Genomic DNA, 53,228 nt, shown 5'->3' with positions numbered 1-53,228 from the left:
ACCCCAGGGAAAGCTGTTGGAACCCACTGGCCTGGAAAGAAGGCCAGCAGATATAACTACCCCCCCCACCCGCCCCATGGCTACCTATGGAAGACAGAATCTCAGTCAAAAGTTAGCTGTCTTTCCTCTGAAGAACTATACCCTGCACTTCTTTCTGCTGCCCCAGCACCTGCACCATAGCTCCTTCCCCCTGTCCCAGCACCTGAACCCAGTGTTCCTTCCCTCTGTCCTCAGTACCTGCACTCTCCCAGTCCAGGCTGCACGGAGCTGCATGGTACACTGGGGGTTTAGCCCCAAACTCAGGGTGCCTTAGTAATGAAAAGCATCTCAAGACAAACAAGACTGACTGGCATTCCATCATGCTGCTACAGGGTCTTGAACAACCACAAGCACCCACAACTCAGGTCTGTCAGGCTGCCCAGGAGGCTCTGGCACAGGAGCAGATTTACAGGGCCCACAGCTCCTTCCCTGCTGTTTGCAGAGAGTGGGACAGTCTTCTGGGCTCAGCCTGCCCTCAAAAGATGTCAGGGCCTCCAGGGAAGGAGGCTTCTTGGCAGTACCAAAGACATGCCCATCTGCTGGTCAGCAGAGCCAGGGCACTGGCTGTCCCAGGCCAAGCCACCAGCAACACCCCTGGAGGAAGCCACAGTAGGGACAGCGTGGCCTGGACAGTGGAAGGAGCTGCCACACTGCAGGTTCTAGCCTGCCTCAGCTCAGCACGAGCCCCCTAGGCTCCATGTCTCAGGTCAGCACAAACCCTACTTCCAGCTATGGGATCTGAGGGTCTCTCTGTAGCTGTTTGGCCCAATGGGCAGCCTGGCTTCAGGGTCACAACTGACCAATGTCGACACTTGCAATGGCCCCACGGCCCCTTTCTCCCATTCTCTCAACATTCCTAGGTCAGACAATCAGGAGAGAACACTTACGATGCTTCCTGGGGTGATGCCATGCTGTTGCAGCTGGAGAAGGTGACAAGAAATCATACAAAAATAAACTTGCCATTTCTACCTCATTCAGCCACTTGGAAGCCAGGGACCAGGGAAGTCACTGCCATGGCATCCTTCTATTGAAGTGCCGGCTTCAGGAAGGAGGGATGAGTCTTTTATGTTCCTCTGTGGGCCGCATGGTTTCATGTCTTGGAGGGGGCCAAGCGATCCCCTTGGAAGTCACAAACTCCACAAACCACTTGCTCAGCGCCAGAGGCCAGGGAAGGACTCAACCGAATCATATCCATGGAGGTGCACCCATCCGAAGGGCAACAGTAGGAAAGGTCCTCCAGGAGAGGTACATGCTGAGACCAGAGGTGTGGTGACCCTCAGAAAGCCTGACCCCTGCTGGAGCTGCACTGATGCCAGACCCCAGCACTCCAGGCAAGGTAGGTGCCCATCTCTGTGGCAGGTGTGGACCCAGGTTTCAAGATGGGTGTCTCTGGGGAGAACTCCTCCCTGAACGCAGGGATCCCCAGGCTCAGCTCACCCCATGGAGAGTCCTCGAATGACCCATGAGGTTGGTTAGGGCTTGGTGTGCAGCATGGCAGGTTCTCAGCAGCCCTCCAGGGCACAGCAATTTCCTCTCTTTGACTCTCTTCTGGAAACAAAGCTAATGTTCTATGTCCCATGGTCAGAGGATAGAATCGGAAACTCTTACTCGCTGGTGATTCAATATGGAATCCATACAGAAATGTTCTTGGGGTGCTGATTCACCAAAGTTTGCAGGAGATCCAACACGTTGGATTTTGCAACACAGAAACCAAACGGTGCAGCCCCTGGCCCTGGGCCCACCCACTCAGAGGCCACAGCCTTCCTGATGGGTTGTGGTCTCTGGCTTTCCACCAGGACCCTGTGGGACAGTCATCCTCTTGGGCAGTCACGGGAAGGAATCAGGGCCTTGGGAGGCTGGCCGCCAGGCAGAGAGCAATCCCCAACTGGAACACAAAGCCTGCCCTCCTCCTGCAAGTCCTCCTCTGCTCCACAAGCCTTCCAGGATGCCTCCCTCCCAGGACAGGCCAATACCAAGCTTGGCACCTGCGGAGCTCACCAGCCCATGACTTGAGACAGCTACAACCCCAGGGCTCCCATCTGGCTCCTCGATCTGACTCACCTTTGAGCTCTATGCACGTGGACCCCTGCCTCCCTGCTGGGGGTAACAGGCACTCACATTTAATCCACAGATGGGCTTCATGGGCCCTCCCATCCCCAGCACTGCTCGGCCCCTGGGGACTCAGCCATCAAACCAAAGCCATTCGCTGAGCACAATGCCCCAGAAGGATGGAGGGGCTACAAGGGTGGCTCCAGATCCTTCACCCAGCAGCCTCCCTGACCACTGAACACCATGGCAGAGGCCACGTGGAGGTGGGGGGGGTGTCCATGCACTTCCAGTGTGAAAGTGTCCCAGGGACAGCACAAGCATTGGCCCTGGGGTAGGAACATGTAGGTTATTCCAAGAACTGCACAGCATCCAGCAGTGTGGCTAGGACCCAGGACCAAGGTGGGACCAGAGATGTTCTGGGAGGGGGGGCCCAGGCTGTGAGTACCCTGAAGGTATTACGCCATGGGCATTTTCTCAGGAAAGTGAGAGCCACAAGAGACTCTCAGCTGGGGAGCAGAGGGCATGTCGGAGCTAATTGCTGCCAGGTGGGTAACAAGAGGGCCAGCATGGGGGCCAAAGGCTGTATGCAGTGCCAGCTCAGTGACCCAACCACCCAGTCCACATGGGTGCTGGGGTCTCTGCTCCAACTGCCCTTAAGCCTCAGCTGATCCCTGAAGCTCTACTTCGGACACAGACCCCGCTGCCCACCACTCCTCACGTTCACCATCATCCTCCCCATGGGCCGGCAGTGAAGCCCACTGATGCAGTGGCTGAAAGCAAGTGAAGTGACACAGATCTCTCTCCAGTGCTCCTTGTAACAGATGAGAACTGGAGGGACAGACTCCTTGGGCTGCACAGACCTGGGCTCAGCAAACACAGGCCACCTGGAGGGGAGAGCAGGCAGCAGCAGCAGCTAACATTTAGATGCTGTCCACACCCAAGAACTGTCCACACGCAAGAACTGTCGACATGCAGTGCTGTCCACACCCGGCACTGTCCTAGTACTTGGCCCTGTCCGTACCTGTGCTGTCCATACCCGATGATGTCCACACACCACACAGTCCTGAAAACCCAGCACTGTGCTGAGCACCCAGCACTGTCCACACCGTGCACTGTCCAGAGCACCCAATGTTGTCCACACCCCACACTGTACTGAGCACCCAGCACTGTTCACACCCCGTGCTGTCCTGAGCACCCAATGCTGTTCACACAGCACACTCTCCTGAGCACTCAGCACTGTTCTAGCACTTGGCCCTGTCCACACCTGGTGCTGTCCACAACTGGCACTGTCCTGGGCAGGCCCACCACATGCATGGCCTCACCTAAGCCCACCCAAGCTGTGGCCGACAAAGCACAGTCACAGTGCTGAGCTCAGGGTCTCGCCCTGAGGCCTGGCGGCCCTCCACAATCTGATGAGAAGCTACGCAAGGGAAGATCCCAGTGAGTATCCTGAGGCTGGGCTGAGCCCAGAGGGGACGGCGGCCCCAGGAGGACCCACTCAGCTTCGCAGACCCGGCCATGCAGGGTGCTCTGCCACACCCCACCTCCCCACCCCTTGGGCCCCTTCCCTCCTCAACACCCCCCCCCAGAAGATCTTCCTTTCTCCCAAACTGGTCCTCCCAGCCTCATCTTCCTGAGGCTGAGCTGGCCATCCAGCACGGAGCCCTGTAGGGGAAACCTCCCTCCACGCCAGCCTGTGAGTGCTGCCTCATTCCCCACCACAGGGTGGCTGTGGGTGCTCTCAGGGGCCAGGGCTGATGGGCCTGCTCCCCTCCCCATCAGCAACCCCTGGCCCCTGCCCAGGGCCGGGTCATCCTAGGCTTCCATCTGACCACATGGTCTCAACTAGGCCTTGGTGTACTGTCTGGACGGCTGCAGAAGCCCCCTGAACCCCCAAGTGCTGGGCTTCCCAGGGACATGCAGTTGGCAGGGGCCTGGCGAGTTCACAGGCCAGGGAGCCGAGTGTGGGCGCTGGGCAGGTACTCACGAGGAAGCAAGACTTGCCCAGTCACTTAAGGTGAGATGACCAGGACTTGGGGCCAGAGCACAGCTTTGGTGCAACCTCCTGGCAAAGTAGGGGCCAACAGCATGCAGGGCCTGGCCTTGGGGGGCTCAGGTGAGGGATAGAACCCTCATGTAAGGGTCCCCACCCCTGCTGCCTCTGAAGGGTCAACTTCATTCTGGGAACAGGCCAGGACTCTGACCCCTTTCATATTTATGACATCCTTTACATACAAGACAAATGCATTTCAATTTCCTCTCTCAATTAATGACCTATTCTTTGAATCAGACTCAGCTAAAAAACATTGCTCCACCACATTAGTCTTATAAAAATTCAATTTCCCTCCTCTGACAGCCAGAGGCCAGGGGACTGGGGCGGGTAAGCTGACCACCAGGGCCAGTGCGGCCCAGCCCTCTCAGACGCCCTGGAGTGCAGGATCTACTTCACCACGTCCAGCACGAGGGAGACAGCGACAGGATGGCAGGAGAGGGCTGCGTGGCAGAGCAGGGAGCCAGTGGGCTGGCCTGGTGCCATCACCCCAGCAGGGAACAGGCAGAGGGATGGACTCTTGGATGAGCTCCAGATGAAGAGGTGGAACACTGCTGGACACTGCTGTGTCCATGCACTCCAACCCCAGTGCACCCGCCACACCCTGCCGGGGGCCAGGGCACTGTGGGTGTGCCTGAGCACTGGGAGCATTGAGGCTAGATGAGGCGAAGAGGCCAAGTGAGGCTGGGACTGGGGGCCAGGAAGGAGGACAGCTCCTTGCTATCACTGGGACAGATGTCCCAATTTAACAACACTAGAAACCCTGGCCCACTCCCCGCTGCCCCTGCACCCAAGGTGGCACCTCTGTCCCTGTGCTCCCTCCAATGGCACACTTTTCCCCACACCGGCCTAGGCACTTGCACCCATCACTGCATCCAGCCCCAGGTGGGGCCATGCTCCTGCCAGTGTTAAGCACTCTGCTGGGCTCGAGGACGAGCCGATGACACAGACAAGGCCTCATGGGGAACACAGATCTCACATGGGTGCTGCACACACTGTGAGGGTGGGGAGGCAGGGAGGAGAGGTGAGGAAACGGTTTACTGTAAGGGAAGCTGGGGCTTCCCTACAGGTGGGGTGTTGAGACGATCATGCTCCCACCCAGCAAACAGCTTCCAAAATCCTGCTTGAGTGGTTCCTGCTCAGAAGTGCCTCCACCTATTCTGACAGAGGGTCTTGCCTGTCTGTAGATGGCCTCCACCAGACTCTATCCATTGCAAGTGGCCATACACAGCCTTGCAGAAGGTGCCACACTCCTCTGAAGTCCCAGAGCCACCGGCATGCAGCACTCTATCCCTCTGGGCTTTCTACCTTCCACCCCACATGGTAGGCTCTGCCCTACACAGCAGGCTTCACCCCATATAACAGACTCCACCCACACAGCAAGTTCCACCCCATATGACAGACTCCACCCACAAAGTAGACTCCACCCCATATGACAGGCTCCTTCTACACAGCAGGCTTCACCCCATATGACAGACTCCACCCACACAGCAGGCTCCACCACATATGACAGGCTCCTTCTACGCAGCAGGCTCCACCCACTGCAGGCTCACTCCACCATTTAAGGGCTGCAGAGATACAGCTGGGTCTTCACCTAAAGTGCCATCACATTCTGCGAGGGACAGAGACCTTTCAGACCAAAGCGATGGACTTCACCAGGGAAAGCACACACTTTCAGCCACCCATGGCCTCACCCTGGGGTCCCAGGCCAACAAGGGCTTACTGTGAACTGCTCCTGGAACTCATAATCTCATGCAGATTGATGCAAGCTGTGCTGAACTCCGTCATCATGCCACTGGACAGGAACTCTCTGGAATAGAAAAGGTGACTCTTTAATGCAAACCCACCCAGGCACCTCACAGTTCTCTGGGCACAAGGGTGCTGGCTCCAACACTTTCACACCCTGACAACCATGAGGCAGAGGAAGGGAAAAGTGAAGGATGCTGACAGCTGGGACAGGAGCCAGCAAGCCTGTGTATGTTTGGGTGCTGGGCGCTGAGCCCCCCAGTCACCCCACAGGCCCCCAGATGGAGGACCCTGGCAGGGGTGCATCTGTGGCATTCCCTCGGGCACCGGGCACAGGGACTCCGGTCACCTCACAACCCCGAGATGGGGGACCCTGCCAGGGGTGCAGCCTTGGTACCTCCTCACAGTGCACATTGGGCTCCATGTGGACACCCGAGCTCTAGCAGCAGTAGTCACACTCACACTTTCACACTCATAGTCCTGGGGCCATGAGGGAGGGCAGTGAACAAGGTCTTCTTGCTTCCGTGGTTTCTGCTGAGAAATCTATGTATAGTCTTATTGGGCTTCCCTTGTATGTGATGGATTGCTTTTCTCTTGCTACTTTCAAGATTCTCTCTTTCTCTTTGACCTCTAACATTCTGAATAGTAAGTGTCTTGGAGTACATCTATTTGCATCTATTCTCTTTTGGGTATGCTGCACTTCTTGGATGTATAATTTTAAGTCTTTCATAAGAGTTGGGAAATTTTTAGTGATAATTTCTTCCATTAGTTTTTCTCCTCCTTTTCCCTTCTCCTCTCCTTCTGGGACACCCAAAACATGTATATTTGTGTGCTTCATATTGTCGTTCAATTTCTGATTCTCTGGGAATTAAATTATCCTTTTTCCCCATATTTTCTTGTTCTTGTTGGATTTCAGAGGATCTGTCCTCCAGTTTAGTGATCCTATGTTCTGCTTCTCGAAATCTACCATTGTAGGTTTCCACTGTCTTTTTTTTATTTCTTCTGCTGTGCGTTTCATTCCCATAAGTTCTGCGATGTTTTTTCAGACATTTGATTTCTTCTTTTTGTTTATTCCTTGACACAAGTCAGTGTGGCTATGGTAGGGGACGTGAAAGAATCACTGGTGCCCTAGAGTTACATCCTACTGCACTACCAGGCTGGGTTTATTCTGCTGGCTCCTGCTTCAGTATGAATCTCTAGCAAGCGAGTCCTCTGATCCCTCTCTTGAACAGACCTTTTAAGAGGAAGAGCCAGGTATTAGTAGCATACTCAGCCAGAATACTTATATCTGGTTAATACCTGGGCTGCTCACCACTTTCAGTGGGACACCTACAGGGGCTGGCAAACTACAGTTGGTGGGCCACACCTGCCCATCACCTGTTTCTATGAATGATGTTTTACTGGACAAGCTCACTCATTTACATAATGTCCATGGTTCATGGCTACTTTTGCATTACAACAAAAGAGATGATTAGTTGTGAAAGAGACCCTATGGCCTGAAAAGCCAAAATTTTTTTTCACCATCTGGACCATTAGAGAAAAGTTTGCTGATCTCTGTACTAGGAAGTTCCAGAGAACAAAGACACTGGAAAATTCTGCTGTAAAACTCAGGTGATTTCTCAGAAAGCACTGAAACACTCAACGTAGAAAAAGGTATTTTAAAATAGTGCACCCATTTTTCAGTGAGAAAGAATTTCACATCATCTGGCTCTTACCCTTCATCTCCCGAGGCAAGTTCCTTCTGTCCAAGTGTACTGGGCCCACCTGTCCGTTACTCATTGACAGGGGCCCTCTTCTCCTCACCTTCCTCCTTAGGAATGACTGAGCTGTGCCCCCAGGTTTTGCTGCTTTCACCTGGTGTCACTGTAAATTACAATGGATGGGTGGGATCTGGAAAAAGACACACAGAGCCCTTCCCAGATTAACCTTCACTCTGCCAGATCAACGCCCACATTTGGAGCCTCAGGGAAAAAAGTTAGATTTCATAAAAAAAACCTCTGTACCCAAGTAGAGCCTTCCAGGAAAATAATGAAGGTCTCGGCCACCAATCATTTACCTTTCTCAAAGTGCATAGAAAAATTTCCTAAATTCCCCTAAGTCCAATGCAAAGCTGAAGCTCAGACCAACCAGACATCAGAGTTCCAAACAGATCTGACTTAAGCAACTTACTCTGTTGGGTGGGATGGGGAGACAAGGGTGGGTGATGAGAAGAGAGGTGGGAGAGAAGAAGAGAAGGGGTTAAGGAAGATGAAAAATGCAAAACAAGAAAGGTCTGGAAACAAAGAAAATGAGGAGCTCAAGCTTAAGGAGAAGAAAGTCAAGAGTAGGAGGTGATAGGAAAAGAACAGGCCTAGAGGAATATAAAACATAAGAGAAAAGGAGCATTCTTCTGACATGGATACCTTAGAGCAACAGTCAAACCCTCGGGACCAGGCTTCTATCTAAACTGTGTGAAGGGAGCCAGTTACCATCAAATAGGAAGTTGAGGGGACTGAGGCAAAATGTAGAGCATATGAAAGCGCCCATCTGTTAGAGCAAACTGTGGACACATGTAAAAGACCCAGTGATTTGATCTTTCAATAAAAGTCATAAATCCTGTTTTTTAGTTTCAGTTTTTTTTTTTTGCATGGGAAGGCATCAGGAACTGAACCCAGGTCTCTAGCATGGCAGGCAAGAACTCTACTTGTTGAGCCATCGTGGCCTGTCCCTTTTTTTTTAATTTAATTTTTTTCCCTTTGTTTTGGTGAAATCTCTCTATCTATAAATTAGGAAAATTATTTCTTTAATTTATTTTATTTATTTTTTCACACTGCAATAAAAGTAAAATTGGTCCAGATCCAGCTGACTATAAAAAGTATTTAGCAAGTTTCTTCAGGACTCAGACTTTGCAAAAGCCCTTCCCTGGGAAGGACGGACAAAAGACAAACAATGGTGCCCCAAATATGGCAGAGGACATGCCTGGGCCCCAGGCCAGGGTACCAACCTGTATCAACACAAGACACTAAATTGCAAATCACTTTGTAAATCAGTTGAGCTACCACTGATACCTCCAAAACCCTTTGCTGATATTTGACTAAGAATAAAAGGTAGTTCTGGGACAAGACGGCGGCTTAAAAACGTACACGTTTTAGTTTGTCCTCCAGAACAACTACTAAATAACCAGAAACAGTACAGAACAGCTCCCGGAGCCATGATAGTGAGTGGACACACAGCATACCCCAGTCTGGACCAGCTGGACTGGCTACGAGCACCCCCCAGAACCGTAAGTTCCCAAAGCTGCGGTAGCCAGCGCCCCTCTCCCACAGGCTTCTTCCCAGAGGGGAAAGGAAAGGACTTTACCAGCAGAAGGGGCTGGGCACAATCAAACACCAATTGTGGAACTAATTAACAAATTCTGACTACTAAAAATAGGCCCCCAGCTTAGGTGAACCTGATCAAAGTGGAGGTTGCTCATTTCTGCCCCAGTGCCAAGGGGGCAGGACTGACAGAAAAAGGGGAAAAAAAAAAGAAGGAAACAGAGGTTTCTGTGGCTGTGTACCTACAAAGGCTTGACTGCCTCTGGATATAGTGGCAGGACTTTTCAGGCTGCAACTGCCCCAGGCATAGGCAGAAGTGAGCTCTTTTGGGGGCTTGTCTGGAGCTTGTGCCTTCCCCAGGGAAGGGGTGAAGCCAAACTCAGGTGGAATCCTTCCATCAAGGAATTCAGACACTAGGGCTTGGTAATTTGAAGCCATTAAAACCAGCCTACAACCTCTCCTCTGTCTCCACCACGCCCCCAGCAGGGAGGGTCTGCCAAAGTTAAAGGTACCGCATCACCTTATGCTGATGGGGCCTGCAGGCAGACAAGTGCCACATACGGGGCAGGATAAGAAAAACGGAGTCCAGAGACTTCACAGGGAAGTCTTTCAACCTGCTGGGTCTCACCCTCAGGGAAAACTGATGCAGGTGACTCTCCCCTCCTGATAGGAGGCCAGTTTGGTCTGGGAAAATCTGGTTGGGGTATATAATATCTAAGTAGATCCTCCTAAGCGTGGGCGGGCAGGGAAGGCACCACACAAGCAGGGCAAGAAACAAGAACTGAAAAATTCTCCTCTGTTAAACAAAACTTAAGCTAAAGATCCAGATAAAGCTGAACGGAATGTCAAAGAACAGATAGACAAAAAATTCATCTAGCAAGAAAACCCTACATAAAAGAAGGGAAAACAATCTCCAGAATAAACTAATTAAGGTTATTAAATGCCTAGATGCCAGCAAAAAATAACAAATCACACTAGGAAAATTGAAGATATGGCCCTGTCAGAGAAACAAACCAACAATTCAAATGACATACAGGAGCTGAAACAATTAATTCAGAATGTACGAACAGACATGGAAAACCTCATCAAAACTAAATCAATGAATTGAGGGAGGATATAAAGAAGGCAAGGAAAGAACAAAATGAAAAACTGAAAGTCTGAAAAAACAAATCACAGAACTTATGGGAATGAAAGACACAGTAGAAGAGATGAAAAAAACAATGGAAACCTACAATGGTAGATTTTGAGAGACAGAACATAGGATTTTTGAACTGGAGGATGGAACATCTGAAATCCGACAAGATACAGAAACTGTAGGGAGAAAAATGGAAAAATATGAGCAGGGACTCAGGAAATTGAAAGACAATATGAAGCACACAAATATACGTGTTGTGGGTGTCCCAGAAGGAGAAGAGAAGGGAAAAGGAGGAGAAAAACTAATGGAGGAAGTTATCACTGAAAATTTCCCAACTCTTATGAAAGACTTAAAATTGCAGATCCAAGAACTGCAGCGTACCCCAAAGAGAACAGATCCAAATAGACATACTCCAAGACATTTAATAATCAGAATGTCAGAGGTCAAAGAGAAAGAGAGGATCTTGAAAGCAGCAAGAGAAAAGCAATCCATCACATACAAGGGAAGCCCAATAAGACTATATGCAGATCTCTCAGCAGAAACCATGGAGGCAAGAAGACAGTGGGATAATATATTTAAATTATTAAAAGAGAAAAACTGCCAATCAAGAATTCTATATCCAGCAAAATTGTCCTTCAAAAATGAGGGAGAAATTAAAACATTTTCAGACAAAAAATCACTGAGAGAATTTGTGACCAAGAGACCAGCTCTGCAAGAAATACTAAAGGGAACACTAGAGACAGATACAAAGACAGAAGTGAGAGGTGTGGAGAAGAGTGTAGAAAGGAAGACTATGATTAAAGGTAAAAAGAAGGAAAATTAGATATGACATATAAAACCCAGAAGGCAAAATAGTAGAAGAAAGTACTACCCATGCAGTAATAACACTAAATGTTAATGGATTAAACTCTCCAATCAAAGGCATAGTCTGGCAGAATAGATTAAAAAACAGGACCCATCTATATGCTGTCTCTACTCTAAGGACACGAGGCCAAGGACACAAATGGACATTTACACACCAATGTTTATAGCAGCATTATTAACAATTACCAAGAGATGGAAACAGCCAAAATTTCCATCAACAGACAGTTGGCTAAACAAACTGTGACATTTACATAAGATGGAATATTATGCAGCTGTAAGACAGAATAAAGTTATGAAGTATGTAACAACATGAATGGACCTTAAGGACAATATGCTGAGTGTGATTAGCCAGAAACAAAAGGACAAATACTGTATGGTCTCACTGATATGAACTGACATTACTGAATAAACTTGGAATATTTCCTTCATAACAGAGACCATCAGAAGACATAAATAGGGTGAGATATTGGGTAATTGGAGCTGAAGGGATACAGATTGTGCAACAGGACTGAATATAAAAACTCAGAAATGGACAGCACAATACTACCTAACTGTAATGTAATTATGTTAAAACACTGAGTGAAGCTGCATGTGAGAATGATAGAGGGAGGAGGGCTGGGGACATAAATGAAATCAGAAAGAAAGATAGATGGTAAAGATCGAGATGGTATAATCTAGGAATGCCTAGAGTGTATAATAATAGTGAAATGTACAATGTTCAAATTTTAAAAATGTTTTTGCATGAGGAAGAACAAAGGAATGTCATTATTGCAGGGTGCTGAAAATAGATGATAATTAATACTTTAAAATGTCACCTTATGTGTGAGACTAAAGCAAAAAATGTTTGTTACAAAATTTATACTCTGACTACAGCATTTCCTAATATAACTCATGTAGATAGTTTGACTGAATGTCATAAGTACTTGGAATCTCAGGTAGGACATGAGACTTTGTTGGTTTGTCCAGAGTGATGCCACGATGAATCCCAGAGTGATTTGATCTGTGACTGGAAAAGTATTTGCAAGCTCCCTTCGGGGAATGGTGAGAGTGGGGAGAAATTCAACTTCCCCAAGTTGAATTCTTGATATTCTCACAAGCAGTGTGGACAACCAAAGCTATAGGCTGAGCCCCCAGTCTTGGGGTTTCTTCACATGAAACTTAACCCCACAAAGGATAGGTCAAGTCTACTTAAACTTTAGGCCTAAGAGTGACCCCCAAGAGAGCCTCTTTTGTTGCTCAGATGTGGCCTCTCTCCCCATCCAACATGATGAGCAGTCTCACCACCCTCCCCTTCTCTGCATGGGACATGACTCCCAGGGGTGTGGACCTTCCTGGCAACGTGGGACAGAGATCCTGGAATGAGCTGAGACTCAGCATCAAGGGACTGAGAAAAACCCTAGAATGAGCTGAGAATTAACATCAAGGGATTGAGAGAACCTTCTCGACCAAAGGGGGAAGAGTGAAATGAGACTAAGTGTCAATGGCTAAGAGATTCCAAACAGAGTTGAGAGGTTATCCTGGAGGTTATTCTTTTGTATTAAGTAGATATCACCTTGTTGTTCAAGATGAAGTGGAGAAGCTGGAAGGAACTGCCTGAAAATGCAGAGCTGTGTTCCAGTAGCCATGTTTCTTGATGACTGAACAATGATATAGCTTTCACAATGAGACTGTGTGAATGTGAAAACCTTGTGTCTGATGCTCCTTTTAGCTACTATAGCAACAGAAGTGTAGAACATATGGAATAAAAATAAATAATAGGGGGAACAAATGTTAAAATAAATTTAGTTTGAAATGCTAGTGGTAAATGAAAGCGAGGGGTAAGGGGTATGGTATGTATAATCTTTTTTTCTCTGTATCGTTTTATTTCTTTTTCTGTTGTCTTTTTATTTCTTTTCCTAAATCGATCAAATGTTCTAAGAAATGATGAATATGCAACTATGTGATGATATTAAGAATTACTGATTGTATATGTAGAATGGAATGTTATCTTAATGTTTTTTGTTAATTTTTTTAATTAATAAAAAAAGTTAAAAAAACAAAAAAGAATAAAAGGTAGAGGAGACCATAGTAAAGTTAATGGAGAGAGACAAAGGGAAAGGCTACGGGTATGCATATGTATGTACATGTACATACGTGCCGTCGAGGACAGGTGGCAGAGTTATGGATGGAGCAAGCCTGGACCTGTTGGTGACTGGACAGAGCAGACATCTGGTGTGTTCTGACCCCAACTAATTTAGCAAATTGTCTGACACTGGATAGCACGAAGGTGAGGAATGATGGTGGGGTTTGCAGGAGGACTGGAGTGGCTGCTGATCAGACTTTTCCTTTTGTTCATGGATGGAGATGCCTGCACCGTAAACTTCTGCTGGAAATCTGCTTGAGGAAACACAGAGAGAGCATGTGCATTTGAATTTTCCCATAATGAAATTCAATTAAGAAAACTGACAGGCCTGAAAAGCTCATTGTTCACCTGGAAAATGTTCTCTTTCAGAATCCTCTCTTTTTCCCAAAGGGACATGGAAGGCGGAGATACGGAAAGGAGGAAAATTCATTTTCTGAGTGACCTTTCATTAGACAGTCTTCAGAAAGCTGTCTATATAATACACACTTACAGGTAATATATGATTATATATCTAGAATAGCTTTTTAGACAATGAGACCTTGTAGATTATTTTAGGAAATTTAACTTAAAATTCTCTATTTCATATGATCTATTAGTACTTGCCCCCTTTTCTCAGGGAACAAAGGAGGGGGACTGATGCTTTTTACTAAGGGGGGAGGGGGAAGAGGTGGGTATTAAGAACTAGTCTTTGGTGAGAAAACCTAAGGAAATGAGGGAGGTGGTCCAAACTCTAATATCATCCAAAGGCAGTTATGGTACAGCAGAAAGAATGTAGAACTTAAGGACAGTAAACCAGAGTTTGCATTTAGCTCTGAATTTCTGAGTTTCACTTTCCTCATCTGTCAAAGAGGAATAACAACAGCTGTTGTCTGCACCTGGGTCTCTCCACTAAGTTGTATTCCCAGCACCTGGCAATATGCTCAACACATGTTAGATGCTCAAGAGGTGCTCAAAGACTCAAGGTTTTGCGAAAAGAAATAGATACGCAACAAGGAGATCAGTAAACACATCCCATGAATGCATTCACTGAATTTCAGTGAATTAATTCCCTTGTCTATACTTAAGCTACCATTGAAAGCCAACCACTGCTATTCCTATCATGCTATTTTCCTTAGTTCCTTATACTTCTAATAAGCTTGCTTCCTTGGGCCTTATGTATCAGAACACAAGTGAACATTTTTATCTATACAAACATACACTTGAACACTCACCTTCTTCAATGGGTGCATTATACACCACAAAGATTCTAATTCATAGCTTCATATTTCTTTGCATTTTTCCAAGTCTGTACAAGTCAAAAATGTATATTTTTTTAGCCAATGTGTTTCTAAAGCTTATGTGTAAATCAAAGTCCTGTGAGTTAAACATAAACTCAAGTGCATTCAGAGAACCAGTCATTTAAATAAACCTTGACATGAGCTATTCTGCAAAGGCAAGATTTCTCCTGTCTCACACATATACACCTTGAAATCTACAAACTGCTCTCCCACCCCACCCCAATCACATGCTTCCTTCTCCAAGTCTGTCTAAAAGGAAAGGTGCCTATGTGAGCAGCCATGCTTCTAGCAGCCTGGACCACACTCACCTATCAGTTTACTCTATGTGTTCAGTCACAGTCACTAATGCCCCTAAAGTGGGTGAGACTTTCAGCAGGCCAGCGTCTTTCTACTGAACAGAATGGCTGATTTCAATAAAGGTCCATTTTGAAACCCTAGTTCTTGTGTTTCCAAAAGCTCAGTCCCCACTATTGGGACAGAGTAGGTAGGGATCCTTGCCCATACCAAGCCCTTGCCCCACCCCACAACCAGGCTCTCTGTTCTCAACTTCCAGCAGGCTCCTGGCCACTGACCAGAGGGAAGGCTGATGCGGTTGCCATCCTTAATCTTCAGCCAGCTCTTCTTCCTGAACTTGCCCACGTGTTTTTTCAGTTGGGGCTTCTCCTGGCACAGCTGGTGGAGGATGATGTTAAGCTCCCACCCCAGGATGTCGATCTCCTGCTCAGCCAGCTCCTGCTCCCTGCGCCACAGCAGCTCTTCCAGGTTTTTCTGCTGGAGCGCAGCCCACATCAGCTCCTCCTCCCAGGTGCAGAGCTCCTGCAGGACAGGTGGGAACCATGAGAGAGAATCGGGACACTGAGTGCACAGCACTCAGGGGGTAAGGCCAGAGAGCCCCAGAGGGCAAGTGCTCATGGCAACCTGAGGGACTGGCCAGGCCCTGCAGAACTTGTACTAGGTGCCCCATGCTCCAAGTCTCCAATGGGGAGAGGAGGCTGGTAGTTAACTGATCAATGAGCCCCTAACCACCATGGAAGGTGGGGAAAGTAAGGCATAACATAGGCATACTGAGGATGCAGCCAGAGTAGCTAAAGCCACAGGCCAACCCCTAGAGGGGAAGCTGAGATCTCCCAGCTACCCCTTGAGCCTTGTTTAAAATTGCCTGTGGCTGAAAACTATAGTCCTGTATTTGAACAACACAGTCTTATTTCTATTTAACTTTTTTTCATTTTATATAGGATTAAAAAAAGACAAACAGAACCAAATTAATGTGATTTAACTTAAAATATGGCCACTGCAAATGAATCACCCTCCAGGCATCACCTAACATTCAAATAAAAACAAATATATTTTCAGGATGGCTGTTCAAGAAGTATGTCAGGCATGCCATCTAAATCTTAGTTTATTTGGTGAATAAGTCCACTGAGGCACGTGGTTTTAACTCTCATCTGGTCCAAAAGGATAATAATTTGATCTGGAAAGATCAGGAGAGCACAGCAAGAAGAGAGAACATTCCCTGAAGTCTTTGCCAAAAGAAGCTCACCTGCTGTTCTGCCACATACCCCTGAAATGAACTTTCAATGAACATGTTAAGATGTCATCCCAGACCATGCTGTGCCTCTGCAGCAACTCAAGACAGCCAGACAGAGAATCTTAAAAAATGCAGACTGAGAACTCTCTTTTACTTCTCAGAAGGAGAGCAGGAGACAGAAAGCTGGATGAGTAGAAGTGGGGCAAAAATCCCATTTTGATTCCCATATCCTGAGCCAAGAATGCTCCTTTCCATTTTGCTCTGAGAATGGGGGTGGAAGCATACAGGTGGGCAGAACCTCTTTCCAGTTTCTCCTTTATCCTTCTGCATGAATTTATAAATGAACACAGCACTGGTTCTCAGGAAGAGGGTGGGGGGTATGGAATCAGGAAACAGGAAAGAGAACAAAGGATGTGCATAAAAGTTTAAAACCTAGAATATAAACTATTATCACTAGTTCACCTTTGTGGAACTGAAATGAGGTGGCAGTTGGAGGCTAAGGCTTAAGAGGACTTAATGTCATTAACCAGAGACCCACACCAAAAAAGCAGGACATTTCTTTCAATAAAGGAGCCACAACAACACTTTGACGGCTGAAACTTGAATTTTCCCCAGTGAAATGCTCCACTACGAGAAGTCATTCTGGACTAAAATAAAGTATAGCAAAAAAGAAACTCGGAAGTAAATAAAAAATATATATATGAGTGAGTGTGTATATGTGTGTGTGTGTGTGAGAGAGAGAGAGAGAACAGGTATGGGGAAAGCTGAGCAGGCAGGCAGAGGACAGAAAAAGAAAAAACAGAGTCAATATATGAATAAAACACTTTTATGAACTTTTCATCCAACTTGCCCCCCATCCCCAAGAGAAAGTCAAAACAGCCATGAAAGTGATAGATAGGAGATACATAGGAAGACAATTAGCACCTTGGAAAGTGTTACAGGGTAGAAGCATCATGGGATTGACAAACCCTTCCTGACCAAAAGGGAAATGAGACAAAATGAAGTTTCAGTGGCTGAGAGACTTCAAACAGTAGAGAGGTCATCCTGGAGATTATTCTTATGCATTACGTAGATATCCCTTTTTAGTTTATGGTGTATTGGAGTGGCTGGAGGGAAGTCCCTGAAACCACTGAGCTATGTTCCAGAAGCATTGATTCTTGAAGATGACTATATAACTAAACACCTTTTACAATATGACTGTTTGACTATGAAAACCTTGTGTCTCATTGCTCCTTTTATCCAGGATATGGACAGATGAGTGAAAAAATAAGGTTAAAATAAATAAATAATGGGGGGTGGGGGGAATAAAAGGTAAAAAATTGGGTAGATTGACCTACTTGTGGTCAATGAGAGGGAAGTATAAGGGGTATGGAATGTATGCGTTTTTTCTTTTTTCTTTTTCTTTCTTTTTCTGGAGGGATGCAAATGTTCTAGAAATGATTATGGTGATCACCAACGTGATGATAATGTGAGTCATTGATGGTACACTATGTATGGACTGCATGTGTCTGAAGATGCCTCAATTAAAAAAAAAGATAATACAGAAAATGTAAAGCCAAAATAAAAAAAGTTACAGGGTGGGTATCAATAGTTGTTGAATAATTGCTGAGTCAATGAATGAATGAACTAGAAATAGGAAGAAGAGATAGAAGATAATTTTCTAAAAGCAAACCATTATGTAAATAGATTCATCATAATTTCCACCAAGAGGGCAGTGTGACAGACACTGTGGGCCTCCACGGACAGAAGGTGGGAAGACCTGGGCAAACCCCAACCCCAAGCCCAGACGTCCAGGTGGCCGGGCCCTGGGAGCACAGACACTGCCCAGTACTCACTTAGGCTATCACAGAAAACTCTATGGCAGAAGGAAGGCTACAATTACACAGAACTACCTCACAGGCTGGCTTTGATTAGCAACCAGATTTATGGGAAAGGAAACTCTATTCTTTTTAAGTTTATTGAGAATTTAAAACATATACAATTGACATAAGATGGTTCAAAATGCTACATTAAATATTGCACTTTAATACCTACATTGCTAATTTATGAACAAACACTTGGTAACATGTAATAATCAACATAAAATCTGATCAAGTGTGTTGAAAATAATTCAAAACCATCAAAGAATACTTTTAGTCAGGATTATCAGAAAAATCTGGTAAACTATTTAGAACAAGCCAAATATATTAAAAAAAACTTTCAAGTGTATTTAACTTTACTGATATTTTAGGGTACTTTTTGGTTCTTTAAAATTTTAAATGATTCTACTTTTTTCACAATGTATGAATAAGCCATTTGGTATATGAGAAACACAACCTTTGTAAGCAATCTCAGGTTTGGTAAGTACAGTACTAGAAGAGTTTACATACTTAAGGATACCAAGATTCATTCTTTTATATCATAAATATAAATTTTAGAAGAAATTCTACCTTTCTCTCATCCATTGGACTGTCACTTATATGGACCACAGGTCCTGGGTGAGATTTAGATAACCTAAAGGGAAAAAAGTTAGTTAGACTTTTTTCCTCAAAAATTTCAAATACAACTAAATGAGAATAAATACATGGGAAATAAAGAGGTCTGTATAAAGGATACAGACATTTCAGTAAGTAATACCTTGACATGGATCAGAGCAGGAAGAGGAAAAAAAATGGAAATAACTTGCATGTTGATACAAGCCAGCAAAATTTGCAAATAAAGACCTCCTGTGTAAGAAAGACTCTTGGATTCAGTCAAAGCATTCCATACCCCAGAAACTGGTATCCAGAAGAGTTCTCCATGCTGAGGTTTCTACACGACTGTCAGTGTTGGCCTCATGCCACCTGTTCTAGTTTGCTAGCTGCAAGAATGCAACACAACATAAATGGATTGGCTTTTAACAAAAGGGGATTTATTTTGTTAGTTCTTCAGATGAAAGGCAGCTAACTTTCCACTGAGGTTCTTTCTTACGTGGGAAGGCACACAGAATGGTCTCTGTTGGCCTTCTCTCTAGGCCTCTGAGTTCCAACAACTTTCCCCAGGGTGATTTCTTTCTGATTCTCCAAAGGCCTAGGCTGAGCTGTGAGTGCTGAGATGAGGTATGCCGAGCTGCTTTGGCTGTGCTACATTGTGCTCTCTCATTTAAGCAGCAACCAATCAAGTCAAATATCATTCATTGCAGCAGGCATGCCTACTAGCCAACTGCAGATGTAAGCAGCAACAGATGAGATTCACATACTATTGGCTCATGTCCACAGCAACAAAACTAGGTGCCTTTCACCTGGCCAAGTTGACAACTGAATCTAACTACCACATGTCCACCCCTCATCAACTTGGCAATGACAAGCATCACCTTAAACAGGTGCAAAAAATTCTCTTCTGGCTGCAGAACTGTGAATCCCAAAACAAGTTATCTGATGCCAATATGCAAAGGAGGACAGTCACAGGATCAGAGAAACTGGAAGGAAAACTTGCACGGCAAACACCACTGGGTTTCAAAGTCTGAAAGTCATTTATCCTTCAGCTTTAGAAACTGGCAATCCCACCCTTTCTGAGGGCCTATGCAGTGGCCCGCCTCTTTCCAAATCAACCTCAGGGAACATCGAGGAGACCACCTTTTTCTTGGCTCCACTCTCCCCAGGCATCAGGGCCACCCTGGGCTCTCTGCCATTTCTGGGGCACATGCTGGACCCCACCATGTGGTGGTAGCCAAGCTCTACCCAGTCCCCCAATGAGCATGTTCTACCTTCTCCAAGGCCTGAGGCTGCACGACTCTTCCACTGCAACAAGGTGGGAGACTCATCCTCACCCTTTAGGGTAAACTCACCCTCTCCATGTATATGGGTGGGTCCACTCTCCAGGCTGAGGTTTCTTGGCTTCAGGCCCGAGCTTCCATGGTTCTTACTCTGCAAACTCCAATCTCTCCCTTTTGTGTCCACCTTTGTCCAGATTGGCAGTGGTTCCATTTACACCAACAGTCTCTTCAAGCACTCCAGGAAGTCTCCTTCATTCTCTTCACAGTTTCTCCAGAATCTTCCCCTTAGCCATCCAAAACACCATTCCAACATACCTGGTATTTGCAAATTGCAGCAGCACTCCACTCTCAGATACCAAAATTTGTTCTAGTTTGCTAGCTGCCAGAATGCAATATACCAGAAACAGAATGGCTTTCAAAAGGGGGATTTTAATGAGTTGCCAGTTTACAGTTCTAAGGCCGAGAAAATGCCCCAATTAAAACAAGTCTATAGAAATGTCCAATCTAAGGCATCCATCCAGGGAAAGCTATCTTGTTTCAAGAAGGCCGATGAAGTTCAGGGCTTCTCTCTCAAGTGAGAAGGCACATGGCGAACACAGTCAGGGCTTCTTTCTCGGCTGAAAGGTCACATGGCGGACACGGCGTAATCTGCTAACTTTCTCTCCTGGATTCCAGTTTCACAAAGCTCACAGGGAGGCGTTTTCCTTCTTCATCTCCAAAGGTCTCTGGCTGGTGGTCTCTCTGCTTCATGGTGCTGTAGTATTCTCTGTTCTCTCTGAATCAAATGGGTGGAGACATGTCATCACCTAATCCAGCTTAACAACCACTCTTGACTAAATCACATCATCCAGGGAGATGATCTGATTACAGTTTCAAACATGCAGTATTGAATACAGATTGTTCTACCTTTATGAAATGGGATGTTGGTTAAAATATGGATTTTTTAGGGGGCATACTTTCTTTCAAACCAGCACACTGCCCGAGCCCCCAGTGGGGCAGGTGAAAGGCAGTGACACCTCTCCCCCTGGCAGAGGGAGGCAGCCCTGTGTAGAGAACAAGGAGCCTAGGTGAGGAGGCCAGCACCTGTGTGACCAGGGCAGCCAGCTCGGGGTGGTATAGGCTCCACCACCCCTGTGCGGCACCAACAGCTGCGGGAGTCAGTCAATGCTGTTCTCGGGTCAGAGACACAAGGATGTTGTGAGTGCAACCTATAAGCTATCTGTTCACCAAAAAAAGAGAAAAGGATGGAACAAAAAGCAGCACTGAAAAAGCACCCTGCCAAGGTAGAATCCTTAGAGTCCCATGGTTTTTGTTGTTAAAATTAGTTAAAACAATCACCGCACACCTAAACTAAGAAAAACCAGCCTTTGGTTAACATGGCAGTCTGTGGACCTTCACCAGAAATTAGGTCACAGGCATCAATTCGTAGGTTTAAAATAAGTGGGATTGAGGCAATATTTTCAAACACCCATTACTGGGTCATGACTAGCATCAGAAGAGAAGGAGAAAGATGAGGCTTTTCAACCAGCAAGAGTAAGGACTGCTCTACACAGCATGTTCTGGTTCATGCCCACGTGAAAACACACACTGTGGTGTGCACGGGGTTCCTTCAGGAGTATGCACAAAGCACTCAAATCTGCAAACTGCCAACTGGGTGTGCACAGGGGAGTAGGAGCCTGAGGAGCCCCAGGCACTCTTGGGCAGGTGGGGGACTCACAGCTCGATGGCTTTGTTCCACATGATGATGTGGCTGGACAGCGAGAAGGCCTCCATGTTCACAATGGGGATGCTGCCTCGTCTGGTGCCCACATACAGCCACTTAATCTGGAAGGGCAGATGGTAAAAGGTCACCCTGCCAGAGGAAAAACCCAAAAGGCAATGAGAGAAAAGGCACACAGGTTTCAGGAAGTGTGTGAGAGGATCCCTCACCCATGTACTTCCAGAAAAGCAAGGAGGGTGGACTGCCATCTGCCCCTCCCCTCCCCATGGGGGCAAGAATGCACGAACACGTGGGCTGGGGCAGGAGGAAGCAAGGGTCAGGAATCAGGGGCAGCCTTGGGGTGCCTAGCACATCTTTGCTGCTCCAACCACGCGCCCTTCCAAGCCACCATGAGTGTCACTGGCCCTGTCACCATCCCCACCTGGGCTCAGGCTGCTTCCTGGCAGGACACTCCCACCCCTGGCTTTCACCTGGCTTTCAGTCCACAGGCCAACTCTCACGGGCCTGGAGGAGTGGCCGGGTCTACTTCCTGGCCTGTAGGCACAGGCTCTCTGCTCCAGCCCTCTAGAATGTTCCCCTGGGGTTCAACTAGGGGAGAGCACAGCCCTCTACAGTGTTCACCTGAGAGTCAACTACGGGTTAGCAGAGCCCTCTTCAGTGTCCATGGGGGAGTCAACCATGGTTTAGTAGAGCCCTCTACAGTGTCCACCAGGGAGTCAACTGCAGGTGAGCGGCTGCCACGATCTCAAGCACTTAGTGAGAAGACATCAACACCCCTGAACGTACAGGAAGAGCAGAGGGCTTAAAGGATAAAGTAATTAAAGAATAACTGAGAAGGCTTCCATATAAAAATTAAAACTAAGAAGACAATTCCACTGAATATTTAAAGAGACAGCATATTAGAACACTTAAAACTATGCATGCACCTGTATTTATATCTCCAAAGTGACAGAAAACATGGATTTATGGGTTATGTAACGACTCTAAGAACATGAACCACGATGAAACCTAGCAATTTTCAGGGAGAAGCCATGAAACAAATGGCACTGGACACTTAGCCATTATGGTAGCTTGGAGCTCTGTATACCAGAAAACATGTTCTTAAATTTCATCCATTCCTGCAGGTGTGAATTCTCATAGATGAGAATTTTGATGAGCTTACTTCAGCTAAGGTATGGCCCAGCTCAATCGGGATGCATCTTAATCTTACTACAGAAGGCATTATAGGGAAGGTCAAAGACAGAAAAAGATACAGGAACAGCCAGAAGGAAGTACGGGAATCCAGAAGAGAAGTCAGAGGCCAGAGAAAGCTGCACGTACACTGTCACATGACAGAGGCGACAAGGACCAGTCATGCTGGCAGCCAGGCCCCAATCGCCACCATCTTTGGGATGGAAGCACCACCTTGATGACACCTGATTTGGACCTCCCCCAGCACCCTGGACACATGTGGGAGAGACAAGGATGGAGAGGAATAGAGGCACATATAGAAGAGACTCAAAGGGAGAAGAGAGCCCTCAGCACACGGACAAGAAACTAGAGGATGAAGAAGGACCAAGTCACATGTAGGAGACATACGAGGATGGAGAAGGACCATGGCACATGTAGGAGACACATGAGGATGGAGAGGGACTTCGGGACATGGAGAAGAAACACGAGGATGGAGAGGGACCTCAGTACATGGAGGAGACACACGAGGATGGAATGGGACCTCGGTACATGTAGATGACTCACGAGGATGGAGGGGGAACTCGGTATGTGCAGGAGACACACGAGGATGGAGAGGGACCTCAGCACATGTAGAAGACAAAAGTATGGAGAGAGACCTTAGTCGGAGGTCTCACGCTACCTGATTTTAAGGCATATTTTGAAGCTACAGTGATCAAAACAGCATGGTACTGGCATAAAGATAGATATATTGAACAAGGGAATTGAATAGAGTATTGAGATATAGACCCTCTTATTCATGGACAATTGATCTTTGAAAAGGCAGTCAAGCCAACTCACCTGGGACGGAAGAGTCTCTTCAATAAATGGTGCTTAGAGAAATGGATATCCACATGCAAAAGAATGAAAGAGGACCCAAACCTCACGCCCTAAAGAAAAGTTAACTCAAAATGGATCAAAGACCTAAGCATTACATCTAAAACCATAAAACTGTTAGAAGAAAATGTACGGAAATATCTTATAAATCTTACACCTGGAGCCAGGTTTCTAGACCTTACACCCAAAGCAAGAGCACTTAAGAAAGAAAGAAAGAAAGAAACGGGAACTCCTCAAAAGCAAACACTTTTGCGCATCAAAGAACTTCATCAAGAAACTAAAAAGACAGCAGGCCCAATGGGAGACAATATTTGAAAATGATATATCAGATAAAGGTATAGTATCCAGAATTTATGAAGAGATTGTTCAACTCAACAACATCAAGACAGCCAACCCATTTACTACACAGGCAAAAGACGTGATCAGACACTTCTCAGAAGAAGAAAGATAAATGGCCAAAAGGCACATGAAGACATGCTCAACTTCCATGGCTGTTAGAGAAATGCAAATCAAAACCGCAGTGAGATATCATCTCACACCCAACAGAATGGCCATTATCAATAAAATAGAAAATGACAAGTGCTGGAGAGGATGTGGAGAAAGAGGCACACTTATCTACTGTTGGTGCGGCTGTCAAATGGTACAACCTCTGTGGAAGGAAGTTGGCTGTTTCCTCAAAAAGCTAAATATAGAATTGCCATATAACCTGGCAATACCATTGCTAGCTATCTACTCAGAGGACATGAGGGCAAGGACACATACAGACATTTGCACACCAGTGTTTATAGCAGCATTATGTACAATTGTCAAGAGATGGAAACAGCCAAAATATCCATTAACTAGCAAGTGGCTAAACAAACTGTGGTATATACATACAATGGAATATTATGCAGCTGTAAGACAGAACAAAGTTATGAAGTATATAACAACATGGATGGACCTTAAGAATATTATGCTGAGTGAGATTAGCCAGAAACAAAAAGACAAATATTATGTGGTCTCACTGATATGAACTGACATTAACTGAATAAACTTGGGGAATTTTGTTGGTAACAGAGACCATTAGGACATAGAAATAGGGTAAGACATTGGGTAACTGGAGCTGAAGGGACACAGATTGTGCAACAGGACTGAATGTAAAAACTCAGAAATGGACAGTACAATACTACCTAAGTGTAATATAATTACGTTAAAACACTGAATGAAGCTGAGTGTGGGAATAATAGAGGGAGGAGAGCTGGGGGCACAAATGAAATGAGAAAGAAAGATAGACAATAAAGATTGAGGTGGTATAATCTAGGAATGTCTAGACTGTATAATGATAGTGACTACATGTACAAATTTTTAAAATGTTTCTGCATGAGGAAGAACAAAGGAATGTCATTATTGCAGGATGCTGTAAATACATGGTAATTAATATTTTAAAATTTCAAATTATGTGTGAGACTAAAGCAAAAAATGTTTATTTGGTACAAAATTTATACTTTGACTATTGCATTTCCTAATACAACTTATGTTGACAGCTTAATTGAACACCATAAGTACAAGGAACCTTGAGAAGGACAGGAGATTTTGTTGGTTTCTCCAGAGTGATGCCCCAATAAATCCCAGAATCATTTGAACAGTGAATAAAAAAGTATTTGGAAAATTCACTTCAGGGAATGGTGAGAATGGGGGAAAATTCACCTTCCCCAAGTTGAATTCTTGATATTCTCACAAGCAGTCTGGACAACCAAAGCTATAGGCTGAGCCACGAGTTTGGGGGTTTGTTCATATGTAACTTACCCCCACAAAGGATTGGAAAGCCTACTAAAAATTAGGCCTAAGAGTCACCCCCAAGAAAACTTCTTTTGCTGCTCAGATGTGGCCCCTCTTTAAGCCCAACATAACAAGTAAAATCATTACCTTTCCCTCTTCATAGGACATGACATCCAGCGGTGAAAGTCTCCCTGGGAAAGTGGGACATGACTCCAAGAGCTGAGCCTAGTCCAGGCACCATGGGATCCACAGTTCCTTCTGGATCAAAAGGGGAAAAAGTGCAATAAAGTAAGGTATCAGTGGCGAAGGGAGTTCAAGTAGACTCAAGAGGCTGCTCTGGGGGGTACACTTACAACAAGCTTCAGCTAGATACTACTAATTACCATGGTCTGTCAACCCCAACCAACACCATTGCTGCCAACCCTAAAGAACACCCACGGCTTTATGAGAGATTCTACACAAGCTTCACACACTAAGATTACTTCTAGAAACCTACAACCTCCAGATGGGTCCCTGGGCCAAGTAAGTCCTGAACTTCAGAGGAGCCAGCCCCTCCAGAGCATCAACTAGTTCACCCCTGTACCCTGTATTATCCACAACCCCTTCCACCATGAAAACGTTTCAATGGGCATAGTCCAAATATCCCTAGAGAGTGGGAGGAAGATCCAAAGAGAAGGTGGAGTTATTCAGAGAAGGTCAGGTTTAACAAACGAGAATGACTCCTGAGTAATAACACTGATATTTCTTTTAGTCTCTAGCATCTTGGAGCAGATGGCAGTAAAAACCAGAATTATGACTTGTAGCCCATACTAAAATCTGAAATCTGTTCAACAAAAAATTGTTGCAGTATGTGCTGAAGTTGATTGCTTTTTCCTTCTATGTTATCCTTTATACAAAAAGGTTGACTGTGACGATGAATGCAGTTACATGATGATACTCTGAGCACCGTGCACTTTGGATGATTACATGGCATGTGAATATATATCAATAAAATTGCATTAAAATTTTTGAAAAATGTGAGAGTGAGATTAAGACATTCCCAAATAAAGAAAAGCGGAAGAAGTTTGTCTCCACTAGGCCAGCCCTACAAGAAATGCTCTTTTAGTTTCCTACCTGCCCAAACAAACACCATTTCGCTTACACACTGGGAACCTCTGAATCACAAGTCCTCAAGACAACTCTGGCCCTGTGCCCTGGAATTCTCTGTCCCCAGGCTCCTCCCTGCCCAGGCTCTTCCTTCCTGGGGCTCCTCTGTACCCGGGCGCCTCCGTTCCCAAGCTCCTCCCTCCAGGGTCTCCTCCATCCCCAGGCTCCTCCAACCCCAGGATCCTCCATTCCCTGGGTGCCTCCGTTCCCAGGCTCCTCCCTCCCCGGGTTCCCTCCTACCCAGGCTCCTTCCTCTCCAGTCCCCTCCCACCCTGGGCCCCTTCCTCCCTAGGCTCCTCCCTCTCTGGGATCCTCTGTCCCCAGCCTCCTCCCTCCCTGGACAGTGTGCCCGGTGGCCTCCCCTGGCCGGCCCCTTCTCTTCAGTGTCCCACAGACTCTAGCCTCCACAGGCACCCTCCGGCCTTCTCTCCCATGACCTTCCTTCCCCATGAGGCCTCTGGTCAAAGCACAGGACCCATCCTGAGCCGGCTGGGCCACACCTTCATTGAGGTGGCCTCATCAGTAGCTCCTACTGACAATGGGCACACACCACACGAGCAGACTGCATTGCAGAACATGTTTTTCCGGGGTGCACAGGGCCCGAGCCACCCCATGTGCTCAACAGGGCTCTACAGGCTGAAAGGAAAGGACAACAGACAAGAGCTAGAAGCTGCCTGAAGAAGCAGAGATCTCTGGTGGGGCAACAATGTGGATACCTGTAATGACAGGACTAGTGTAATCTTGGCTTGCAACTGCACTTTTTCTCTCCCTCAGGATCTAAAAGGCAGGTGAATAGAATACAATGATAATTCAGTGGTTTGGGACTCAATCCACACGTAACATGAGACAAGAACTACATAAAGATGGGGGGCTGGAGGGGTATAGCAACACAGTTTGCATTTACTACTGGAGTTGGTGTCAAAGTAAACAAGACTGCTATTGCTTAAGGACTTTAAAGTTAAGCCCCGGTAACTACAAACAAAGCATCAGAGAAAATCAAGCCGAGGGAGACAAATTAGAGTACAAGTTGCAGGGGCAGGGGCAGGGGGTGGGGTGGAGGGTGGGACAGGGAGGTAAGGCACAGCATAAATAAAGGCAGGGCAAGAAACAAGAAAAGAAGAACTGAAAATTTCCCCTCTGTTAAACAAAACCTAAGCTAGAAGTCCACAAAAAGCTGAACTGAATGTCAAAGAACAGACAAACAACAAATTCATCCAGCAAGAAAACCCTAGGTAAAAGAAGTGAAAACAATCTCCAGAATAAACTAATTAAGGTAATTAAATGCCTAGACAACAGGAAAAAATAACAAATCACACCAGAAAAACTGAACATATGGCCCAGTCAAAGGAACAAACCAACAATTCAAATGAGATACAGGAATTGAAACAATTAATTCACAATATATGAACAGACAGCAAAAACCTCATCAAAAATCAAATCAATGAATTGATGGAGGATATAAGAAAGGCAAGGAATGAACAAAAAGAAGAAATCGAAGTTCTGAAAAAACATATCACAAAACTTACGGGAATGAAAGGCACAGTAGAAGAGATGAAAAAAATAATGGAAAACCACAATGGTAGATTTCGAGAGGCAGAACATAGGATTAGTGAACTGGAGGACAGGACATCTGAAATCCAACTAGCAAATGAAAATATAGGGGAAAAAATGGAAAAATATGAGAAAGGACACAGGGAATTGAATGACAATATGAAGTGCACGAATATATGTATTGTGGGTGTCCCAGAAGGAGAAGAGAAGGGGAAAGGAGGAGAAAAACCAATGGAGGAAATGATCACTGAAAATTTCCCAACTCTTATGAAAGACTTAAATTTACAGATCCACGAAGTGCAGCATACCCCAAGGAGAATAGATCCAAACAGACACACTCCAAGACACTCACTAATCAGAATGTCAGAGGTCAAAGAGAAAGAGAGAATCTTGAAAGGAGCAAGAGAAAAGCAATCCATCACATACAAGGGAAGCCCAATAAGACTATGCATAAATTTCTCAGCAGAAACCATGGCAGCAAGAAGACAGTGGGATGATGTATTTAAATTACTAAAAGAGAAAAACTGCGAACCAAGAATTCTATATCCAGCAAAACTGCCCTTCAAAAATGAGGGAGAAATTAAAATATTTTCACGCAAAACATCACAGAGAGAATTTGTGACCAAGAGACCAGCTCTGCAAGAAATACTGAAGGGAGCAGTAGAGACAGATACAAAAAGACAGAAGAGAGAGGTGAGGTGTGGAGAAGAGTGGAGAAAGGAAGACTATGAGTAAAGGTAAAAAGAAGGAAAATTAGGTAGGACATATAAAATCCAAAAGGCCAAATGGTAGAAGAAAAGACTACCCATACAGTAATAACACTAAAGATCAATGGATTAAACTCCCCAATGAAAACACATAGACTGGCAGAAGGGATTAAAAAACTGGACCTATCTATACGCTGTCAACAGGAGACACATCTTAGACCCAAGGATAAACACAGGTTGAAAGTGAAAGGTTGGGAAAAGATATTTTATGCAAACAACAATCAGAAAAGAGCTGCAGTACCTATTCTAATATCCAACCAATTCGACTTCAAATGTAAAACAGTTAAAAGAGTCAAAGAAGGAGACTATGTATTAATAAAAGGAACAATTCAGCAAGCAGACATAACAATCATAAATATTTATGCACCGAGCCAGAATGCACCAAAACACATGAGGCAAACACTGAAAAGAGAAACAGACGCATCTACCATAGCAGTTGGAGACGTCAATTCACCACTTTGATCAATGGGGAGAACATCTAGACAGAGGATTAATAAAGAAACAGTGAATTTGAACAATACAATAAATGAGCAAGACTTAACAGACATTTATAAAACATTACACCCCACAACAGCACGATGCACCTTTTTCTCAAGTGCTCATGTCAGATCATAAAGGAATGAAGCTGGAAATCAGTAATAGGCACAGTGTCAGAAAATTCACAAATATGTGGAGGAATCAACAACACACTCTTAAACAACCAGTGGGTCAAGGAAGAAATTATAAGAGAAATCAGTGAGTATCTCGAGGCAAATGAAAATGAAAACACAACATATCAAAACTTACGGGACGCAGCAAAGGCAGTGCTAAGGGGGAAATGTATTGCCCTAAATGCTTATATCAAAAAAGAAGAAAGGGCAAAACTCGAGGAACTAATTGTCCACTTGGAAGAAGTAGGAAAGAACAGCAAACTAACCCCAAAGCAAGCAAAAGGAACGAAATAACGCAGATCAGAGAGAAATAAAAGAAACTGAGAATGTGAAAACAATTGAGAAAATCAACAAAACCAGAAACTGGTTCTATGAGAAAATCAATAAGATTGATGGACCCTTAGCAAGACTGACAAAAAGAAGAGAGAGGATACAAATAAATAAGATCAGAAATGGAAGAGAAGACATAAGCACTGACCCCACAGAAATAAAGGAAGTAATGACAGGATACTACGAACAACTTTATGATAATAAATACAACAATGTAGATGAAATGGACAACTTTCTAGAAAGGCATGAACAACCAACACTGACTCGAGAAGAAATAGACAACCCCAACAAACCAATCACAAGTAAAGAAATTGAATCAGTCATGAAGAAGCTCCCCAAAAAGAAAAGTCCAGGACCAGACGGCTTCACATGTGAATTTTACCAGCACATTCCAGAATCTTTCTACGAAGCCAACATCACCCTCACGCCAAAGCCAAAGATATTACAAAAAAAGAAAACTGCAGCCCAATCTCTCTAATGAATATAGATGCGAAAATCCTCACCAAAATTTTAGCAAATCGAATCCAGCAACACATTAGAAGAATTATACATCATGACCAAGTAGGATTCATCCCAGGTATGCAAGGAGGGTTCAACATAAGAAAACCATATCAACAAATCAAAGCAGAAAAACCACATGATCATCTGGATTGATGCAGAAAAGGCATTTGACAAAATTTAACATCCTTTTCTGTTCAAAACACTTTGAAGCATAGGAATAGAAGGGAACTTCCTCAAAATGATAAAGGGAATATATGAAAGACCCACAGCTAACAATATCCCCAATGGGGAAAAACTGAAAACTTTCCCCCTAAGATTAGGAACAAGACAAGGATGTCCACTGTCACCACTGTTATTCAACACTGTGTTGGAAGTTCTAGCCAGAGCAATTAGACAAAAGAAACAAACACAAGGCATCAAAATTGGAAAGGAAGAAGTAAAATTCTCACTGTTTGCATATGATATGATACTCTATGTTGAAAACCCTGAAAAATCCACAGCAAAACTACTGGAGCTAATAAATGAGTACAGCGAAGTGGCAGGTTATAAGATTAACACTCAAAAATCTGTAGTATTTCTATACACTAGTAATGAACAATCTAAGGGGCAAATCAAGAAAAGAATTCCATTTGCAACAGCAACCAAAAGAATAAAATATTTAGGAATAAATTTAACTAAAGAGACATAAGGCCTATACAAAGAAAACTACAAGAAATAGTTAAAAGAAATCACAGAAGACCTAAATAGATGGAAGGGCACACCGTGTTCATGGATGGGAAGACTAGGTACAGTTAAGATGTCAATTCAACCTAAATTGATTTACAGATTCGATGCAATACCAATTAAAATCCAAAAAAAACTTACTTTTCAGAAACAGAAAAACCAATAACCAAATTTATCAGGAAAGGCAGCGTGTACCGAATAGCTAAAAGTATCCTGAGAAAAAAATGAAGTCGGAGGTCTCATGCTACCTGATATTAAGGCATATTATGAAGCTACAGTGATCAAAACAGCATGGTACTGGCATAAAGATAGATATATTGTCCAACGGAATCCAACAGAGTATTGAGATACAGACCCTCTTACTTATGGACAATTGATCTTTGACAAGGCAGTCAAGCCAACTCACCAGGGACAGAAGAGTCTCTTCAATAAATGGTGCCTAGAGAACTGGATATCCATATGCAAAAGAATGAAAGAGGACCCAAATCTCATACCCTATACAAAAGTTAACTCAAAATGGATCAAAGACCTAAACAGTACATCTAAGGCCATAAAACTGTTAGAAGAAAATGTACAGAAATATCTTATGAACCTTACACCTGGAGCCAGGTTTCTAGACCTTACACCCAAAGCAAGAGCACTTAAGAAAGAAAGAAAGAAATGGGAACTCCTCAAAAGTAAACACTTTTGCGCATCAAAGAACTTCATCAAGAAAGTAAAAAGACAGCCTGCCCAATGGGAGACAATATTTGAAAACGACATATCAGATAAAGGTCTAGTATCCAGAATTTATAAAGAGATTGCTTCAACTCAACAACATCAAGACAGCCAACCCAATCACAAAACGGGCCAAAGACGTGATCAGACACTTCTCAGAAGAAGAAAGACAAATGGCCAAAAGGCACATGAAGACATGCTCAACTTCCATGGCTGTTAGAGAAATGCAAATCAAAACCACAGTGAGATATCATCTCACACCCAACAGAATGGCCATTATCAATAAAATAGAAAATGACAAGTGCTGGAGAGGCTGTGGAGAAAGAGCACACTTATCTACTGTTGGTGTGGCTGTCAAATGGTACAACCACTGTGGAAGGCAGTTGGCTGTTTCCTCAAAAAGCTAAATACAGAATTGCCATATGACCTGGCAATGCCATTGCTAGGTATCTACTCAGAGGACATGAGGGCAAGGACACATACAGACATTTGCACACCAGTGTTTATAGCAGCATTATGTACAATTGTCAAGAGATGGAAACACAGCCAAAATGTCCACTAACTGGCAAGTGGCTAAACAAACTGTGGTATATACATACAATAGAATATTATGCAGCTGTAAGACAGAATAAAGTTATGAAGTATGTAACAACATGGATGGACCTTAAGAATATTATGCTGAGTGAGATTAGCCAGAAACAAAAAGACAAATATTATGTGGTCTCACTGATATGAACTGACATTAACTGAATAAACTTGGGGAATTTTGTTGGTAACAGAGACCATCAGGACATAGAAATAGGGTAAGACATTGGGTAACTGGAGCTGAAGGGACACAGACTGTGCAACAGGACTGAATGTAAAAACTCAGAAATGGACAGTACAATACTACCTAAGTGTAATATAATTACGTTAAAACACTGAATGAAGCTGAATGTGGGAATAAAAGAGGGAGGAGAGCTGGGGGCACAACTGAAATGAGAAAGAAAGATAGACAATAAAGATTGAGGTGGTATAATCTAGGAATGTCTAGACTGTATAATGATAGTGACTACATGTACAAATTTTTTAAAACGTTTCTGCATGAGGAAGAACAAAGGAATGTCATTACTGCAGGGTGCCGAAAACAGATGGTAGTTAATATTTTAAAATTTCAAATTATGTGTGAGACTAAAGCAAAAAACATGTTTATGTGGTACAAAATTTATACTTTGACTATTGCTTTTCCCAATACAACTTATGTAGACAGCTTAATAGAACACCACAAGTACAAGGAACCTTGAGAAGGACAGGAGATTTTGTTGGTTTCTCCAGAGTGATGCCCCCAATAAATCCCAGAATCATTTGAACAGTGAATAAAAATTTATTTGGAAAGTCCACTTCAGGGAATGGTGAGAACGGGGGAAAATTCACCTTCCCCAAGTTGAATTCTTGATATTCTCACAAGCCGTCTGGACAACCAAAGCTATAGACTGAGCCACGAGTTTGGGGGTTTGTTCATATGAAACTTACCCCCACAAAGGATAGGAAAGCCTACTTAAAATTAGGCCTAAGAGGCACCCCCAAGGAAACTTCTTTTGTTCCTCAGATGTGGCCCCCCTCAATCTAAGCCCAACATAACAAGTAAAATCATTACCTTTCCCTCTTCATAGGACATTACATCCATCGGTGAAAGTCTCCCTGGGAAAATGGGACATGACTCCAAGAGCTGAGTCTAGCCCTGGCACCATGGGATCCAAAATGCCTTCTGGATCAAAAGGGGAAAAAGAAATGTAATAAAATAAGGTATTACTGGCGAAGGAAGTTCAAGTAGACTCAAGAGGCGGCTCTGGGGGGGGGTCTCTTACACAAGCTTCAGCTAGATACTACTAAGTACCATGGTCTGCCAACTCCAACCAACACCATTCCTACCAACCCTAAAGAACACCCACGGCTTTATGAGAGATTCTACACAAGCTTCACACACTAATATTACTTCTAGAAACCTACAAACTGCAGATGGTTCCTAGGCCAATTAAGTCCTGAAACACAGAGGGACCAGCCTCTCCAAGAACATCAACTAGTTCCATCCCCGTATGTTATATTGCCGATACCCCTCTGCAACATGAAAAAGTTAGAATGGGCATAGTCCAAATACCCCTAAAGATTGGGAGAAGTGTCAAAGGAGAAGGAGGTGTTATAACAGAGAATTTTGAATATAAAAAATGAGCATGACTGCTAAAAAAACATCCAGTATATTGGTATTTCTATTACCTCTCTAGTGTCTTGGAGCAGCTAGAAAACCCAAAATTGTGGAACTGTAACCCATATCAAACTCTTGTTTGATAACTACTTCTTACAATGTACTTCAAAATATATTCCTCATTCTATAAATGTTATATTCACAGTAAAAAATATTATAAAAAATAAAAAGAAGGCAAAGGGGCCCATGATAGGTGAGGCCAGCACCACCTCCTCTTTAACAGATGCTTGGAGGAACTCACAAGACCCGGCCAGACACATGGGGCCCAAGCCCCCATGGAGAAACATCTAAAACCAACCACTACAGGGGGCTTTTGCACACCATGGCACCAACCTCCTCAACAGGCAAAAATCACAGCACTAACTTTTTAATGGAACATAATGCAATTTCATATTTTCAGCCACTCATTGCACATTTTAGGAGAAAAACCATGATCAAACAACCAAGGGAAACTAAAGTCGGCAGGTTAAGCCAAAAATGCTTCCACAGAAGGCTTCCAGGCCATGCCAGTGGGGTCAGAGCCCTGTGAACAAGGACCCTAACCCTGCGGCCTGGCCAGCAGGCCCCTTCCCAGGCCGGAGCCCCGCTCCCCGCTCCCTACCCCACTCCGCCGCCCCTCTCCTGTGCCCAGCTGTCCCACGTCCACGCCCGGCGCCCCACTCCCTGCACCCACCGCCCCACTCCTGCGCCCGGCGCCCCGCTCCCTCACCCGGCGCCCCACTCCCAGGCCCGGAGCCTCACCACCCGCGCGCGCTACTCCCCGTGCCCCGCGCCCCACCGTCCGCCCAGCGCTACGCCCCCGCCGGGTGCTCCCCCACCCCCACTCGTGCCCGCTACCCCCCTCCCCGGTGCTCTGCCACCGCGCGCCCACCCCAGCTCACCTTGCAGAGCTGGAAGTGCTCCCTGCAGCATCTCAGCGATTTCCGGCTCGCGGCTGCTGGGGGGAGCGGACAGCAGTGGCGGTGGCGCAGCCAAGGACGATCCGGCCGCCAGGCCGTCCAGCCCTTTGCTGATGTTGAATTTCCCCATGGTCTTGGGGAAGCCCCCTCCCGAGGGTTCCAGCGGCCCCAGGGCGCGAGCGGGACCCGCACAGGAAACACTCTGACTGCGGCCCCGCGCCCAGCTGCCCGCTCACCTGTCCACAGGCGGGCCCTGCACAGCCCCCGCCGCTCCTGCTCTGGCTCCGGCTCCCGTCCGGCCTTCACTGTCGGTTGCGGCTGTCCGGCCCCACGCAAACGCCCGGGACCCTGGTCCAGGCCAGCCCGCCGCTGACTGGACCGCCGCGGCTGCCTGAGGGTCAGAAACCAGCACCAATGCCCGCCAAGCCATGACAGACACCAACGGCCGTGACCCGAACACTGCGCCATGGGGCGGTAAACGGGTCTTGATGGAGCAGGCGGCCGGCGTGCGCAGGCGCAGCACGACCCACCAGGTCTCTGGGCATGCGCAGGTGCATCGTGATCACACCCACTGAGCGTGCAGTTGGCCGTGCGCAAGCGCACCGAGAGGACCCGGTGGCGAACTTTGACATGCGCATGCATGTATTGATGACTGTAAAACAATTTTAAGTGGATGAGCTTAATTCTCAGCTGTTTTACTTCTGGAATGCATGAATCATTTTGAAGTTAGTTATTCCATTTAAGTTATTCACTCCCTTAAGTTTTGTGGTCTGTTCTGTCTTTGGAAAACTTGGTAAAAATAAAGTATTTTTTTCTGTAAAATAAGATATATTTATCAGAATATGCCCTATATTAATTATAAGCAAAAGCAGTATAGATAATGTGTATGTGCTGTGTTTACTTTAATGACTATTTCATAAACTAGTAATTGCTTTAACTATGGAGACAAATGCTATTTCTCAACCAGTCTGATCCAAGTGTAGGTGAAGGCTATACTGTATTAGTTTTTTTAATGTGTTAACTTTTATTGGTAAACTATCATTTAAAATATATTTAGTACATTAAAGCTTTTTTTAAAAGAAAACAGATATTCTTGTAATAAAAATGATACTATCTGTATTAAAATAGTTTTAAGTGGAATATAAGACATCCATAGAAATCAAGTTTTGGGAATTATTTCTTGCTGACTTTATTAATACAGAGTATTTTACATCAGTGACCTTTCTGATGTTATCAACTTTTTTCAAGTTTTGAAATTATGTGAATAGAAGCATAAAAACTTAACTTTTCCCAAATCCAAAATTTAAATGTATAAAACACATTTCCCAAATTCATGGTCTGTACTGTCATTTCATTCTTTTTTTTTCTTTTAAATATTTTTATTATGTGATATTTGATTCATATACAAGAATATATGAAATATATGAGAAGTACTAAAGCATATAATTATTGCACTCATGAATCTACCACCCAACTTCAAAAATAAAAATATCACTGATGTCTTTGTGATCCCTGAAAAGTTCTTTTCAGAACTTTTCATTTCATTCTTTATAAACTTTTTTTATTGATAATATAACATATATACAAAGCAAAGCAAGTTTTCAAAGCACTATTCAAAAAGTAGCTACAGGACAGATCCCAGAGTTTGTCATGGGCTACCATACCATCATCTCAGATCTTTCCTTCTAGCTTCTCCAGAATGTAGGTAGGTAGAAGGAATAAACATTTTCTTATCATCACAATCAACTTTTTACCCCCCTTTTTTGAAAAGTAACACATATACAAAGAAGCGATGAATTTCAAAGCACAGCACAACAATTGTTGTAGAATAGATTCCATAGTTTGATATGTGTTACAATTCCACAATTTTAGGTTTTTACTTCTACCTGCTCTAAGATACTGGAGAAACAAAAAAAAAATCAACTTAATGTTTCAGCAGTCATATTCATCTTTTGAACCTACCTCCTCTGTTTAACTCAGCCATCACCTTTGATCGTTCTATCCTACTCTTTAGGGGTATTTGGGCTATAGTTGTTCTAACTTTTTCATGTTGGAAGGGGCTGACAATAATATGGGGTAGAGAGATGAATTAGCTGATATTCTGGAGAGGCTGGGCCCTCTAGGTTTCAGGATTTACATGATCCAGGGACTTATCTGGAAGTTGTAGGTCTCTATAAAGTTGCCTAGCTCATGGAACATTTATAGAATCTTATATATTGCCCTAGCCATTCTTTAGGATTGGCTGGAATAGTTTTGGTTGGGGGTTGGCAAGGTATGATAGGTAGCGATGTCTAACTGAAGTATGCATAACAGTTACCTCCAGTTATAGACTAGACTCTATTGAAACTCTGTTAATTTATTAGTTACACTTCTTTTCCTTCTTTTGGTCATGATGGAATTTTTGATTTCACAGTGCTAGGGCTGGTCTCATGCCTGGGAGTCATCTCCCATGCCACCAGGTCAACTTTTACCTCTGGATGTCATGTCCCACATAATGAAGAGGGCAATGATTTCACTTGCAGAGTTGCGTTTAGAGAGAGTGAGGCCACATCTGAGCAGCAAAAGAGGTCCTCTGGAAGTAACTCTTAGGCTTACCTGTAGGTAGGCTAAGCTTCTCTGCTACATACATTAGCTTCGCAAGAATAAGCTTCAAGATCAAGGGCTTTGCCTATTGATTTGGGTGTCCCTAATGTTTGACACAGTATCAGGGGTTTCCCTGGTGGCAAAGTTTAATAGTTCCATACTTTTTTTCAAACTTCCTTGAGGGAGTTTGCCAATGCTTTTTGATTATATGCTTAATAGGTTGTAGGATGTATCCGGGCATTACTTAGAGCTATCCTGGATTAAAGGACATCATTCTTATTCTGGGCTCCCTGTGTTTTGATTGTTGAGATGAGCTATCTAGGCAGGTTGAGTTAGATTATGTGCTACAGAAAATTTTGGTTCCAGACCAAATAAACCTTTCCTCCTTTGGTCTCAAAGAGTAGGTGCAGTTCTATAATATAAACAATGTCTTCCTTACACCTGTGTTCTGAATTCCCTTAATCCTGACCTGATCGGCTTTGTACTTATCTCTAAATACCAGGTTATACATACATAAAACAGCCTCTCAAAATCCAGAAATAATAATTACCACTCCGACTAAATGTGTTTGCTATAAAAGCTTACAATCTAGACCCCTGTTTTCTTATAAGCATTTTCTAAAGGAGATCATACAATAATTGTTTGTTCATTCCTGGCTGATTTTGCCTCACCAAATGTCCCACAGGTTCATTCACATTATTGCATGCCTCATGACTTTGTTCCTCTTTGTAGCAGCATAATATTCAATCATAAGTATACATCATCATTTGCCAATCTATTTCTCAGTGTATCCTTCAGCCACCTGCATTCATTAGGCATCATGTATAATGCCCAAAGTCCACAGTCCATCAATACTCTCAATTTTAAATAATTTCATTGTTCTCAAAAAAAGATAACCTCTAAGCACACCCTCACCAAATAGGAAATCTAAATCTCCCCTTAATTATTGTCCCTCCCCCCATTATTTACCCCTGCTATTGCTGTGGTACTATTGATGTTTTCCTGTTAAACATAGCCCATAACTTGCAATAGCAGTTTTCTTCCTGTACCCTGGATTTAAGTACTCTTTGTATGCAAATCATACCTTTGAAGTAGTTCTTGCAAGAACTTATATTTTTGTGTTAATCAGTGGGACACATAGGTCTATACACCCCCTTTCAATCATGTTCACCTTCAGTCTGGTAATATTACTTATAGACCCACTAGAGAATTGCCTTCACTTATATCTATTTCCTTACATTTTTGTTCAACCTCATTAGCTAACCATTCACCCACCTCTAACTTCTGTGTATCCCTATGTCCCCTATAGTCTGTATTTTAAGCCTCCAATTTTACCGTTACCATGGTCATAAAAGTGGAGTCATACAGTATCTATCATTTTGTGACTGGCTTATTTCACTCAGCATTATTTCCTCAAGGCTCATCCATCTTGTCATGTGCTTCAGGAAATCATTTTGCCTTATTGCTGCACAAAATTCCATCATATGCATATACCACATTTTGTAATATTCACTTGTCTGTTGATGGACATTTGGATTATTTCCATCTTTTGACGATTGTGAATAATGCTGCTATGAACGTCAGTGTGCAAATGTCTGTTTGTGTCATTGCTTTCAGCTCTTTTGGATATATGCTGTGTTATTGCTGGTTCTTAGGCGAACTTGATATGTAATTTCCTAAGGAACCACCAAACTGTCTTCCATAGTGGCTGTGCCATTATACATTCCCACCAGCAGAGCAAAAGTGTTCTGATAATTTCACATCCTCTCCAACATTTGTAGTTTCCTGTTTGTTTACTAGCAGCCATTCTTTTTTTAATTTTCTTTTTTAGGGGAGAGCACGAATGCAGTCCCCCACTACCACAAATTATGCAGTCGAGTTTCCCACATTTGGGGAAATCATAGGGGTCAGCACATCTGGAGTGAGATGGAGAAGCCTCCCCCTAGGAAGATCACCTACATGATCATGGTATCTCCCCTGCCAGGCAAGTATACTACTAGCAGACATTCTTGTAGGTATAATGTGGTATCTCATTGTAGTCTTGATCTGCATTTCCCTTATAGCTAATGAAAATGAGCATATCTTCATCTGCTTTTGAGCCGGTTGTACTTGCTGTTCAGAAAAAATGCCTATTCATATCTTTAGCTCATTTTATAATTGGGTTGTTGTTCTTTTGTGGTTGATTTGTATGATTTCTTTACGTATACAGGATATCAAACCTTTGTTTGATGTGTGATTTCCAGATATTTTCTGAACTCAGTCTTATGTGGTTTCCTTTGTATATAGTAGATTGTTTCTCTTGCCACTTTCAGAGTTTTCTGTTTCTCTTCAACATTTGATAGACTGATTAGTATGTGTCTTGGGGAAGGCTTATTTGAATTTATTCTATTTGGGCTTTTCTGACTTTTATATTTATGTCCTTTATGAGGGTTGGGAAGCTTTCCTCCATAATACCCTCAGCTACTCTTCCTAGCCCTTTACTCCCCTCTTTTTCTTCTGGGACACCAGTTATTCTTATATTTATGCACTTTGTTTTGTCTATCATTTTCCTGAGATCCAATTCAAATTTTTCCAATTTTTGTAAGCCATTTGCTGTTTTGAGTCTTCAAAGTCAGTTATCGTGTCCTGTATATCACTTAGTCTTTCCTCTGTCTCTTCAAATATATGTTGTGTGCCTCTAGTATGTTTATTATTTGGTCAACAGTGTCTTTAATCTCTTTGATATCTGCTATTTTTCTATTTATTCTTTCAAATTCCTCTTTAATGGAAAGAAAAAAAAAGAAATTAACACAACATTTAGAAATCATGCCGTCCTACGTATGCACTCAGTAATTCTTAACCTCATCATATAGATGCATGATCATCGTTTCTTAGTACATTTGCATCGGTTTAGAGGAACTAGCAACACAACAGAAAAAGATATAAAATGTTAATATAAAGAAAAGAAATAAAAGTAGTAATAATAGGAAAAAACAACAACAAACAAACAAACAAGCAAACAAAAACAAAACAAACCCTATAGCTCAGATGCAGCTTCATTCAGTGTTTTAACATGATTACTTTACAATTAGGTATTATTGTGCTGTCCATTTTTGAGTTTTTGTATCTAGTCCTGTTGCACAGTCTGTATCCCTTCAGCTTCAATTACCCATTGTCATACCCTTTTTCTAACTCCTGCTGGACTCTGTTACCAATGACATATTTCAAGTTTATTCTCGAATGTCCGTTCACATCAGTGGGACCATACAGTAGTTGTCCTTTAGTTTTTGGCTGGATTCACTCAGCATAATATTCTCTAGGTCCATCCATGTTATTACATGGTTCATAAGTTTATCTTGTCTTAAAGCTGCATAATATTCCATCGTATGTATATACCACAGTTTGTTTAGCCATTTTTCTGTTGATGGACACTTTGGCTGTTTCCATCTCTTTGCAATTGTAAATAACGCTGCTATAAACATTGGTGTGCAAATGTCCGTTTGTGTCTTTGCCCTTAAGTCTTTTGAGTAGATACCTAGCAATGGTATTGCTGGGTCATATGGCAATTCTATATTCAGCTTTTTGAGGAACTGCCAAACTGCCTTCCACAGTGGTTGCAACCTTTGACATTCCCACCAACAGTGGATAAGTGTGCCTCTTTCTCCGCATCCTCTCCAGCACTTGTCATTTTCTGTTTTGTTGATAATGGCCATTCTGGTGGGTGTGAGATGATATCTCATTGTGGTTTTGATTTGCATTTCTCTAATGGCCAGGGACATTGAGCATCTCTTCATGTGCCTCTTGGCCATCCGTATTTCTTCTTCTGGTAGGTGTCTGTTCAAGTCTTTTTCCCATTTTGTAATTGGGTTGGCTGTCTTTTTGTTGTTGAGTTGAACAATCTCTTTATAAATTCTGGGTACTAGACCTTTATCTGATATGTCGTTTCCAAATATTGTCTCCCATTGTGTAGGCTGTCTTTCTACTTTCTTGATGAAGTTCTTTGATGCACAAAAGTGTTTAATTTTGAGGAGCTCCCATTTATTTATTTTTTTTCAGTGCTCTTGCTTTAGGTTTAAGGTCCATAAAACCACCTCCAGTTGTAAGATTCGTAAGATATCTCCCTACATTTTTCTCTAACTGTTTTATGGTCTTAGACCTAATGTTTAGATCTTTGATCCATTTTGAGTTAATTTTTGTATAAGGTGTGAGATACGGGTCTTCTTTCATTCTTTTACTTATGGATATCCAGTTCTCTAGGCACCATTTATTGAAGAGACTGCTCTGTCCCAGGTGAGTTGGCTTGACTGCCTTATCAAAGATCAAATGTCCATAGATGAGAGGGTCTATATCTGAGCACTCTATTCGATTCCATTGGTCGATATATCTATCTTTATGCCTATACCATGCTGTTTTGACCACTGTGGCTTCATAATATGCCTTAAAGTCCGGCATCGCGAGACCTCCAGCTTCGTTTTTTTCCTCAAGATGTTTTTAGCAATTCGGGACAACCTGCCCTTCCAGATAAATTTGCTTATTGTTTTTTCTAATTCTGAAAAATAAGTTGTTGGGATTTTGATTGGTATTGCATTGAATCTGTAGATGAGTTTAGGTAGGATTGACATCTTAATTATATTTAGTCTTCCAATCCATGAACACGGTATGCCCTTCCATCTATTTAGGTCTTCTGTGATTTCTTTTAGCAGTTTTTTGTAGTTTTCTTTATATAGGTTTTTTGTCTCTTTGGTTAAATTTATTCCTAGGTATTTTATTCTTTTAGTTGTGATTGTAAATGGGATTCGTTTCTTGATTTCCGCCTCAGCTTGTTCATTACTAGTGTATAGAAATGCTACAGATTTTTGAATGTTGATCTTGTAGCCTGCTACTTTGCTGTACTCATTTATTAGCTCTAGTAATTTTGTTGTGGATTTTTCTGGGTTTTCTAGGTATAGTATCATATCGTCTGCAAACAGTGATAGTTTTACTTCTTCCTTTCCAATTTTGATGCCTTGTATTCCTTTTTCTTGCCTAATTGCTCTGGCTAGAACTTCCAACACAATGTTGAATAATAGTGGTGATAGTGGACATCCTTGTCTTGTACCTGATCTTAGAGGGAAAGTTTTCAATTTTTCCCCATTGAGGATGATATTAGCTGTGGGTTTTTCATATATTCCCTCTATCATTTTAAGGAAGTTCCCTTGTATTCCTATCTTTTGAAGTGTTTTCAACAGGAAAGGATGTTGAATCTTGTCAAATGCCTTCTCTGCATCAATTGAGATGATCATGTGATTTTTCTGCTTTGATTTGTTGATATGGTGTATTACATTAATTGATTTTCTTATGTTGAACCATCCTTGCATACCTGGGATGAATCCTACTTGGTCATGATGTATAATTCTTTTAATGTGTTGTTGGATACGATTTGCTAGAATTTTATTGAGGATTTTTGCATCTATATTCATTAGAGAGATTGGTGTGTAGTTTTCTTTTTTTGTAATATCTTTGCCTGGTTTTGGTGTGAGGGTGATGTTGGTTTCATAGAATGAATTAGGTAGTTTTCCCTCCATTTCGATTATATTGAAGAGTTTGAGGAGAGTAGGTACTAATTCTTTCTGGAATGTTTGATAGAATTCACATGTGAAGCCGTCTGGTCCTGGACTTTTCTTTTTAGGGAGCTTTTGCATAACTAATTCAATCTCTTTACTTGTGATTGGTTTGTTGAGGTCGTCTATTTCTTCTTGAGTCAAAGTTGGTTGTTCATGTCTTTCCAGGAACCTGTCCATTTCATCTAAATTGTTGTATTTATTAGCGTAAAGTTGTTCATAGTATCCTGTTATTACCTCCTTTATTTCTGTGAAGTCAGTAGTTATGTCTCCTCTTCCATTTCTAATCTTATTTATTTGCATCCTCTCTCTTCTTCTTTTTGTCAATCTTGCTAAGGGCCCATCAATCTTGTTGATTTTCTCATAGAACCAACTTCTGGTCTTATTGATTTTCTCTATTGTTTTCATGTTTTCAATTTCATTTATTTCTGCTCTAATCTTTGTTATTTCTTTCCTTTTGCTTGCTTTGGGATTAGTTTACTGTTCTTTCTCCTGTTCTTCCAAATGGACAGTTAATTCCTGCATTTTTGCCTTTTCTTCTTTTCTGATAAAGGCATTTAGGGCAATAAATTTCCCTCTTAGCACTGCCTTTGCTGCATCCCATAAGTTTTTATATGTTGTGTCTTCATTTTCATTTGCCTCTAGGTATTCACTAATTTCTCTTGCAATTTCTTCTTTGACCCACTTGTTGTTTAAGAGTGTGTTGTTGAGCCTCCATGTATTTATGAATTTTCTGGCACTCTGCCTATTATTAATTTCCAACTTCATTCCTTTATGATCTGAGAAAGTGTTGTGTAAGATTTCAATCTTTTTAAATTTGTTAAGACTTGCTTTGTGACCCAGCATATGGTCTATCTTTGAGAATGATCCATGAGCACTTGAAAAAAAGGTGTGTCCTGCTGTTGTGTGATGTAATGTCCTATAAATGTCTGTTAAGTCAAGCTCATTTATATTAATATTCAGGTTCTCTATTTCTTTATTGATCCTCTGTCTAGATGTTCTGTCCATTGATGAGAGTGGTGAATTGAAGTCTCCAACTATTATGGTATATGTGTCTATTTCCCTTTTCAGTGTTTGCAGTGTATTCCTCATGTATTTTGGGGCATTCTGGTTTGGTGCATAAATATTTATGATTGTATGTCTTCTTGCTTAATTGTTCCTTTTAATAGTATATAGTGTCCTTCTTTGTCTCTTTTAACTGTTTTACATTTGAAGTCTAATTTGTTGGATATTAGTATAGCCACTCCTGCTCTTTTCTGGTTGTTATTTGCATGAAATATCTTTTCCCAACCTTTCACTTTCAACCTATATTTATCTTTGGGTCTAAGATGTGTTTCCTGTAGACAGCATATAGAAGGATCCTGTTTTTAATCCATTCTGCCAATCTATGTCTTTTGATTGGGGAATTCAGTCCATTAACATTTAGAGTTATTACTGTTTGGGTAATATTTTCCTCTACCATTTTGCCTTTTGTATTATATATATCATATCTGACTTTCCTTCTTTCTACACTTTTCTCCATGTTTCTCTCTTCTGTCTTTTTGTATCTGACTCTAGTGCTTCCTTTAGCATTTCTTGCAGAGCTGGTCTCTTGGTCACAAATTCTCTCAGTGACTTTTTGTCTGAGAATGTTTTAATTTCTCCCTCATTTTTGAAGGACAATTTTGCTGGATATTGGAGTCTTGGATGGCAGTTTTTCTCTTTTAGTAACTTAAATATATCATCCCACTATCTTCTAACTTCCATGGTTTCTGCTGAGAAATCTACACATAGTCTTATTGGGTTTCCCTTGTATGTGATGAATTGCTTCTCTCTCGCTGCTTTCAAGATCCTCTCTTTCTCTTTGACCTCTGACATTCTAACTAGTAAGTGTCTTGGGGAACGCCTATTTGTGTCTAATCTCTTTGGGGTGCGCTGCACTTCTTGTATCTGTAATTTTAGGTCTTTCATAAGAGTTGGGAAATTTTCAGTGATAATTTCTTCCATTAGTTTTTCTCCTCCTTTTCCCTTCTCTTCTCCTTCTGGGACACCCACTACACATATATTTGTACGGTTCACATTGTCCTTGAGTTCCCTGATACCTTGTTCAAATTTTTCCATTCTTTTCTGGGTAGTTTCTGTTTCTTTTTGGAATTCAGATGTTTCATCCTCCAAATCACTAATTCTATCTTCTGTCTCTTTAAATCTGTCATTGTAGGTATCCATTGTTTTTTCCATCTTTTCTACTTTATCTTTCACTTCCATAAGTTCTGCGATTTGTTTTTTCAGTTTTTCTATTTCTTCTTTATGTTCAGCCCATGTCTACTTCATGTCCTCCCTCAATTTATCGATTTCATTTTTGAAGAGGTTTTCCATTTCTGTTCATATATTCAGCATTAGTTGTTTCAGCTCCTGTATCTCATTTGAACTATTGGTTTCTTCTTTTGACTGGGCCATATGTTCAATTTTCTGAGCATGATCCATTATCTTCTGCTGGCATCTGGGCATTTAGTCATATTTCCCTGGGTGTTCGACCCCACAGGTTGAAAGATTTTTCTGTGCAATCTCTGGGTTCTGTTTTTCTTAACCTGCCCAGTAGGTGGCGCTCGTGGCACACGTTTGTCTACAGGTTCCACCAGTGAAAGTTGCATGGGTCCTTTAACTCTGGAAAATTCTCACCGTAAGAGAGGTTCGGCAGCCGAAGCGTCTTGGAAGAATGCCAGCTGGCCTGGGGTTCCGAATGCGGGGAGGGTCGTCGGCTGCTTCAGCACGTGAGAGCGCCCTACCAAATTTCCTAGTCGGCCTGGGGAGCCAAGCATGGCAGGAGGGTGTCAGGTGTCGCAGCCCGGGACAGTTCACTGTTCCCAGCTGTACGGGGGAGTCACGTGTTTGGAAGGGATCCCCCGGTCACTGTTCTCCGCAGCCTGGGGATTTCCGACCCAACTCTCTCAGATGGTCCGGGGGGCCTCGCGTGGTGGGGGCAAAAGCCACCACGGCCTAAGGGACTGCCTGTCCAATTCTACCAGCTGGCCTGGGAAGGTTGAAGGTAGGGACTCCGGTCGCTTGCCGTCCCACCCAGGAAAGCCTGTGCCCCTTGGTCATCTCACCGGAGCTGGTTCTCCCAGATAGTCAGCCGTTCCAGGATGGGGTACGCTGTCCCTTTGATCTCCCTCGGGGCTCCGGGAGCTGCTCTGTATTATCTCCACTCCCCCAGTAGCTGTTCTGGAGGAGGAAAAGTGAGGGCGGCAAGGCTGTCGAGGCTGGTGGTGGGCTCTAGTGTTTTCTTGATTTCCTTTATGTCATTTGCCATTCCATTTATTTTATTACATAGAATTGTATGAACGTCTTTGATTAGTTGTTCTAATTTTTGCGTTTCCCCTGGTATTTTAATTTTGTCATTAAACTTGGCTATATGTGTCTGCATTGTGATATGCTTAGTGATCTTCTGTTGTTTTTGTCACATGTAAATATCTTGATTGATTTACTTTGGGAGTTGATTTCTTTCAGTAGTGTAAGGCCTTGTGTTTGCAGGATGGGTGTGCAGCAGGGAGCAGGGTACAGGACAGGGCACAGCAGTGCAGTGATTAGTTTCAGGGTAGGTATAGGTACAGGTTGGGGATGTTACACTGACGCTTGTGAACATGGGCACCTGCAGCCAGAGAGGATGTAGCTGTGTGGGTGCACTGGCCTGGGGGGCATAATCCTTGTGTGTGCTGGTCTAGGGTGTGGGGCACTTTGTGCACAGGCATAGAGCTGTGGCAGCAGGTAAGTGGGGCAGATGTGATCTGACAGCACAAGTAAGCAGTTTCTCAGAGCTGAGAAGTGTGACCGAAGGCTGTGCACATGCACAGTTCTAGGACTGCTGTAAATGGAAGTTCCCAGTGCTGAAGGACATGAGAGGGTGTCTATGCTCATGCGCAAGGCTAAGAGCACTGTAACCTGATGCACAGAGCTCACGGGGTGGGGGAGTGTGGGGGATGAGGTTGTGTGACACTATGGGTGGGGGCCAGGGGTAGCCTGGGTATGGAGGTCAGCATGCCCACAGACTTTATGAGCTGGCAAAAGTCTGCAGGGAACAGGGAGGGGGAGATAGTGCTGGGGGGAGTTGGGCTGCACTTGGGATGGGGGTGTGGGGCATGTTCGTGTGATGGGGGCTGGTGGGGCAAGGGTGCCTGGAGCACAGGGAATGGGCGTGGGTGATGGGGTTCAGGTGTGTGAGGTATAGGGTGAATGGCCAGTAACAGAGCTGTGCTGGTGAGGGTAGCACATTCACAGAACATGGCCTGGCTTACTTCCGAGTCTCCAACTCCCATCCATGCACTCCCACGGATTCTGCACCTCCATGCCAGTCTCCAGCTTTCTGCCTCTCAGGTCTTCAACCTCTGCAACCAGGGCTGCCCTATGTGGTGCAGAAGACTCTCCCAGATCAGCTGCACTCCAGAATCACTGCCTCAGTTGTCCTCCTGTCTCTTCTCTAACTTTTCCGTGGAGCAGGGCTGAACTTGAGCTACTCTATTTGCCATCTTCCTGGAAGTCCTTCTTTCTTCCCTTTTGATATAGGCACTTAGGGCAATAAGTTACCCTCTCAGTACAGCCTTTGCCACACCCTATGAGGTTTGATATGTTGTATCCCCGTTTTCATTCATCACCAGATAGATATTGATTTCTCTGGCAATTTCTTCTTTGGCCTACTGGTGGTTTTAAGAGTGTGTTATTTAATCTCCATATATTTGTGAAAGTTCTTGTTCCTTGGTGGTTACTGATATCCAGATTCATTCCATTGTGATCAGAGAAAGCACTTTGAATAATTTCAATGTTTGTAAATTTATAAAGACCTGTTTCATTCCCCAGAATATGGTCTATCCTGGAGAATGTTCCATGAGAACTAGAGAAGAATTTATATCCTGGTGTTTTGGGGTGTAATGATTGTATATGTCTGTTAGGTCTAATTCATTTATCAAGTTGTTTAACTTCCCTATTTCCTTATTGATTTTCTGCCTGGTTGTTCTATCTATAGAGGAGAGTGGTGTTTGAAGTTTCCTACTCTTATTGTTGAAACTCTATCACTCCCTTCAGTTTTGCCAATGTCTTTCTCATATACTTTGCAGTTCCTTGATTGGACACATAAACATTTATGAATGTTATTTCTTCTTGGTGAGTTGTCTTTTTTATTAATATACAGTGTTCTTCTCTATCTCTTATCATGTCTTTACATTTAAAATCTGTTTTGTCTAATATTCGTATAGCTATTCCTGCTTTCTTTTGGTTACAACTTGTGCGGAACATCTTTTTCCATCCTCACTCTCAATCTATTTGTTTCCTTGTATCTAAGTTGAGTCTATTGTAAGCAGCATATAGCTGGATTATAGTTATTAATCTATTCTGCAATCTGTACTTTTCAATTCCATTAACATTCAAAGTTATTACTGAAAAGGCATTTCTTGAATCTTATCTTTTGGATTTTATTCACCAAATCTATATATTCTTTTCCCTCTTTCTCTTTTTATCCTTTAAGTTACTCCAACTGGTACTTTTCAATTCTCTGCCTCCCCCACCCGACCTTTTCTTTTTTTCAAATGGCAGAACTCCCTTTACAAATTCTTATAGGGCCAGAGTCTTATTGGCAAATTCTTTCAGGATTTGTTTATCTGTGAAAATTTTCATCTCTCTCTCAGTTTTGAAGGACAATTTGACTGGGTACAGAATTCTTGGCTGTAAGTCTCTCTCTTTCAGGATCTTAAATATATCATACAAGTGCCTTCATGCCTCCATGGTGCTGGTTGAGTCATCTGAACTCAGTTTTATGTGAACACCCTTGTATGTAGTAGATTGTTTTTCTCTTGTCATTTCAGGATTTTCTACTCCTCTTCAACATTTGCCAAAGTGATTAATAAGTATCTTGAGGAAGGCTTATTTGGATTTACTATATTTGGAGTCACTGAGCTTCTTTGACTTGCAAATTTATCTCCTTTTTCTGAGGGCTGGAAAGTTTTCCCCCACTATATCCTCAACTAATCTTCCTAGCCCTTTACTCTTCTCTTATGCTTCTGGGGTACCAATGATTCTTGTACTTGCATGCTTTCTTTTGTCCATCATTCCCTGAGATCTGATTCAAATTTTTCCATCTTTTTTTTTTTGCCATTTGCTGTTTTGAGTGTTAAGAATCACTTGTCTTGTCCTCTAGTTTGCGTATTCTTTCTTCTACCTCTTCAAACATGCTGGTTTGTGTCTCTAGTATGCTTTCTATTTGGTCTACAGCCTCTTTAAACTCTGTTATAGCTGCTATTTTTCTGTTTATTCTTTCTAATTCCACTTTATGCTCTTCCAGTGTTTTCTTGATCTTTATGTCATTAGCCATCCCATTTATTTTTTTAGTAGAGTTATATGAACATGTTTGATTAGTTGCTCTAACATTTCTGCCTCCTCTGGTGTTTTAATTTGGTCATTAGGCTGGTCTATATCTGTTTGCATCATGATATGCTTAGTCATCTTCTGTTGTCTTTGAAGTATATGAATATCTTGATTGGTTTACATTGGGAGTTGATTTCCTTCAGTAGTCTAAAGCTTTATATTTGTAGGATGGATGTGGAGCAGGACGTGGGGTGCAGGGTGGGGCACAACAGAGTTGTAAATATGCACTGCAGTGCAGGTATAGGCACAGGTTGGGGATGCAGCACTGGTGCCTGTGAGTATGGGTGCCCAGTTGCAGGGAGGACATGGCTGTGCCTATACCCAATTCTTTAACACAATTCTTGATACCTGACATATTGATTAAAACTAGAAAAGGGGAAATGAAACAATTCTTATACATGATTACATTTTCAAGAAGATACTCTTTGCAGAAGTAAACAGGAGAGGAGACTTTCAGGATGCTACTGAGGGGACTTGGGACGTTTAATGCTTTGGCTTTGGTAGGCACCCGAGTGAGCTGTAGAAAGGCAATGGTAAGAGTAGATTCTGGAGCATTAAATGATAATTGTCCAAAGAGGTGGGCATTTTCTCAATCTAAATTCTAAGCATTTCAGTAGTTGAGGGTTAGAAATGAAATATAAATAAAAGAGTCATCTTCACAACTGCTTAGGAAAAGGTGACTGTGCCACTAGACTCATGATGCTGTGTGGTCCAAAAGCCTTTGGTAGTGTAATGTGACAAGAAAATAATTAATATGCAACCCACATAACACCATTGAAACTCCAAAAAATATCATTTTATTTAAAAATATATTTAGCACTCATAAAACAAAAGAAAATTTATTCTTTTTTTTCCTCTTCTGGTACAGGATCTGTTTGTGGCTCCTCCACTGTTGCACTGTTACTCTCTGAGCCAGAATTGCTGTCCTTGGTTCCTTCCTCTGCCATGCTGCCAACCCCTCTTCCCCACTCTCCTTGTGCTCAGTAGGTGTGCCTTCCTCACCATTCTGTTGGTCCTCTGTTGTTTCATCAAGGTGTGCCTCCTCTGTCTCCACTGGAATACTCTCATATTCCTTCTTTTCTTCAATTTTATTAGCTGCCTGCTTTTACTCAGGAGCAATACTGCTCTGACTATGCTCAGCTTGTTCTGATGCCTCTGTTCCCTCCTTTCTTCTGGGGGCCTGTTTCTCTGCCTGTGCAGTTGTAGCTGCAAATTTCTCCATATCCACTTCTATGTGGATATGCAGGGACTACATAACTTTTAACTTCATTGATAAATGTGTTTGTGTTTTCCAAGAATTTTCTCTTCTTTTCCTGGTGCCACTCCTCTATCTGAAAAACTTTACCTTCTAGTTTTCCCTGATGAACCATTAAGGCCTGGACCTGTCACTTGAGGACCTGCATTTTGACTGTTGAGAAAACTGGCCAAATACCTGGCACCACATTCTTGCTAAGGATTTCAGTAATAAGGTGGTGGTTTCTCTGGAAATGGAAGCTGTACGCTTCATTGAAAAGTCATCGTTATAATCATTTAGATCTTCAGCAGGCTGAATGCTCAGGTAAGGTTTTCCTTTCTCATGTGAAACTGTCTGTCAATTTTCTTCTTCTAAAGCAGTTTCTGCATGACTTTTTTGCATTTATGTAAGCAAGGTATGTGGGGGAATTATGATAGGCCTTCATAGATTCATTATACTCTGTCTTTTCTGCTTTGTATTCATTTAAATACTCTTGTTTCTTTTCATCAGTGAGGTCTTGCCACATGTCACCAATAATCTTACCAATTGCCCACAACTTTAGGTCAGGTTTGGAAGCCTTTACTTGGTCCTAGATCTTTCTGCTGTACCTCATGTAGGGCATCAGCAACTTATCTGGTGACTTTGAGGGTTCTGGAATCATAATACTAGAGGGTGCCATGGCCCAGTTGTTGATGCCCAGGTTCCCTCTCAGCCTGTAGTTGTTGTAGAAAAGATGACCACATGGATTGTGTCCCACAAACCCTGGTGTGTTGGGCATTTGTGTTGCAGGAGTATGGGTGGGAAGTGGGACATAAGATGGTCTTTTTGACATTGTGGAAGATTAAGGTCTAAGTTCCTGAAGAATGGATAGGAGACACTGCAGGCAGAAGGAGTGCCCACAGTTCCGAATGTTAGACAATGGTTTTTGAGAGTTTACAGCCAAAGCATACACAACAAAAGAAAAAATTTATAAATAGCATCTTATCAAAATTGATGATTTTTGTGCCTCAAAGGATATTGCCATGAAATTAAAACAACAACCTAGACAGTGGTAGAAAATATTTGGAAAACACATATCAAATAATGGTTTAATATCAGAATATGTAAAAAAATCCTTCAACTTAAAAAAAAAGACAAGCAACCCTTTTAAAAAATTGAAAATAGACTAAAACAGACATTTCTCCAAAGAAAATACACAAATGGTGAGAAAGTATATGTAAAGATGTTCAACATCATTAGCCAGCAGGGAAATACAAATCAAAACCAGAATAAGATACCATTTTACATCCATTGGAATGGCTGCTATTAAAAAAAAATCAGGTAATGATAATGCTAGAAAAGATGCAGAGAAATAAGAATACTCATTCACTGCTGGTGGCAATGTAAAATGGTACAGCCACTGTGCAAGACTCTTTAGCAGTTCCTCAGTAAACTAAAGCATAGAACTATCATATGACCCAGCAATTCCATTATTAGGTGTATTCCCCAAAGAAAAGAAAGCAGGGATGTGAACACATATTTGCACAACATTGTTCATAACAGCAATATTCATAATTGCCAAAAGATGAATGGATCCCAAGTATCCACCAACTGATGAATAGATAAATAAAATGTGGTATATATGCACAATTTAATATTATTCAACTGTGAAAAAGGAATGAAGTCCTCATACATGCAACAACATGGATGAACCTTGAGGTCCAATGATTGTTCTTCAGACCCACAAGTTCACAGCTTTAGTGAATGGCAAAGTTTGGCATTCATGTGGATTTATGGTTAATTTTGAAGCAATTTAGAACAGTATAATCTTCTAAAGGCAAGGAGAAGTAAACAGACACATGTTGTAGTGGCTCCCTAATTTTGCTTAGTATCAGAATTACTTGGAGGCCTTTAAAATTATAGATTGTTGGATTACACCCCAGACCTACTGATATGCTGAGAATTGCTATTTTTAAAATCACCTTGGGTAATTTTTGTGCAGTCAGCTGATCTCTGCCTTAGCAAAATTGTTTGGGAATTGCTGAACACTGCTTTCAGTATGCAAAAATTTCTCAGTTCTGTTGATACAGGAAATGAGAAGAAACATTGGAAATATATTCTTGCTGCTGCATACTCTCCAAATTAGTTGATGAGAGTAGGAAAACTTGGGTATCTGTAGGGCTCAGTTTGCTGGAATGAGCAGCATTAATGCCTTCAGGGAGGTAAAAGTAGGGTGTTACAGGAAAGAAAGTCTAAACATCTGCTTTTGTTTATTATGTTAAGTAGGGAAGTGTGTAATTCAATCTGAAAATCAGATAGAATGAAGATGAAATGTAAAAAAGCCTTCAGACACTCTACTTCAACTCACTCATTTTTAGATAAACAACTTATAATATAAGGCCAAACTTTTATATTTTTGAATGTGCAAAAGAGCTATTTGAGTGAAACAATTAGCAGCTAAGTAAAGAATGAGTAAACAAACCTCATGGTTTTAAGATATGTAAAGTATCAACAAGTGATGTGGTGACAAAAAAGAAATTTGAACTTAAACTTCCAATCATCTTTCTAGGGTGCTTT

The 53,228-nt window shown here is 43.0% G+C and overlaps 1 protein-coding gene, 1 non-coding gene and 1 pseudogene across 28 annotated transcripts; all 3 read right to left on the bottom strand.

Moving 5' to 3' along the window:
• Positions 1 to 5,701: 5,701 nt before the first annotated feature.
• On the bottom strand, positions 5,702 to 40,201 carry LOC143673216 (mitogen-activated protein kinase kinase kinase 9-like). Of its 27 annotated transcripts, none has more exons than XM_077147536.1 (11): positions 34,869 to 40,198; positions 33,382 to 33,492; positions 27,223 to 27,283; positions 25,508 to 25,618; positions 22,181 to 22,335; positions 21,557 to 21,691; positions 19,912 to 20,614; positions 18,855 to 18,945; positions 18,536 to 18,599; positions 15,151 to 15,394; positions 6,969 to 13,555 (listed from the first exon to the last, which is right to left on the bottom strand). In XM_077147536.1, exons 8-11 carry the CDS (start codon positions 18,884 to 18,886, stop codon positions 13,413 to 13,415), a joined length of 483 nt encoding a protein of 160 aa, XP_077003651.1. In that variant the 5' UTR covers positions 18,887 to 18,945; positions 19,912 to 20,614; positions 21,557 to 21,691; positions 22,181 to 22,335; positions 25,508 to 25,618; positions 27,223 to 27,283; positions 33,382 to 33,492; positions 34,869 to 40,198; the 3' UTR covers positions 6,969 to 13,412. The 27 variants fall into 27 exon arrangements, 17 of the variants coding, with proteins under 17 accessions (XP_077003651.1, XP_077003649.1, XP_077003648.1 ...); XR_013170259.1 differs by lacking the exon at positions 6,969 to 13,555 and having other exon boundaries at positions 15,346 to 15,394; positions 34,869 to 34,924; positions 35,123 to 40,201; XR_013170261.1 differs by lacking the exon at positions 6,969 to 13,555 and having other exon boundaries at positions 15,346 to 15,394; positions 33,382 to 33,489; positions 34,869 to 34,924; positions 35,123 to 40,201.
• Positions 39,298 to 39,461, bottom strand: LOC143673219 (U1 spliceosomal RNA). The gene has a single exon (XR_013170265.1). It is a non-coding gene; the product is annotated as a U1 spliceosomal RNA (small nuclear RNA).
• Positions 40,202 to 50,277: 10,076 nt separating the features above from the next.
• LOC143673218 (SWI/SNF-related matrix-associated actin-dependent regulator of chromatin subfamily E member 1 pseudogene) lies at positions 50,278 to 53,222 on the bottom strand (annotated as a pseudogene).
• Positions 53,223 to 53,228: the final 6 nt, after the last annotated feature.

The sequence above is a fragment of the Tamandua tetradactyla genome, unplaced genomic scaffold, assembly GCF_023851605.1.
Source record: "Tamandua tetradactyla isolate mTamTet1 unplaced genomic scaffold, mTamTet1.pri scaffold_202_ctg1, whole genome shotgun sequence".
NCBI lineage: Eukaryota > Metazoa > Chordata > Mammalia > Pilosa > Myrmecophagidae > Tamandua > Tamandua tetradactyla.
Note: the sequence above shows the minus strand (reverse complement) of the source record. Positions and strands in the feature narration are given on the sequence as shown.

Coding starts and splice junctions, on each gene's coding strand:
- LOC143673216 (XM_077147518.1), bottom strand. Junction 18,600..21,556: donor TGGAACAAAGCCATCGAGCT/GTGAGTCCCCCA, acceptor TTTTCCCTTTAG/GTTATCTAAATCTCACCCAG. Junction 13,556..15,150: donor CCGCATCAGCCTTCCCTCTG/GTCAGTGGCCAG, acceptor TGTTTCCTCAAG/CAGATTTCCAGCAGAAGTTT.